Raw genomic sequence first — 61,213 nt, forward strand, 5'->3', positions numbered from 1 at the left:
TTGTGATCCTTTGCCATCTATGTGTATAGATAGTAGGGATAGCTGGTCGTGGTGAATGCAGATCATGAGTTGTCTGCTTGTTTGTCCTTTATGGTGTTTTATGCAGTCTCTGCATGGATTCTTGTCATGCATATGATGGGTATTGGGTCTTTTTTTCTGGTGAGACGTTGACTGAGCATGGCTATTGGTTAACTGCTGTCATAAATCCCAGTGGCCAGAGGAGTCTGGCTGTCAGTTCCGAGACATTTTTTATATGAGGTAGGGTGGTTAATGTGTTAGGTCATGGCATGTCCTCATCACGTTGTTTGTCTGCCAGGCATCTGCGGATGAAGTCGCAGGGATATCTGTTCTTGGCAAAGTCTTGTTCGAGGTGTTCTTCTTCTCTTCACAGATCAGGGATTCTACAATACGTTGTAGCCCTTTTGAACAGGGTCCTAATACAGCTTCTCTTGTGAATTTGGGTGGATGCTGTTATAATTCAGGGTCTGGTCCAAATGTGTGCCTTTTCTGTACACTTTTGTTGTGCATTCTCCATTTTGTGTTATTTCCACATCACTTCTAGGAATGAGAGTTGGTTGCTAATTTCCTCCTTTCTCGTAAATTTGATCCCTGCGAGCATGGTGTTGATAATCTAATGTGTGCTCTCGATCTCTATTCTTTTAATTATTACAAAAGTGTCCTCCACATATCTGATCCAAAGTTTGGGTCAGATTTATGGAAGTGCTGTTTATTCCAGTCTCTGCATCACTGTTTCTGCTATGAGCATGGAGATAGGTGAATTTATAGGGGTCCCAATGATTTGTTTATACATCTAGCTATTTAATATAAAGTGCATCATCAAGCACAGGTTCAGGAGTTTGAGTATGCAGTCCTTGTTGATTGGTTCTCCATCATGTCATCTGTTCTGTTTGTCCAGGAAGTTGGCTACTGTCTCTTTGGCTTGGGTTCTGTCAAGTGAGGTAATTTGTCTACGTTTATATTATTGATATTGTCCAGGAATTCCTGTGATGATTGTACAAAATTCCAACCAACACAGTACAGCAGCACTTCACAGGAGACTCCACAGCACTGAGGATGTCACCTAGGAAAGGGGATGAAACATGTGCAAACCAAGTTCTCAGCTCGGCAAACATACCTCCAACAATTGCAACTGGCACCCGTGCTACAAATCTTTACACAAACCTTGAATAATTAAGTATATTAAAGGCAAAAGAGTAAATATGGAGAGAATAAGGCCACTTAAAGATCAACAAAGCCATTTATGTGTGGAACCACAGGAGATGGATGAGCTCCTAAATGAATATTTTGCATCAGCATTTGTCATGAGAAAGACATAGAAGCCAGAGAATTCAGTGAAATAAATAGCGACATCTTGAAAAGTGTCCACATTATGGAAGAGAATTTGCTGGAGGTTTCAAAATGCGTAAAAACAGATGAATCCTTGGAATCTGATCAAGTGTATCCCAGGACATTGCGGGAAGCTAGGGAAGAAATTACAGGGTCCTTAGCAGAGATATTTGTATTATTGATAGGCACAAGTGAGGTGCCAGAAAGCTGGAGGTTGGTTAATGTTGTTGCATATTTAAGAAAGGCTGCAAGGAAAAGCCAGGAAACTACAGACCAGTGAACCTGATCTCAGTGGTAGATCGTTGTTGGAGGAGATTCTGAGACACAGGATCTACATGTATCTAAAAAGTTAAGGACTGATTCAGGATAGTCAGCATGGTTTTGAGTGTGGGAAACCATGTCTCACAAACTTGACTGAGTTTTCTGAAGAGGTGATGAAGAAGTTAGACGAAGGCAGAGCAGTAGTCATGTCGACATGGACTTTAACAAGGTCCTTGACATAGTAGACTGGTTAGTAAGGTTAGATCACAAGGGATTCAGGGAGAGCTAGCCAACTGGATACAAAATTGGTTTGTTGGTAGAAGAAAGAGGGTGGTGGTAGAGGGTTGTTGTCCAAACTGGAGACCTGTGACTAGTGGCATGCTGCAAAGATTGGTGTTGAGTCCACTGTTGTTAGTCATTCATATGAATGATTTGGATGAGAATACTGGAGATATGGCTAGCAAGTTTGTGACTGACACCAAAAGTGATCAAAGTTAAAAATCACACAACACCAGGTTATAGTCCAACAGGTTTATGTGGAAGTACTAACTTTCAGAGCACTGCTCCTTCATCAGGTAACTCTGAAAGGCACTCTGAAAGCTAATACTTCCAAATAAACCTGTTGGACTATAACCTGGTGTTGTGTGATTTTTAACTTTGACCACCCCAGTCCAACACCAGCATCTCCACATCATGATCAAAAGTGGTGTTAGTGGTCAGTGAAGAAGGTTATCTAAGAGTACAACATGATCTGGATCAATTGGGCCAGTGGGCTGAGGAATGGCAGATGGAGTTTAATTTAGATAAATGTTGACAAACTGGGGCAGGACTTATACAGTTATTGGAAGGGCCGTGGGGAGTGTGCCAAACAGAGATATCTAGGGGTGCAGGTTCAGAGATCCTTGAAAGTAACATCGCTGGTGGCCAGGTTGGTGACGAAGGCATTTGACACACTTCCTCCATCAGATTATTGAGTACAGGAGTTGGGATGTCATGTTATGGCTGTACGAGACATTGGTAGTGCCACAGTTGGAGTAGTGTGTACAATTCTGCTCAGCTTGCACTCGGAAGAATGTTATTCAACTGAAAAGGTACAAAAAAGATTTACAAGGATGCTACTGAGACTGGAAGGTTTAAATTATAAGGAGAGGCTGGATAGGCTGGGAAGTATTTTCCTGGAGTGGAGGAGGCTGAGGGATGACTTTATAGAGGTGTACAAAACCATGAAGGGCATGGATAAGGTCTTTTCTCCAGGGTCGAGGAATCCAAAACTAAAGAGGCTTAAAGTGAGGGAGGAAAGACTTAAAAGGGATCTGCGGGGCAATGTTTTAACAGAGGGTGGCATGTATATGGAACGAACTGCCAGAGGAAGTGGTAGAGACAAACAAAAATGCAGATGCTGGAATCCAAGGTAGACAAGCAGAAAGCTGGAAGAACACAACAGACAGGCAGGAGGCTGGAACAACACAGCAAGCCAGGCAGCATCAGGAGATGGAGAAGTCAATGTTTCAGGTGTAACCCTTCTTCAGAACTGGGGTTGGGGGTAAGGGGAGCTGCAGATAAAGGGGAGGTAGGAGGGGTTTGGGTGGAGAGGGGGTGGAGTGGTGACATAGTGATAGGTGAATACAAGTGGAGGGTACAACCCTTGGTTGTTGATGCAAGGAATGAATCTGATTGGTAGCTGGATGGAAGCTGGGGGGGAGGAGGTGTTGGAAAGGAAGTCAGGGAATGGGAAGGGGGATTATTTAAAAGTGGAGAACTCAATGTTGAGTCCTTCAGACTGTAGGCTGCTTGGGTGGAAGATGAGATATTATTCCGCCAATTTACCTTCAGGTTTGCTGTAGCAATGGAGGAGGCTGAGGATGGTCATGTTGGAGAGGGAATGGGAAAGGGAGTTGAAATGGGCAGTGACTGGGAAGTAGGTCAGCCCTTGTGGGCTCAGCTGAGATGCTTGGTGAAACGTTCCCTTAGTTTACATTTGGTCTCATTGATGTTATGGAAAATAAAGAACATGAAAGCATGAGAAGGATTAAAGCATGAAGCCTGAAGAAGGGCTTATGCCCGACACGTCGATTCTCCTGTTCCCTGGATGCTGCCTGGCCTGCTGCGCTTTTCCAGCAACACATTTTCAGCTCTAAAGCATGTAGACCACTAGCAATCTGTGGTCTGTGGAAGGCAGGATGGGATAAGAATAGTGAAATGCTCTTACACCAATTAGCAGAGAAAGGTTAAGGCTGAAAGGACACTATGGCGAGATGAGATAACACAAGTAATAAAGCAAGTTTCTCTGTTAAGTGTTATTATGACAGGATTAGGACTATAAATATTTGGGACATGACATTAAAATTAATAGTTAGTAGAGTCAGCTTGAGACAGGAGACTATCGTAATAGATGGAATAGCTAAATATCTATCATGACAGGTTAGTCTGGCATAGAAGCTCACTGTAGCAGAGTTAGCAATAAATATCTAACCGTGATATTAGAAAAACATTAAGTAGAATGTACAACTAAAGAGACAATGGGAACTAACAATGTGTTAGTTTATTGTGTAGCTAGAGTGATTAATATAGTTGGACATGCTAATCAGCTAACAGAAACATGATAAAAAAATATAAAAATCCACGGACCCTGAGGATCGTGGGCATTCGAGGATCTGCTTTCTCAGTGTCACGGGTTTTGTTTGCAAATAAAGGACTTACTTCTTGAAGAACTCTCTGTGTCTCCTGATGATTCTCTATATTTTCTCCACAACACTTTTGGCGCTGTGAGCAAGGTCATGCAGAGACCCACCTGGACAGAGGGCGGCAGTAACAGGGCGCTTCTTGGTCCACCAGGGGCACTCCCGAGACTGACAGAATAAGGGTACCCAAACAAAAAAAAGTTAGCATTTTTGCTGTGAATTCAGACTATATTCTGCAGGCTTGGTGTGGTCCTTGGGGACGCGGAGGTGCGGGAACCTTCCGGAGGGTCTCTCCGATCCATGATCCAAGGGCGAGAGGTAAATTGCAGCTGAAGGAGACGTGGAGAATTGGTCAAGAAAACTGCGCAGTGGGGTAAGGGGTGAGTTAGAATAGAAATAGCAATTGTCTGAGTAAAAAGTCCACATGGTGTATATAAGACTCTATAGATAGATAGGGCAGAAATATAAGACCCTATAGATTGTTAGGGCAGAATAAATTATGGAAATTTGTTTTATAAGACCCTATAGGTAGGTAGATAGGGCAGAATAAAGAAGGGGAATTTGTTTTACTGGAAATGCTGATAGACCTGTTTAGAAAGCTGGCAGATTGGTAATGGATGACTAAAAGTAAAATAGCAGAGAATAGTCATAGTATTATAGTGTTACTAGACCGTTAAATGTTTTAGATAAGGCCTATAGACTTTTGGAAATGAAGAAAGGATCTGTTTAAGTAAGGCTATGGCTGAGTTCTTTTGTGTGTGTGTGTGTGAGTGAGAGAGAGAGAGAGCAGCTGTAGTTTGCAGAATGCTTCTCTGTGTGTGTGTCTGTGAGAGAGAGAGTTTATAGTTTAATCATTGTGATCTGATTCGTATGCATAATTGTTTGTTGGTGGTTAAATGTTTGTGTTTTGTTTCCCTGGACCTTGAGATCCAGGAGTATTTTGATTTTATTTTTTTTACACACCCGAGTGGCCAGTGACAAACACTGCCCTTCACATCAAAGGGCAGTGACACTCCTTTTTTTTTTCTTATTATTTTTTTTCCCCCACACTACCACCTAAGTGCGGTAGTGCTTATTTTATCCCCAGCACCCATGGTGTGTGCGCGCAGGTGTGAGACACAGTGAAAGACACAAAGTGCACGAATCTTTATTCAATTTCCACCACCAGGAAGATAGGAAAACACCCGGGTGGCCAGTGACAAACACTGCCCTTCACATCAAGGGACAGTGCTGTGTGATCAAAACAGTGAAGGGGAGGGTAGGGACTAAATCAAAATAGAGTTGGAGGGAGAAATGACGCACTCCCTGCGGCGCCCACCTCTCCCTAGTATTTTGATTTTATTTTGCACTGTAAGAATTTAAGATAGTTTTTTTTGAGAGAGAAATTTCTCAAGAAACCGTTAGTGATTGGTGCATTATGAAGGTGCAGTGTTGGATTGGTTTAGGTTGAATGAATGAGAATAGGTTGTTTGTATTAACTAGCTGCAATTGAGGACATTTAGGAATTGATAAATTGGTAAGGGACAATTGCAAGTTATAAAGTTAGGGATTGCTTATACTATTGACAAAGCACTACCAGACCTGAATGGCATGAGGAAGTGATTTATGAGAGCAAACATAATACATTAGTTGGACTGAAATATATCTTAAGATGGATAAAGAGACTGCAGTTGAGATACTGAGTAAGAAATTTCCCATGACAAGAAATGATATTGTAAAATATTCTGAGAAATGGGAAAAAAGAACTAAGGATTTATTGACTAAATGGCCAAAAGAAGGTACCTTTGATATACATATGTGTAATGAGATGGAAGGACTAATTAAGAACTATAAGCTGAAAGATAAATCTAAAAATAGAAATCAAAAGAGGGATCAGGAGATGGAAATATTGAAACTTTTCAGGAAAGAGGGTGAGGAACAGAAGATAGCTTGTCACGCACCTGTGGTGACTAGGAAAGCTGCAAAAGAACAAGCTGAGCAGTTACGGGAAACAGAAAAGTAGGAATCAGCGCCCCTCTGTACCCAGATGTAGAGGAGTTGAATAGACCTCCTCCCTACTCAAATGAAAAGGCATTGAAGCAGTGTCCAGTAATAAAGCGAACAGTAGAAATAGAGGGACTGTTAGAATGGGATGGAAGTGTGGAAGACAAAAATGAACTGAGAGAAAGAAGATAAAGAGAAAAAAAGGGACAGGCAGAGGCAAATACAAGCTATACAACGAGAGCAAGAAAAGCTGAAACATGAGATTAGTGTGCTGCATGGGTGAAGGGAACAAAAAGCAATTGAGGAATATGCATTGCGATATGAAAGAAGGGCTGAAGAAAAAAGCAGTGAAGATGACGCAGAGCAAGCAGAAAGGGATGATGAGAGACAAGGAAAGAAAAAAGCCGCAGTACCTAAAGAATGGGAGGAATTAGAAATAGCATCGGACTCAGAGCCCGAGGGGGATTTATTGAGAAGTAGTGTCGGTAAAGGGAAAAAGGGCCAATAGGGAAGGATGCTTCGTTCCTTATAATAGAGGGGAGAAACCCACAATACATCCCTTGGGGAACTCAGGATCTGGAAGGGCTGAAGAATGCGCTGCCCAGTTTACATGAGGGAGCAGGAAAGTGGATCAGGGCTTTTGAAGATGAAACCACAGGGCGATTGCTGGCTACAGGAGACGTGAAGGCACTGCTGGTGAGGTTGGTAGGACTCCTGAAGTTAAAGGAAATAATGGTCCAAGCCTGTTTGAAAAATGCGGCAGACAATCCAATGATTGATGGGGTTGGGTTTGATCGAGTGAGACAGAATGTATGGCAGGCCTTAAGACACTGTTATCCACCCAAAATGGACCCCCAGGCTCTGAGAGGGGATCCACTGGGAGAAAGTGAAAACCCGGCTGCCTACTTGGAGAAACAGTTAAAGAAGTGGAGGCTGGAAACAGAGCGAGACATAGAGACTAATCAGTTGCTGACCACTATGTTCCGAAATTCCATCATTGAGGCAATGCCCTCCCAAGTCAAGTCAAGACTGGAGGAGGTGGTGGGTCTGACATCATCGATGAGCCATCAGGAATTTAGAGATCATGTAGCTCATGCAGTTGAAAGGTTTCGAAAAGACAAAGAGAAATTGTCTAAACAGCAGGAGGAGGTGCAAAGGAAGCTGGCACAAATGCAGGTCGAAGAACTTAAAAAGAAAGAAAAAGAAAATGCTTAAAAAGTGTTGCCAGTAAGAACCGACACAGTAATCAACACTGGTGTGAACTAAGAGCCAGCGCAAGGGGGGGTCCTATCAGGTAGCCAGACAGGGGCCAGAAAGTCCCATGCCAGCAATGGAGGTTTTTAGAGAAGCTTTCCCGCGAATGACGTATCCCGGGCAGGGCAGATTTAAACAACTGTCTAAACAGAACTGGAGTCCCCAAGGACAGGGATGTAGGAATGGGGAACTAAGCTACATGATAAATAATCAGGCTCAAGGGGGGCCAGAAATGATGTGCTGGGGATGCCATCAACCAGGCCACTTTAGGAGGAATTGCCCTTATTGGACCAGACCCTCTCTGCCCTACAGGGGGCCTAGATGGCAGGAGTCCCCAGTGGCTACTTCCCAGGCACCTACAGGCCCAGCAGGACCTGTTAGGGATGCCCTGAGAACCTGGGTGGGAATGAGCACTACACTGTACTAGCATGGGAGGCTGATCAAGAACCAGTAATACAAGTTAATATAGCAGGGCGGCAGATACCGGTGATGATAGATACTGGAGCTCCATACATTGGTGTACAGGCGCAGTATGCCTCTCTCCTTGCCATGTCAAGTAAATTTGTTAAAACTGTAGGGTTCTCAGGGGAATCACAGTTAACTTGATTTACAGCTCCTGCAAGATTAGAAATGGAAGGTAGGGAGATAGTTCTGCCAATATTAGTGTCTAAAGAGATGCCAATTAACTTGTCAGGTAGGGATGCTTTACTACAGTTAGAGGTAAGATTGAAGTGCACACAGCAGGGCTTGGTCATAGAAAAGGTCAATACACAATTAGTGGTGCAAGAAGTTAAAGATGTTAATGTTTATTGGATGGGGGTATAGCAAGTGATATTCATGACATTTGGGGGATGTGGGAAGCAGAAGTGTTGACGATGTTGACTAAAACAAGACCACCTAAGTCTGAGCTGCACTGTACAGTGATATTTGATGAGTCTCAGGATGAGGTGCTAGAGAGGCAGTGGCAGCAGGAAGTCACTGCTCCACAACATTTGAGAAATGAAGCAATATTATTAGGGGAGCAGGGAGTGATCCTGCAAATAGAGAGAAATGTGTTCCTGGAAAAGTGGCATAGAGTACCAGACGCCGCACCACATGTAACTTTACTGGTAAATAAGGGATATCAATCTAAAGACTTAGGACCTATGGCCAGGCATGTAGAAACAGTCAGGGAATGGTATATGCTCATGTCAAGGGTTTGGGAATCTGGGAGTGGCAGTTACATTAAAATCCTAGCATGCTGCAATTTGATAGGGAATCCGAAGGAAGTCAAGGTAACACCCCAGTGGACCATGCTAGTGACAGTGGAGGAAGGTGATCAATATGGCAACGAGCAATTGGATGCATTACTAGCCACTTTGTGGTCACAGCATGATACAAATCTGGGGAGAGTGAAATCAGTTAGCCCAGTGGAAATAAGGTTGAAACCAGGAGCTGGGACAGTAGTGAAATTTCTGATGAATGAAGTATCCTAAGGTTTGGTATACCATCGGAAATTAATTCAGACAATGGGTTTGCCTTCATTCAGAAAGTAGTTAAGTTGGTGCTACTGACTTTGAGAATCAAACAGAGGTTTGGGTGCATGTATCATCCCCAGTCACAGGATATGGTGGAAAGAATTAATGGGACATTGAAAGCTAAATTAAACAAGATCTGCGCAAGCACCAACCTTAATTGGGTTGATGCGTTGCCGCTGGCACTAATGAGTTATCACATGCAGACTAATTGCATGACCAATCTAACACCACGTGAGATGCTCACAGGTAGACCTAAGCCAGTACCCAGGTGGAGAGGCCCATACGAAGGGCCTAGCTTGGAGCAGTTAAGCTTCGAACTTAAACAATATATGCAGCAGGTAACTATGATGCATGAGACTATCCACCTGCAGGAAACACTAGGGAACCGCCACCTGTCAATGAGAAAGGACCTATTAAACCCGGGGAATGGGTGTACGTGCGGGTTTTTCAAAGATGCTGGAATGAGCCAAGGAGAGAGGGATCTTTCGTAGTGACAATGGCATCACCTACCATCATCCAAGTGGAAGGATAATACATATGGTACCACCTTAATCATAAGACAGCCAAGAGGTATTCCTAATGAGTTTAAGGCGCGCAATGAGATTGCTGCGGGCTGGGAGGCTCTCATCCCTGTGATAGGGGTTAGCAAGAATGCTGAAAGGATTAATTACATTTATTACAAACAGCAGAGATTTATCAATTATACTGATGATGTCCTTGTGGCTTTGGGAGAACAATTGGGTGCTACTACTAAAATGACATGGCAAAACAGACAGGTTTTAGGTTGAATACTGGCAGAAGAAGGCGGTGTTTGTATGATGCTTGGAGAGCATTGCTGTACTTTTATAGCTAACAACACTAGCCCTGGGGGATCTTTTACTAAAGCAATGGAAAAACTAAAGAATCTAAGATGGGGGCTAAAAGACAATGTCGGGTTTGGTCATCAGGTTTTTGATTGGCTGAATAATATATCAGTGTTTTGAGGAGCATGGTTTGTCAAGATTGATCTTATTGTAGGTGCAGTTTTGCTTGTTGTCGCCTTCATCTTTTGTTGCGCTTTATCTTTTATTAAGTCTTTTTTAGTTCGCGTCACTACATGGAAACTTGTGGTAATTTCAGCCAACCCAGGAAGTACTTACCCCTCTGACGGAACCCCACCACTCTACTATTATGATTTGACAACTGTCATGGTGCAAGGAATATGTCCATGTGGGGACATCAATGATACTCCTGAAGAACACGCAGGTCCTAGATTGTGAGGGATCTTGGGTCTTTTTTTCCTGTTCTGGTTATTGAAGGACAGCATTTTGGCCCAAGGGACCCCAGGAATGGAGGAAGAACCCTTTAAGTCTCAGACTCCGCAAGTTATTTCGTCCATGTTGGGACCTACATTGTTTGTATTGGGCACAAGAGAGGCTGAGCTTATGGTCTTCTTTCTCTAGGTGAGACCAGTAGGTCTCAAAGGGGGGATATGGAAAATAAAGAACATGAAAGCATGGGAAGGGTTAAAGCATGAAGACCACTGGCAATCTGTGGAAGGTAGGATGGGATAAGAATAGTGGAATGCTCTTACATCAATTCGCAGAGTAAGGTTAAGGCTGAAAGGTCACTATGGCGAGATGAGATAACACAAGTAATAAAGCAAGTTTCTCTGTTAAGTGTTATTGTGACAGGATTGGGACCATAAATATTTGGGACATGACATTAAAATATCTAATTAATAGTTAATAGAGTCAGCTTGAGACAGGAGACTACTGTACTAGATGGAATAGCTAAATATCTATCATGATAGGTTAGTCTACAATGAAAGATCACTGTAGCAGAAGTGATAATAAATATCTAACCATAACATTAGAAAAACATTAAGTAGAATGTACAACTAAAGAGATAATGGGAATTAACATCACTGGTTTATTGTGTAGCTAGAGTGAGGTACTTTGATTAATATAGTTGGACATACTGATAAGTTAACAGAAACATGATTAAAAAAATCCATGGATCCTGAGGTTCGTGGGCATTCAAGAATCTGCTTTCTCAGGGTCACGTTTTTTTGTTTGCAAATAAAGGACCTACTTCTTGAAGAACTCTCTGCATCTCCTGGTGATTCTCTATATTTTCTCCACAACAATGTAGAGAAGACCACATCGGGAGAACCAGATTCAATAAACTAGGTTGGAGGAGAAGCAAGTGAACCACTGTCTCTCCTGGAAAGACTGTTTGGGGCCTTGGATGGAGGTGAGCGGAAAATATAGGCAAATGGGACTAGTTCAATTCAGGAAATCTGGTCGGCATGGACGAGCTAGGCTAGAAAGTTTCAGTGTTGTATGACTCTATGATGATACTCGTTGGAAGAGCAGATACGGGCATGATGGGCAGAATATTCTTCTGTACCGTTCCAAATCTGTGCATGTTATTTTTGCCCTGGCTGTAAAAGTATTACAGTACATATTAAAATCTCTCCTTTATCCCCAAAACTGAATGTGGACGATTTGAATCTGTAAGTGGGTGTTGTCTAAGGTGTCAACCTTGGTCATTTATTACAAAGAAATGAGTCATATCGCCCTGGATTTCCTGATGTGGGCCCGCGCTTGCGCCTTTCTCCCACAATGTGTCAATGGTGCGGGATGTCGCAAAACCTGGCACAAGGATCACTTGATAAATGGGACTGATATACATGAGGTGAAGGAATTGTGGCAACTGGAGGGGGCATGCCCTTGAATGTTCTCCCAATTTTAAGTAAAATAACTCCAGAGACAAGGGTGAACCCAAGCCTATATGGAGTGTTTTGTTACTCGCTCGTGCTGAGTTAAATTTGTGATCCGGTTCCAGATATTTGGAGAAACCGCCTGTGCGGGGTTAGCCCACGGCGGAGGAGCTCTGCGAAAGAGCCTGCTCTTCAATCCGATCTCCCCATTGCTGCAAATACTCACTGTCAACGGGTTTGGGACATCTTCCGTCCTTTTTGTCACTGTGCATTGGTCATTGGGTTTCAGCTTTGTGCAATATGGCTGGTAGAGCTGTGTTGACTTGTACTTTATTGCTGAGAATCGCAGTCACCGTGAGCCATCAGGAAGAAGCGCCCCCTAAAAAAATAGGTAAGATATATGTTTGATAAGTGATTTAACTGCAGAGTTGTAACATGTTCGCTGTTTACCTTAGTTCAGCCTGTACAGATGGTGTTCTCAAATTTTTACTGAGAGTTTCTGAATTTAAAATTAGAGTCGAAGTAACGTCCCCCGGCAAAAAAAAACTATCGCATTTTGCTCTAAACATGGGCAGTTACATGAATCCAAGGAAAAATGACAGCAAATCGTATCCTTTCCACAAACAATGTAGAGATGTTTAAAATGGATAAGGGCATCATTCACCTAAATTAGCTTGATTTTGATACAATGTAATACATCAAATGGAGTTCCTCAGTTTCAGGTTAAACACGATTTGAAAGCTGTTTGGCGTAATTTGAATTGGTTTATGAGGCCCAAGACCTGACTGGTAGAATCATAGAGAAATACAGCGCGGAAACAAAGCCTTCGGTCCAACTCGCCCCTGCTGACCACATTTCCTAACCTTATCTGGTCCCATTTGCCAGCACTTGGCACATATCCGTCCAGCTTTGACATTGCGAGAATTTCATGTTTTTCGAATCCTGCTGCAGTCAGATAATTGTGCAATAAAAATACATCACCATGCTTCCCCAATTCATAGAAGAAAATTGAAGAGTTGTAGCAAAGTTACCAGGTGAGATTTTGAGGCAACAGGATAGGTCTAAAAGGGTATCTATATTGATATGTTTCATTGGAGATATGTTTATTTGTACATGGTGTGGCAATTGTATGAATATTGAATAAGGTCTGGTTGGTTTTGCTTTTCTTCAAACTCAACCAAATCCATAGTAATGCCAGTTTAGCTTGCAACTTCAAAATCATTTGGTGAGAGTGTAAATTTGATCCCCTCTAAATATTTTTCTTCATTTAACTCCACCCCACTTCGCTTTGATTTTTTTTCAGTGTGTTGTGATCAATTGCAATTATTAAGAGTTGGTAAAATACTTGAATGGAATGCTAACATGTCAAACAAAATCTATGTAATCTTATGATCAAAGTGATTTGTTTCAATGTATATCTAAACATAGCCAAAATAAGTAGCTAGATATTATACACTGGAATTCCTTTCATTAATTTATTTTCATTTTGTTTTCCACAGCTGTAGTTGGTGCAGGAATTGGAGGATCATCAGCTGCCTATTTCTTTAGACGGGAGTTTGGTCACAATGTTAAAATTGATGTCTACGAGAAGGGCACTATTGGAGGTCGACTAGCAACAGTAACTGTAAATGGTCAGCAATATGAGATTGGCGGCTCAGTGATTCACCCTCTCAACCTTCATATGCAAGACTTTGTTAAACATTTAGGTAAGATTATGTTTAATAATTTAATTTCCAAAGTATTCACCACATTTTCTTTAGCAATGAGGAGTGAAGTGGCACTGTAGCTCAGTAGTTGACCCTGCTGCCTCTTAGCACCAGGGAACTGTGTTCGATTCCATCCTCGGGCTGTGTGGAGTTTGCACATTCTCCCATGTCTGCGTGGGTTTCATCCCGCCGGTCCGGTTTCCTCCCATATTCTGAAGATTTGCAGGCTCAGATGGGTTGGCCATATTAAATGTGCAAGGTTGGTGGATTAACCATGGCAAATGCAGGTTTACAGGGTATGGCATGGGTGTGGTCTGGTGGGATGTTATTCAAGGGTTGGTGTGGACTTGATGAGCCCAATGACCTGTTTGCCACACTGTAAGTAGTCTATAATTTAATGAAAGCCGATAACTGTATGAATCCAGAACTATGTTTTTTTTGAGATTTGATAATACGATAACATGACACAACTTGAGTGTTGCTGAAAAATACGCATTTAACAAACTGCCTGTCTTACACTAATCAAGACAGTTTGGAAGCATTATAAAAGTAAATGGAAAAACAACATTTAATATCATGAGAAGTGAGTGCTGATTATTGGCAGGCAGATTCTGATTGGTGGAGGCGTTGCCATAAATAATGCACGAGTAAGTGATGATTCACAGTTAACTAAAAGTTAAATTTTAGATGTGGGAATGAAATACATGTCTGGTTATCCCACTGTGCTTTCACAACCCAAGTGAATGGAGGTGGATTAAAATAGAAGGATGCAGACTCAATGGGCAGAAAGGCTTCTTACCATGCTACAAAAATTCTGTGAAGCTTGCATCTCATAAACATATGCACATAGTATGTGTGAGAAGGACTTTGCCATTTGACCTTTCAAGCTTCCTTTGCCATTCAAAATGGTAATCTGACTCAATTGTACAAGGCCTTGGTGAGACCACAATAAGTACTGTGATCTCTTCACCTGAGGAAGGATATTCTGGCTATGGATGGAGTGCAACGCAGGTTTACAAGACTGACGTCTACGATGGCAGGGCTGATATATGAAGAGAGACTGGCTCAGTTCGGGTTATGTTAATTGAAGTTTAAGAATGAGAAGGGAGTTCATAGAAACTTATAAAATTCTAACAGGACTTTGACCCCTTTAGCCCTAGAATTATATCAAACTCCTTCTTAAAAACATTCAAGAATGTGGGCCTGGTGGAAATTTGTTTGGAGGGTTGGTGTGGATTTGATGGGCCCAATGGCCTGCTTGCCACACCACTTTCTGTGAAGGGGCAGGCCACAAGAAAACCAATCTCTGGGTGAAGACATTTCTCCTGATCTCAGTTGTAAATAGCCTACCACATCATCCTTAAATCGTACCTCTGGTTCTGGACTTCCCAGTCATCAGAAGCAATCTTCCTGTTTTTACTGTGTCTGGTCCTGTTTAGAATTTTATAAGTTTCTATGAACTCCCTTCTCATTCTTAAACTTCAAATAATTTAATCCAAACTGAGCCAGTCTCTCTTCATATATCAGCCCTGTTATCATAGAAGTCAGTCTTGTAAACCTGCGTTGCACTCCATCCATAGCCAGAATATCCTTCCTTAGGTGAAGAGATCACAGTACTTGTTATGGTCTCACCAAGTCCTTGTACAATTGTGGCAAGACATTTCAGCTTCTGTACTCGAATCCTCTCACAATGAAGGTGAACATGCCATTTGTCATCTTCACTGCTTGCTGCGCCTGCATGTTTGTTTTCAATGATTGGTGTATGAGGGCAATCAGGGGTTGTTGCACTACCCTTTCCCGATCTATCAGCATTCAGATGATAATCCGCCTTCATGTTTTTGCTATAAAAATGGACAACTTCAAACTTATCCGCATTATACATCATCTACCATACATTTGCCCATTCAATCAACTTATTCAAATTGCACTGAAGCATCTTTGTCCTCCTCACAGCAGACCTCCCACCCAGTTTTGTATTGTCTGCAAACTTGGAGATTGGAAATAGTGGATTTAGTTCCCTTATCTAAATCATTAATATATATAATGTAAAAGCTGGAGTCCCAAAACTGATTTTTGTGGTATCCCTGTAGTCACTGTCTGCCACTTAGAAAAAGACCTGTTTATTCCCACTCTTTGTTTCCTATCTGCCAACTAGTTCTGTATTTATATCAGTACACAATCCCCAATCCCAGGCACTTTTAATTTTACATGCTAATTAATCTCTTGCATGGGACCTTATCAAAAGCTTTCTGAAAGTCCAAGTAAACCACATCCACTGGCTCCCCTTATCAACTTTACTTATTACCTCCTGGAAAAATTCCGATAGATTTATCAAGCATGATTTCTCTGTCAAAAATCCATACTGACTCTGCCTGAAAGATGATCACCAATGCATCCGTTATTTCAAGGGCCAATTCCTTAAGTAGATGTAGATTAGAAGACCCTGGGGATTTACTAAACTTTAATCTCATCAATTTCCCCAGTACTATTTCCTTAGTAATACTCAATTCCTTCAGTTCCTCCCTCTCACGACAGCCTATGTTGCCTACCGTTGTCTGGACAGTATCCGTGACTTGCTTTGCAAGGATAGAATCAAAATATATATTTAATTGGTCTGCTGTCTCTTTGTTCCATTTCATAACTTACTAACTGAAAGAGTTCCAATTTTGTTTTCTCTTTAAATTGTTTTCTCTTCAAATACTAATAAAAGACTTTACAGTCATTTTACTCTTAATCAATCTCTTCGTCCTTCTTTGTTAAAATCTAAACTGTTCCCAATCTCAGGTCTGCTGCTTTTTTGGCCAATTTGTATGACAGTTCCTTGGTTGAGCCACTTATCCCATTTTATTTTTATGGCCACGAATGAACACTTGCAGCAGTTCATCCACAGGCTGTAAATATTTGCATTGCCTATCCACCATCGTTCCCTTACATAAAGTTCCCCAATTGTTATAGTCAGCTCATGTTGATACATGTAGATTCCTTTATTTAGATTCAGGACCCTACTCTAAGAACCAACTTTACCATTCTCCATATTAATGAAGAATTTCATCAAATTATGCTCACTCTTTCCATACGCTGCTAAATTGCCAATCTTCCTTTCTCTGACACATGACAGCCTGGGATATCTTGGTTAGAACAAAAAAACTGCAGATGCTAAAATCCAAAATAGATAAACAGGAGGTTGGAAGAACATAACAAGCCAGGCAGCACCAGGAGGTGGAGAAGTCAACGTTTGGGTATAACTCTCTTGCAGGACTAGATCTGGGGGTAAGGGGAGCTACACATAATGCGGGGGGTGGAGAGAGTAGCAGAATAGTGAATAGTAATAGGTGAACACAGGTAGGACCCGGTTGGTCAATGGGAGGGATGAATCTGCTTGGTAGGTTGAATGAAGGGGAGGAGGTGAGGTTATTTGTAATTCGAGGAATCAATGTTATGTCCTTTGGGCTGTAGGCTGCCCAGTTGGAAGATGAGATGTTGTTCCTCTAATTTGCTCTCTGATTCACTGCGGCACTTGAGGAGGCTGAGGATGGACATGTTGGAGGGGGAATTGAAATGGGTGGTGACCAGGAGGTCAGGCTGGCCATTTTGGGCCTGGAAAGATGCTTGGCAAAACGGACACCTAGTTTATGTTGGGTCTCACTGATGTAGAAAAGAACACATCAGGAGCATTGGATGCAGTAGTATGTTGGGTCTCATCAATGTAGAGAAGACCACATTGGGAGCACTGGCTGAAGATTTAACACTTGCCTGTAGGCAAAAAATGTGCAACACTTCCCTCACCTCCATCCAGGGCCCCAAACAGTCTTCCAGGTGAAACAGAGGTTCACCTGCATCTTCTCCAACTTAGAGTAGGTTTCTGTTTCACCAAGCATCTTTGCCTGGCCAGAAACGGCCAACTCCCTGGTCACTGCCCATTTTAATTCACCCTCCTATTCCCTTTTTGACATGTCCATCCTTGACCTCCTCTTTTGCTGCAATGAATCAGACCGCATATTGGAGGAGCAGCACCTCACTGTCTGCTAGGCAGCCTTTAGCCCAGAGGACTTAACATTTAGTTCTCCAATTTCAAATAACCTCCCATCCCATCCCCCAGCTCTCTCCTCTCTGCCCTGCCTCCTCCCATTCCACCTACTAAGCCTCCTTTTCAGCTACCAACCAGATTCATCCTTCCCATTGACCAACCAGGTCATATGCACTACCTGTGTTCACCTATCCCTAACCCACCATTCTGCTACTCTCCCCAACCCCCTTTATCTGTAGCTCCCCCACATCTAGTCCTGAAGAAGGGTTAATACCTGAAATGTTGACTTCTCCAACTCCTGATGCTGCCTGGCTTGCTGTGTTCTTCCAGACTCCAGGATATCTTGTTCTCTAGTTGGTTCCTCAACATATTGTTCCATAAAATCATCCCCCATACACTTCAGGAATTCCTCCTCTACGGTATTTTCTTTTCTTCCTTCACAGGATATGGGTGTTGCTAGCTAGGCCAGCACTTATTGTCCATCCTTAATTGCTCAGCAGGCAGTTAAGTGTCAACCATATTGCTGTGGGTCTGGAGCCACATAAAGGCCAGACTAGGTAAGGACGGCAGTTTCCTTCCCCAAACAAATGTATTGTTAGATATTTAACTTTAATACAAAGATTACCTTTAGTTAATTGCTAAGCTCTTTAAAATACACCAATACAACAGCCTAGGTCTGGTCACCAGCGATCCATTAAAATTGTCTTTCTGGCTGCACAGACTTCCAAAGTTGGTATATGGAATCATGGAGTTGCTGCATGTGTACACAGCTGCACAGCTTAGACAAAATGTTGGTTGTGAATATTCCTTGCTAAGGGCTAACCAGCTGGGGAGTGTATTATCTCTGTCTTTTTCAACCTTGGAAGTCTAAATCTGAAAATAAACAAACATCTCTCAGCTTTGCAGCTGTAAGTCTGAATATTTCAAGGTCTTCATGAAATGGGCGGCACGGTGGCACAGTGGTTAGCACTGCTGCCTCGGGCGACTGTCTGTGTGCAACGTCAATTGAAAATGCAAATCTGTCTCTCTTTCCACATAACCTGCTTGTTATACTTTCTCTTTCTTAACCCTTTGCTTTCTTAGATTAAAAAACTCAAACTTTTCTCCCTTGTTTACTCGACCTCAAGACTACATGTCAACACAGTTACCGGCTGGTCTCATTGTGAAAGCATGGTTGAGTTCCAAAAATGAGCAGTAGTGGACTCAGCTCAGCAGGAACCTTATATAGAATGTGAGTGTTACTGACAAGGTCAAATATTCGTTGCCTGACCCTAACTGCCCTAGAATTAATTGACCCATGCAGAGGGCATTTAAGAGGGCAGAGCACTCCGGCATCCACAGTCCTTCTTTTTACCTATTTAAGAGTGCAGGATTAGTAGGCAGACTAACATTGTATGATTAAATTAATTTAGGTACAATCATACAATCAATATATTCGATTAATCTGACTAATCTGCATATCTTTGGACTATGGGACGAGGCCTGAGCACCTGGAGGAAACCCATGCAGACATGGGGAGAATGTGCAAATGCCACACAAATAGTTGCCAAAGGCTGGAATTCAACCTGGGTCCCTGGCACTGTGAGGTAGCAGTGCTAACCACTGGGCTACTGTGCTGCCATTGGGCAGAGAAATGTACCATGGGATTATGAACAGAGTGAAGAGCCTAACATTATTAGATTCCCTACAGTGTGGAAACAGGCCCTTTGGCCCAACAAGTCCACACCGACCCTCCGAAGAGCAACCTACCCAGACCCATTCCCCTATACCTAACACCATGGGCAATTCACCTGACCTGCACATATTTGGACTATGGGAGGAAACTGGAGCACCCAGAGGAAACCCACACAGACACGACTGCTCATTTTTGGAACTCAACCATGCTTTCACAATGAGACCAGCCGGTAACTGTGTTGACATGTAGTCTTGAGGTCGAGTAAACAAGGGAGAAAAGTTTGAGTTTTTTAATCTAAGAAAGCAAAGGGTTAAGAAAGAGAAAGTATAACAAGCAGGTTATGTGGAAAGAGAGACAGATTTGCATTTTCAATTGACGTTGCGTCAAAACTAGAAATGCTTGTTTTCACCCAGACTTGGTCTCACCTTAATTAGATTCCTGACAGGGTTCACCCAAAATATAACCAGAAACCTTTGCGACCATCCTCACAAATTAAACCTAAGACTATTTACTCAGTATCATTCAGCTATTCACTGTCTAAATCTTTTTATCATAAAACGCATTCTTGAATTTTAGACACTGCTTATTCAATAAGTTTATTGTTTATTATTATATCAATTTGCTTCTTACTTTTGCCTGTCTCTCTGTCTACCAGGGCTGAAGCATAGAAAAAATGTTCCAGAGAAAGTGGCACTATTCAATGGGGAAGAGTTTGTATTCGAAGAAACTGATTGGTACCTCCAGGATCTGTTTAAAATGTGGTGGCGATATGGCTTTAGTTTACTACGTCTGCAAATGTGGGTGGAAGAGATAGTGGAGAAGTTCATGAGGTATAGTATATTGTGTAATTCATATATTGTTGCTTAGAACACAAATCATCAGTTAATGGACACACTGAAATATGATCTGCTCCTTCCATTTTTCTGTAAAACTGAAAAAAGAAGTCACATTTTCATAGAGTTCCTGTTTCATGCCCTCCCAATAGCCAAGTATTTTTGAAATGTAGAGATTGTTTTAAAGTAAGGAACTCAGCAGGCAATTGATTTACTGCAATGTCCTATAAACAGCAGTGAAATGAATATCGCTATCATCTGTTAGGTGTTGGTCGAAAGCTAAATGTTGGTGAGCACACCATATTTGCTCCCTTGCTCTTGTAATCGTGCTTTGGAACATTTTCGCATCCATCTCAGAGGATGTATGTTAAATGTCCTAGCTAATTTATGGCAGCGCAGGCAATGTAGCACTGAAGTCTAGCTGAGATGCTATGCCAAATCTCTGGAATGGGCCTTGAAGCAACAATCTTTTGAGGCCAGTGGAAGTTCCACCACAGCAAAGGCTGGCACCCACATCAATTACAGAAAATATCCTCTGTGCAAGAATGTGACCATTCTGTTATTGTAACAGAATGTTGTTTCAGATCAATGTGGAATCTACTGTCAAATGTTTCTGTTTTGGAATCTATTCTGTTTCCTTGTACATCTACAAATATTTGTCAGCAGCCTTGGGATCTATAGCAAACGTTGACCTGTTTGATTGCTGGGAAGCACAAACTCCGTCAATCAGTGCAACCAATGATTCATTTTATTAGTCTGTTAAAGACTGTCTAAAGTTAATTATCTAATGCTCTCCTCGCTGCTGTCACTAAGATCAGCTAACTGAGACCACCAGTTCATACTTCTCAATCTCTTGCTATAATATTTCAGCAAAACTTTGAATAGCCCATTTACCATCAGGAATCAAGGCTTTTGTATTTTTTATTTTTTATTTCCATTCTGTTGCTTTGTTGGTGCTAAGGTATAATGAATCAAAGCAGGACCTTTGTAAGCAAAATATGTTAGTTCCAAAAGTCCACAGTTGATCTGGTGAATGCCCATGGAATATGTTAAATCCCAGCCTCCTGGGAATGTTTTCTGTTTAGCCTTGTGTTGAAGGAGCCCCAACCTGACTCGACAAGGCAATCTATGTAAAGAGGGATCAGAATTGGGGTTCCACAGGTTGTAATGGATGTTGGCTGTTAGGTCCATTATTGAAATCTCTTGTACCATCAGCACTGGCACACCTGGTCTCATCTGATGTATATGGTTCAAAAGAGAGTAACATGCATCTGAGGTCCAGCGTGGGCAGAAGGATCCAACACAGTTTGACAAAAAGGTTTTGCTGAGTTTGTTTTGGAAGGGGGCAGCTTAGACTATACTGATTGCTCCTTCCCCCATTACAAGTAGGCCTGCTACCATGGTCAGTCCAGGAGTCTTGCGTTGCATAGAAAGAGGTGACTTGCAGATGTGACTCCTAACCCCCTCCTGTAGCAGGTTGAGCCAGATTAGTGGGAACAGTGCAGAATTCCAAAATGGTTCTGATCACAGTAGAACTATAAAATTTGTCATCCTGTGAAATTTCTGCCTGTCACTTCTACAATGAAAAAGACTAATTCCTGAATATGTTTGAGATTTGTAATGCCTTTTTGCATCAAGTCTTAAAGCACAGTTCACACCAGCCCATTGGTTCTGTTGCCTTTTGCTACAGTTGAGAGATGAATCCAACACCTCATTAATTTGCGCAGTTATGGGTTGTTGCCAGTGTTCTGAACGTGGTGCTAATTGAATGCTGGGTACTTCATAGAATGTTGAAGGAAACATTTGTTGCCCAAAATCAAACCTGTAAAGTTGTGATTGTGAATTAACAGCATGTCTCCTTGTATAAACAAGGAGATATGGTAGAAAAAGCAAACACTGTGTCTCACTGAGACTACTTTCCCTTCCTTCCTCCACCTAACTTTCTCTTCCTTCCTCCACCTAACTTTCTCCATACCCATGCATGTCCTTAGGACAACAAAGATGCCTCAGTGAAAAGACCATTGTTATTAAGCAGACAGATTGAGTTGCTAGTTACTAGCAGGGTTGAGCAGTTTTAGAATGAAGCCCTTTTTGTATCACATTCTATGTGGTATGGGCTAGCAAGTTACTAGTGTCTACTGAAATAATTATTGTGAATGCAATTTTTAAAACACTGGGTATCTCTTGGCAGCTGATAAAAGAAACGTTGTGATATTTCTTCACGTGCATGTACATTAGTTCCTTTTTAATGCTTGGCAATCAATAGGCAACAATTTTCTCAAGAAGTGAAAAAGGAGAAATGGTGAGTAAAAGAAATGTTTAACCCTATCTTGTCATTATATGGTAGGATCTACAAGTATCAGGCCCATGGCTATTCCTTCAGTACATTGGAAGAAATGCTGCAGTCATTGGGTGGGGATCGTTTCATTAACATGACACGGCGACATGTGGCAGAGACCCTGCAGGAACTAGGAATCTCCCAGCGCTTCGTTGATGAAGTAGTCACTGCTATTACGAGAGTAAACTATGGTCAGTCAGTAACCGTTCCTGCATTTGCTGGTATGTAGCTTTTTAACCTTTAAATACACATAAAATATTACATGTAAAGGAAAGTGGTGGCATAGTAAATTTTCACTGGACTAGCAAACTAGAACCCCAGGCCAATCTTCCATGGACACAAGTTTCAACCCACCTTGGCAAATGGCAATTCAATGAAAATCTGGAATAAAAAGCTGGCTTAGTAGCAACCATGTAAACATTGTCAATTGTTGTTAAAAAGTAATGTCCTGATATCCCTTCAGGAAGGAAATCCCTCATCCTTGCTCAGTTTAGCTTACATGTGTCTCCAGACCCACAACAATGTGACTGACTCTTAAGCCTTCCTGAAGGGGTCAGGCACTAATTGTTGACTTGTGACTGTCACATTCTGTGAACGAATTAATATAAAAGATGCACAATTACAGGGGAATGAACGTCTTACATAAATTAAAAAATACTTGCTACTAGTTGGATTCATTTTAATAAGCTGTTTGCAGTGCAATCAATAGCTACTGCAGATCAGGTTTCTTTTTAATAAAAAAAGACTAGCATCTATTTCACAGTTAAGATTCTGTAACAGGAGAAGCGTTTTCTGGCACAATTGTATTAAGAGATCTAGTCGGTAATAAAGTGCTGTACAGCCTGTATAGCCAGGGAAGATACCGATTAAAGTTAGTTTTTATTCTTGATAGCAACTTTCTGGGACCTTGCCTGTTTGATAATTCATTCTGTGCATTTAGCATTTGGGTCTTTGTAAAGATTGACTGCAACAATTTTCCTACCTTTAAAGAATAATTTATTTTCTTCCACACTGAGTTTGGCACAGCGAGATGCAATTAATTCTTGTGAGAAAAGCAGCTGATCTCTGTATTATTCATAGCAGATGCTTCTGCCAGAAAGATAATGTTGGCAGGTCTCACTCTGTTTGACATAATTTAAATTTATAGAGCTATTTGTCAAGTTGTTAATGCAGTTAAAGTTTCTCCTTTCCACATGTTAAATTGAAAGAAGCAAAGGATGAAATGTGCACAAAAAATTACACCCTCATCACAAAGTTCAGTCAACATCTTTGGGTTTATCCTGTGATTGAATTTAGCTTCACACCATATGCATTTTGTATATCCTGTTGTTTGTAATCTTAGAATTATTGCAGCACAGAAGGGGCCATTTAACTTGCATACTGCTGCTCACCTGCACCCCCCCCCCACATTGCTGTACATTTCCCCCTTGTCGAATAATTGGAATATTTCAAAAAAAATTATGGCACAGAAGGTGAAACACAAAATGAACTACCTAACCTATTTTATTTTTGACCACTTGGTCTGTATTATGATGAAAGTTTGTGTTATTATTTTTGGCAAATTTAGGTACTACAGAACCATGCATAGCAAAATTTGATTTTTCTTTTCCCCTGTGTTAATGGGATGTCGGTGTTAATGCTGGACCAGCATTTATTGCCCATCCCTAATTGTCCTCAAGAAGGTGGTGCAGAGTTGCCTTCTTGAATTGCTGCAGTCCATGTGCTGTAAATAAAACCACAATGTTGTTAGGCAGTGAGTTCCAGGGTTTTGACCCAGTGACACTGAGGGAATGATAGTGTATTTCCAAGTCCAGTTGGAATGTGGCTTGCAAGGAATCTGCTGCTCATCCCTTCTAGGTGATCTGATTATAGTTTTGTCACTGTCGAAGGAGTCTAGGTGAAATTAAGCAGTGTATCTTGTAGATGGTACAAACTGCTGCCACTGTGGTAGAGGAGGTGAATGTCGAAGCTCATGGATGAGGCACCAATCAAACATGCTGCTTTTACCTGGATAGTGTCGAACTTCTTGGGTGTTGTTGGAGGTCCAGTCATCCAGGCAATTGGGGAGTATTCCATCAAACTCCTGTCTTGTACTTTACAGATAGTGGACAGGCATTGGGGAAACAAGAGGTAAGTTAATTGCTGCAGAATTCCCAGTCTCTAACTTGCTTTTGTAGCCATAGTACTTATATGGTTAGTCCAGTTCTGTTTCTGGTCAATGTTGATATTAGTCCATCATCATCAAAATGACAAAAGAGGCTGTCAGCAGTAAATTCATGCAGAATTTGCAAAGTAATAACCTGCTCAGTTTTGGTTCTACCAGGGTCACTTACCTCTTGGTCTCGTTACAGTCTTCATTCAAATCAGGGACTAATAGGGTTGAATACCAGAGATCAGGTGAGGGTAACAGCCTTGAAATTAACACTATATTTGGCCGAGAGCAGCAATGATGGTAATGCCATTGAATATCAGAGGATGTTTGTTTCTTCTGTCTTGTTAAAGACAGCCATTTCTTGGCAAATCAGTGGTGTGGATGTTACTTGCCACTTATCAGCTGAAGCCCGGATGTTGTTCAGGTCTTGCTGCATGTGAAGTTACTTTCAATACCCGAGGAATTGTGAATGATGCTGAACATTGTGCAATCATGATTGAACGTCCTCGCCTTATGAGTTTGAGGAAAGCAGTTAAAGATGGTTGGTTCTGGGACACTCCCCTGAGGAACTCCTGCAGAGATGTCCAGGGACATGAGATGATTGACCTCCAATAATCACGTCCATCTCTCTTTTGAGCTAGGCATGACTTCAACCAACAGAGTTTAATCCCTGATTCCCAGTGAATGCCAGGGAGTCTCGGTGCTGCTCTCGGCCAAATATAGTGTTAATTTCAAGGCTGTTACCCTCACCTGATCTCTGGTATTCAACCCTATTAGTCCCTGATTTGAATGAAGACTGTAATGAGGCCAAGAGGTAAGTGACCCTGGTGGAACCAAAACTGAGCAGGTTATTCCTTTGCAAATTCTGCATGAATTTACTGCTGACAGCCTCTTCTGTCATTTTGATGATGGAGTGTAGACTAATAGAATAGTAATGGACCGAGTTGAATTTGACTGAATTTATGTGCACAGGACATACTTGAGTAGTTTTCAGGTACATGCCAGTGTTGTAGTTGTATAGGAACATCTTGGCTAGGGGTACAGTTTGTTCTGGACTGCAAGCTTTAGTACCACTACCTGACTGTTGTCACAGCCCATGGCCATTACACTATGCAGTGTCCCCAACTATTTTGTGATGTTACAATGAGTGAGTAGATTTGGTTAAAGACTGGCCTCCATGAGATTACAGATTGTAGTTGTAGTCCTATATTATGCAATTTAAGAAAATAGAAAACACTATTTTCATTGCATTTTAGATTTTGATTTCTGAGTGGTTGGGTTATCTAGAATTTGTTTGCATGCATTTAAATGAAGTCTTTTCAAAAATCCCTTGGTGTGAATCATTCATTGTTTTAAAAAACAAGGATTAAAGAGGATTTTTAAAAAAGCAAGGCAGGTGACTTTTTGGAAGATAGAAATGTACAGCACAGAAACAGACCCTTCGGTCCAATTTGTCCATACCGACCAGATATCCTAAATTAATCTAGTCCCATTTGCCAGTACTTGGCCCATATTCCTCTAAATCCTTCCTGTCCATATACCCATTCAGATGCCTTTTAAATGTTGTAATGTACCAGCTTCCACCACTTCCTCTGCAGCTCATTCCATACACGCACCACCCTTTGTGTGAAAAAGTTGTCCCTTAGGTCCCTTTTAAATCTTTTCCCTCTCAAACTAAACCTAGCTTCCCACAGAGTTCAAGGGTACACCTGATCAGGGCTTGGGGATTTATCCAGCTTTATGAAATTTAAGGCATCCAGCACCACCATCTCTGTAATATGGACATTTTTCAAGATGTCACCATGTATTTCCCCACATTCTGTATTTTCCATGTCCTTCTCCACAGTGAACACTGATGCAAAGTACCCGTTTAGTATCTTGCCCCATCTCCTATGGTTCCATACATAGGCTGCCTTGCTGATCTTTGAGGGGCCCAACTCTCTCCCTAGTTACCCTTTTGTCCTTCATATATTTATAAAATCCCTTTGCATTCTCCTTAACCCAAAGCTGTCTCATGTCCCATATTTGCCCTCCTGATTTCCCTTGTAAATATACTCTCACTGCCTTTATACTCTTCTAGGTTTACATTTAGAAAGAGAGACAAACCTCCAGAAGGTAAGTGATTGTTGTAGTTTTCAAGATAAACTTGTTGTTTGGAGAAAAAGGAGAAAGTGAGGTCTGCAGATGCTGGAGATCAGAGCTGAAAATGTGTTGCTGGAAAAGCGCAGCAGGTCAGGCAGCATCCACGGAACAGGAGAATCGACGTTTCGGGCATAAGCCCTTCTTCAGGAATCCTGAAGAAGCCATTCCTGAAGAAGGGCTTATGCCCGAAACGTCGATTCTCCTGTTCCCTGGATGCTGCCTGACCTGCTGCGCTTTTCCAGCAACACATTTTCAGTTTGGAGAAAAAGGGCGTGTAACATTTACGGTGCAGGTAGAAGTCTCAAAAACAGACTGTGTAAAAGAAAAGGAGTCTTGAGTGACTTAGACGCTCAAAAGGTGAAAGCTTTGAAGAAAGGCTTTAAGATGTCAAGAGAGGGAGACATCCTTACAAGACTGTTGAATTCATGAGTTCAGGGAAGACAAGTCAAAGATTGAGTGAGCTTTGTGAGCACTTTGCTTAAGGATCTTAGGAATAGCCATTAACTAAAGAAGATATCTTTGAGTGAACGCAGACATATGCCAAAATGAAACCTTGCCATGTGAGCAAGGAAAGTGGAAACTGAGCTTTGAGTATCTTAAAATTATTCCAAACCCATAACCACTTCCATTTTGAAGGACAAAGGTAGCAAACACATGGGAGGACCACTTGCAAGTTCCCTTCCAAGCCACTCACCATTCTGACTTGGAAATGTATCACCGTTCCTTCACTGTCATCAAGAACTCGCTCCCTAATGGCACGGTGTGTCTATATCTACAGTACATGGACCGCAGCAGTTCAAGAAGGTAACTTATCACCATCTTCTCAAAGGCAACTTGGAATGGGGAAAAAAGGAGCTTGTGTTTGTGAGTTTCCTTCTGGATTTATAATGATCCCAGCTAATGGTAATGCTGGACAAGTCAGATCTTAAAGTGCAACCTTACTTGATAGATCATATGTTTTATTCTTGCAATTTGGTTACCGTGGTGGTTAGTAACTTAACAATCACTTGAGGATGTCAATGTTTTCTTCATAGAAAAGCACAAATTTTTTACATAAAAGGAAAAGATTAAAACAAAGCTGGATAGAAGCATGTATACAACAATTTGGAAAGATGACAGAATTGTTAATTGTGCTGAAAGAGGCAAGTCAACCCATTGTGCCTGCAGTAGCTGTTTATAGCCTTCTGACTTGGTACCAACCTCCTTGCTTTTTCTGCATAATCCTGTATGTTGGTTCTATTTAATGAACCATCCAATGCCCTCTTAAATGCCTCAAATCTGCTCTCGTGCATTCCAGAATCAACACTTGCTGTAAGACAAAACTTTTATCTCACCTTACATTCTTTTTTTTACAATTTACTTTAAAGTGCCCTCTGATCCTCTTAGGAGCTGGGATATTCTCTATACCTATTCTGTCCACACCCCTAATAATTTGGCAAACTTCAAGTGGCTCGCCTCTTAGCCTTCTGCATCTTCATTTCTGAGAGTTCTCATTCCTGGGACCATTTTCATTAAGATCTTCAACACTATCTCCTATGAGTTCACATTGTTCCTAGAGTCTGATGCCCAGAAATGTGCATAATACTCCAGCTGAGGTCTGAGCAGTGTATTAATACAAGTTCAAATAACCTTTCTGCTCCTGTATTCAATGCCCCTTTTTATGAAGCCTAGAATACTGCTTTAGTAACAGCTCTCCCTACCTCTCCTGCCATCTTTAATGAATTAAGAACACGTACAGCTCCTGCATATCTTTTAAAACAGTGCCCTTAATTGTTTTGCTGTCAGTCCATGTTTTTGTATCAATATCTACCAATTCACACTTGTTCACATTGATTTTCAGCTGCCACCCATCCACTCACTTATCTATGTTCTTTTGAAATTCTAAAGGATGCTTCTTACAGTTTATAATACTTTAAATTTTGTATTGTCCAAGATCTTTGAAATTTCCCCTGCATACTAATATGTAGACCATTTATGTAAATCATGAAGTGCAAAGGTACCAATACTGACCCCTGGAGAACACCACTAAAAACATTCTGCTATTCCAAAAAGATATCATCAACCATTATTTTCTGTTTACTATTACTCAATCAACTTTATATTGTTATATTGTTTCTTATATTCCATGACCTATTATCTTCTCATCGAACTGTTGTGTGACACTGTATTGAATACCTTTTTGAAAATCCATGTACATTTACATTAAGAACCTTGCCCTCCTCAATCCTTTCTTATCTCATCAAAGAAAGCTCCCAAGCTAGTCAGAGCCAATTTTATTTTTGTGTGTTTGTTTTTGTTTTTTTTCCCCTTAACAATGCCACGTTGGCTGTTCTGAATTAACCTGTATGCTTCCATGCGACGATTAATCGTGTTCAAAATAGTTGTATGTAGAATTTTCTGCACTATTAAAGTTAAACTGACTACTCTGTACTTGCTGTGTTTAGCTCTATGACATTATTTTGAACAAAAATATAACATTAATAATTTTACAGTCCTCCAGCACCACCTCCTTACATTACTGTAGTTCAGTTATATCCTTTCTAAACTGAGGTGACCAGAACAGTGCGGTGCACAAATCATGGCCTAATTAAAGTTTGATGTAACTCCAGCATAACCTCATTGGTAATAAAGGAAAGTATGCCTTTTCAACTCCATTATCAACCTGTACTACTTCCTTCAGGGATCTGTGGGCATCCAATATCCCTCGCCTTCCTCTAAACTTCTCAGAATCCTACCATTTATTGTGTATTCCTTTGTCCTATTGAGCTCTCCAAAAGCATCACCTCATGCTTCTCTGGGTTGAATTCCATTCGCTATTTTTCTGCTCACCTCATGAATCTATTAATATTGTTCTACAGCTTTCCTCTTCACTATCAACAATGCAGAAAATGTGTTGCTGGAAAAGCGCAGCAGGTCAGGCAGCATCCAAGGAGCAGGAGAATCGACGTTTCGGGCATGAGCCCTTCTTCAGGAAGAAGGGCTCATGCCCGAAACGTCGGTTCTCCTGCTCCTTGGATGCTGCCTGACCCGCTGCGCTTTTCCAGCAACACATTTTCAGCTCTGATCTCCAGCATCTGCAGTCCTCATTTTCTCCTAGACTATCAACAATGCAGCCAATTTTTTGTGTATTTCACTCCCTATACATTGTAATCATGCCTCGTTCATTTTAAGTTAAATATATCAGTAACAAGGGATCAACTATTTTAACGCAACAAGTGTCAGGAATAAAGGTGATTAACTTAGAGCATGCATCAGTATTTGGAGCGACGATGTTGTTCCCATTATGGAGATTCGAATATCATGGACAGGAATGATTGTTGGATGTTCTGGGATTCAGATGCTTCAAAAGGAATAGGGAGGGAGGTAAAAGAGGTGGGGGAGTGGCATTGCTAATCAGGGATAATATCACAGCTGCAGAAAGGTAGTTTCTCGAGGAGGGTTTGTCAACTGAGTCAGTATGGATGGAAGTCAGAAACAGGAAATTTAGTGGGAGTTTTCTATAGACCCCTCAACAGCAACAAAGACATGGAGGAGCAGATTGGGAGGCAGATTTTGGAAAGGTGCAGAAGAAACAGGGTAGTTGTCATGGATGACTTCAACTTCCCTAATATTGATTGGAACCTCCTTAGTGCAAATAGTTTGGATGGAGCAGATTTCATCAGTTTTGTCCAGGAAGGATTCCTAACTTAATATCTAGATAGGCGAATTAGAGGGGAGGCCATATTGGATTTGATGCTTGGCAACGAAGCAAGTCAGGTGTCAGATCTCTCGGTGGAAGAGCATTTTGGTGATAGTGATCACAACTCCCTGACCTTTGCTATAGTCATGGAGAGGGATAGGAACAGATGGTATGAGAAAGTATTTAATTGGGGGAGGAGGAACTATATGCTGTTAGACAGGAACTGTAGAGCCTAAATTGGGGACAGATGTTCTCAAGGAAATGCACAACAGACCACTTGCTGATCATGTTGGATAGGTTTGTCCACTGAGGCAAGGAAGGGATGGTAGGGGAAGGAACCTTGGATATGGAACATATAGTCAAGAGGAAGAAGGAAGCTTACTGAAGGTTGAGGAAGCAAGGATCAGACAGGCTCTAGAGGGTTACAAGGTAGTCAGGAAGGAACTGAAAATGGACTTCGAGCTAGAAGGGGGCATGAGAAAGCATTGGCAGGTAGGATTAAGGAAAACCCCAAGGCATTCTACACATATGTGAGGAACAAAGGGTATGGCCAGAGTGAGGGTAGGGCCGATCAGGGATAGTGGAGAGACCTTATGCCTGGAGTCGGAGGAAGTAGGGGAGGTCGTTAATGAATACTTTGCTTCAGTATTCGCGACTGAGAGGGACCTTGTTTGTGAGGGCAGCGTGAAACAGCTGATTTGCTCAAACAGGTTGATGTTAAAAGGAGGATGTGCTGGAAAATTTGAAAAATGTGAAGATAGGTAAGTCTCGTGAGCCAGACAGGATATACCCAAGGTTTACAGGAAGCAAGGGAAGGGATTGTAGTGCCTTTTTGTAATGAGCTTTGTGTCCTCACTGTCCACTGGAGTAGAACCAAATGATTGGAGGTGGCAAATGTTATTCTCTTATTCACAAAAGGGAATAGGAATAACCCTGGGAATTACAGACCAGTCAGTCTTATGTCGGTTGGCGAGGATTTTGACAGAAGGGATTTATGATTATTTGGAAAGGCATAGTTTGATTAGAGATAGTCAGCATGGCTTTGTGAAGGGCAGGTCATGCCTCACAAACCTTATTGAATTCTTTGAGGATGGAACAAAACACATTGTTGAAGGTAGAGCAGTAGTTGTGGTGTATCTGGATTTTAGCAAGGCGTTTGATAAGGTTCCTCATGGTAGGCTCATTCTGAAAGTGGGGAGGCATGAGATACAGGAAAACCGGCTGTCTGGATAGAAAATTAGCTGACCCATAGAATACAGATGGTGATAGTAGATGGAAAGTATTCAGCCTGGAATTTGGTGACCAGTTGTCTTCAGCAGAGATCTGTTCTGGGACCTCTGCTCTTTGTGATTTTTATAAATGGCTTGGATGAGGAAGTGGAGGGTTGGGTTAGTACGTTTGATGACATGAAGGTTGGTGGAGTTGTGAATAGTGTGGAGGGCTGCTGTAGGTTGCAATGGGATGCAAAGCTGGGCTGAGAAGTGGCTGATGGGGTTCAACCTGGTCAAGTGTGAAGTGATTCATGTTGGGAGGTTGAATTTGAATGCAGAATACAGGGTTAACGGCATGATTTTTGGCAGTGTGGAGGAACAGAGGAATCTTGGGGTCATTTTTTATAGATCCCTCACAGTTGCCACCCAAGTTGATAGGGTTGTTAAGAAAGTGTATGGTGTGTTGGCTTTGTTTAGGAGGGGGATTGAATTTAAGAGCCATGACGTTCTGCTGCAGTTCAAGAGAGCCCTGGTAAGATCCCCACTATCTTGTACTGGTCGCCTCATTATAGATAGGATGTGGGAGCTTAGAAAGGTGCAGAGGAGATTTACCAGGATGCTGCTGGACTGAAGGGCATGTCTAATGAAGAAAGCTAGGGTTTTCTCATTGCAATGTAGAAGGATGACAGGTGACTTGATAGAGGTATATAAGATGATGAAAGGCATAGACAGAGTGGATAGCCAGAGACTTTTTCCCAGGTGGAAATGGCTATCATGAGGGGGCATAATGTTATGCGTTTGGAGGAAGGTTTAGGGGAGATGTCAGAGGTGGGTTCTTTACACAGAGTGGTGGGTGTGTGGAATGCATTGCCAGCACTGATAGTAAAGACATTAGGGACATTTAAGTGACTCTTGGATATGCACACAGATGATAGTAAAATGAAGGGTATGTAGGTTAGTTTAATCTTAGAGTGGGATAAAAGGTCGGCACAACATCGAGGGCTAAAGGGCCTATACTGTGCTGTACTGCTCTATGTTCAACCTCATTGTGGAAGGTCCTATGTGGAACCTCATTGGAAATAATCTTTAAATTGCATTGATTGATGCTCATTAACCATCACCCTTTGTTATTCATGTAGACCACATTAACAACTCTCCCTATCAGTCCTCTTTGTTAACTCCTCAAAAAATTAAATCCAGTCACTCAGAAGTCTTTCCTTAATAAATCCATGCTGACTCTCCTTGAGTGCTCTGTGCCTTTCTAAGTGGCAATTTGGCCTGTCTCTGAATTAATTCCAATAATTTGCCCACAACTGAGATTGGAGAGATTGATCTGTAATTATTTAGGTTGCCTGTCAATTTTTAAACACATACGGCCTTTTCAGTCTTTAATCCTCTAGCACCACACGTTAACCCAGTGACAATTGGAAGTTGATGGTTGGAGCATCTACTGATTTTTTAAAAATTTTGTTGTTGACTTCTTTAAACAGTCTGTGTCCATCACTTATGGCCGTTTATGATTTATGGTGTTCATGGTGCGAATCACCTTAACTCTTCCTCTTTCCGTATGTCTATCACATTCAATGTTTCACAATCTTATGGACTTATGATCCTCTTTAACTACAGTATCTGAATCATTCTCTTTAGTAAGACAGACACCGTATAGTTATTCATAATCACTTAAATATCTTCTGTGTCACTGCATAGGCTACCTTTTTGATCTGTTATGAATGGTACTCTTTGTGTGGTTTTTAGGTTAAAGAGATTAGATTAAATTCCCTACAGTGTGGAAACAGACCCGTGGGCCCAACAAGTCCACACCGACCCTCCGAAAAGTAACCCACCCAGACCCATTTCCCTCTGACTAATGCATGTAACACTATGGGCAATTTAGTATGGCCAATCTACCTGACCTGCACATCTTTGACTATGGGAGGAAACCAGAGCACCCAGAGGAAACCCACACAGACACAGGGAGAATGTGCAAACTCCACACAGACAGTCACCCGAGGCTGGAATCAAACCTAGTCCCTGGTGCTGTGAGGCAGCCGTGCTAACCACTGAGCCACCGTGGTTGTAAAACAACTTTGGGTTCTCCTTGATTTCTTGTGCTGATAGTCTTTTGTACCCTTTGTTTGCTTTTCTGCTGTAGCTTTTGATTTTGCCCTTGCATTTGATACTCCTCTCAATTTTCTGCAGTATTGAGTTCTTGTTGTCTGATGTAAGCTTTCTTTTTCAGTCTTGTATTACCCTATATGACCCTATACATCCAGGGAGCTTTAGTTTTGGCCAACCCACCTTTTTACTTTGTGAGAGCATAGTTATCATGATCTCCTTGAAACGCCTCTCTGAATGCCTCCCACTGCTGTAACATATGCATTATGGATCTTGGAACAAAAAGAAAAGAGATGCACATTTTGCCTGAGTGTGCGCTATTGCAGTTCAGGGATATTTTTAAGATTGTTGCCATCTGTGATTGTGTAACCCATGTATAGACGTGCTAAAATGCAGTTTATAATGTTAAATTACTTTGAATTTTAGTATTGCTGTAGGCAGTGAAGGTTATACAAGCTCTTATTGTTGTAATTTTATACATGGTCTGTGATTTGCTGCAATGCTGCTAAAAATAGTACATTCAGTGGCATGCTGAGCTCATATTATTGTGCTGTTGTCTCCGTTTACTAGAAACATTTGACACCGTAAGGTATTTAGAACAAGATTACTTTCAAAGCAAAAATGCTCCATTGTCTATTGAGAACGGCTCACTAGCAAGCTGTTCTGAGATTTTTCCAGTAATGCTAAGCAACTGGCTTCCAGTGAATAGCCAGAGTATCAGTTCAGTCCCATGGGTGACCCTTTTTGCTTCCCTATCTTGTAGAAAGGAGATTGTAACTCTGGGAAAGATATTTCCTTCCTCCATTTTATGTAGCTCCACAGACTGCAAATGTGCCAGTTTTAGATTTTATTTGGTCTTCTGTCTTTGTCTGATTTTAGAGTTTAATTCAGATAAATGCGAGGTGCTGCATTTTGGGAAAGCAAATCTTAACAGGACTGATACACTTAATGGTAAGGTCCTAGGGAGTGTTACTGAACAAAGAGACCTTGGAGTGCAGGTTCATAGCTCCTTGAAAGTGGAATCGCAGGCAGATAGGATAGTGAAGAAGGCATTTGGTATGCTTTCCTTTATTGGTCAGAGTATTGAGTACAGGAGTTGGGAGGTCATGTTTTGACTGTACAAGACATTGGTTAGCCCACTGTTGGAATATTGTGTGCAATTCTGGTCTCCTTCCTATCGGAAAGATGTTGTGAAACTTGAAAGGGTTCAGAAAAGATTTTCAAGGATGTTGCCAGGGTTGGAGGATTTGAGCTAAAGGGAGAGGCTGAACAGGCTGGGGCTGTTTTCCTTGGAGTGTCGGAGGCTGAGGGGTGACCTCGTAGAGGTTTACAAAATTTTGAGAGGCATGAATAGGATAAATAGACAAAGTCTTTTCCCTGGGGCAGGGAGTCCAGAACTAAAGTGCATAGGTTTAGAGTGAGAGGGGAAAGATATAAAAGAGGCCTAAGGGACAACTTTTTGACACAGAGAGTGGTACGTGTATGGAATGAGCTGCCAGAGGAAGTGGTGGAGGCTGGTGCAATTGCGACATTTAAAGAGCATTTGGATGGGTATATGAATAGGAAGGGTTTGGAGGGATATGGGCCGGGTGCTGGCAGATGCGACTAGATTGGGTTGGGATATCTGGTCGGCTTGGACGGGTTGGACCGAAGGGTCTGTTTCCATGCTGTACATCTCGATGACTCTATGTGGAGTAAACTGTGACAAACCATTTAAGGAATACTGAACAGCCAAGAAAAGGGGTGGAAGTTCTTGGAATTATGTGGAAGTGTCAGTTGAGTTTACAATCCGATCAGCCGTGTTCTTTTTAAGCACGATGGATCAGGCTGTAGAAATGGAATGGTCTATTCCTGTTTCTAATTCCTGTACTTGTAAGTGGATGTTTTTATTTAATAAACTAGTGGTTCCATACCTGCCTTGATTTTGCTTAAATTTAGTTTACGAGGTGTACATAGGCAGATGTGTGAAACTGGGTAAGCAGCTATAGATAAAATTTTGTTGAGCAACTGCAGGAGCTGGAAAAAGAGAGGTGGCCTTGTGTGCTGATATTTAAAAAAAAATTTGTGAACCGCGTGTTTTTCTTTTTGTATCATTTTAAACAGAGAAGGAAATTGCATGTATTTTTCTCACGTTGGGATATCCAGCACCTTTCAGTGTTTTTTCCCCTTCACTAAGATTGAGAGGCAACCCTCCAGACTTATGGTTGTTCCACTTGTACAAGAACAAATGCAGAATGGAAAAGGTCCAAATTGCTGATCTTTCGTTTAGTCAGCCTTTGACTGTTGACTAATATATCTCTGTCAGTAAACTGGGAACCTTGAGAAAGATGCCTTTATGGTCTGCTTGTCTTGCCCTCATGGGGTCAGTTGTGGGTCACACCAACCTGCCAATCAAGCTTATCTAGTACTTGATTTGTCCTAGCAAAATGGAGTTGAACAGATATGATTTAGTCCTCTTGTCTTTCTTGTGAAGCAGAGTTTTGTAATAACAAAAATATTACACCCAGTGATTTCCCTCTTCCGATCCCTTTAATTCACTCATGGCCTGGGAATAGGTTACGCAGATCTGCTCCCAAACGTTTTCCATTAACATGTGATAAACAAGCTGCCAAAAGGTGCACAATAGTAGTGCTGGAACAGCTATTGTTTAACTCTTTTCCTCTCCTGTAGCGCCTCTGTTGAAGGATCTATTATGGGGTTGAATCTTTGTTCCCATAGTTCATAGTATCACGCCAGGGGAGAACAGTTGCTCGGGATATACTGTTGTAGAAAATGCAGTCAAGAAAGGAACAGTCTGATTAATAGTGTAGATCCATTTTCTGGCGGGGTATTAACATGCTAAAATATAATGATTTCCATTCTTTATTCCCCACTCCAATTGAAATGAAAACAGGAAGGTCTGTTCAAGGAGAAAATTGTGAAACTATCAAATCCCAATTTGTATAAAAAGCTGGTTTTTAGATCATTGCAAAATTGTTTGTCCTCCTTTAATATTTCTCCTTGGGTTTTTTTTCATGCTTGCATATTTTCTGAAGAGTGGTACAATTTGAAGATAAAATGGCTTAACCATACATAGTCCTCCCGTAAAGCATCTGGTTACTAACTTTTTTTTTTACAAAGTATTAAACCAAGTGTATTTTGAGGGGAATAATAGTTCTGCAGGTTAAACAGCAAACACCTTCTTGCTACATTTTCTGCTTTATTTTCTCCTGGGTTATGAGAATATTGCAATTATGTATTAATATAATGACAGGCTGAGTATTACTATAATGACAGATGAGTATTAAGGGCAATCCCAGGGTTCATATGTAATTTCTCAGGACAGTCATTTCTCAGGACAGCTAAAAGTTGTTTTCAAATGAAATATAGAACCCACCCATTTTTCTAACATTTTATAAATCACTGCAGAATGACAGCTGAAATCCACAGAAGTAAACTCTTCATGACAACTGTTCTGACAAGGGATATTTGCTTAGAGATAAGCTGTGGGTTTGTCAGCATTTGATATTATTTATGATTTGCAACAACCTGCATTTACCTAGCACATTTAAAATGTCAGGGAAGTATTATCAAACAAAATTTGATGTAGAGTTACCTTGTTGGTTGTCTCTCCTGTATGAGGATAAATTTTACCCAGGGTCACTCGATTCTACTGTGTACCTTGATGCGACTGACCAGACTGATTCCCAAACCAGATATCTTTGGTCACATAGGGCTGGATGTCACAGCAGGTAACGGGATCCAGAGTGCAGAATTTTCTTTTGCATCTCTGTTGCCACACTGCCTCATCATTTAAGATACTGTGACCCAAAGCCCAATGCAAGTTAATTGACAAATCATTTGCCATTCTGGAAGATCAGCATCAAGTTGTTAACGTCAATGTGACTGCTTCAGGGAGAGCTGCACCGTGTCTGTGATGTGTTTTGTCGTCTTGTTGAATGCTGGTCACTGCGGGTTGAAAAAAAACAGAACCTAGCAGGGGAGACCCTTTTCAGCTATCCAGATGCAGTGTCCAATCCACTGATGTTTTAGCCTGTGTACTTTTGGAGCTGACTTCAAGAAGAACACCAGAGTTTGTTCTGTCCTTCCATTGGATCCACAGGAGGTGGCAGAGGCATTGCTGATGGAAGTTGTGTATCCAATCCAGGGCTCCCTATGGTACAGGAGTGTGGTGGTGATAACTGCTCTGTATAACTGGGCTTTGGTTTACTTTCAGAAGTCTTTGTTGTCAAAAACTCATTACACGATTTGTAGAAGGCTGAGCCGCTGTATCTGCTCTGATGTTGAATCTCCTTGTCGATGGTGATTTTTGAGATAGAAGCCTGCTAAGGTGTAGGAATGTTTTCAACATACTCCAGAGAATAACCTATATGGGAGATGGAATATTTGTTTGGCCAGGTGCGGGTTGAGTTTTGTTTTGTTTTGGGAGCATTTGAGGACAGACCCTTTTTTAAAAAAAAAATATGTAAAGAACTAAGGAACAAAACAGCTGGTATTTACATTAGTTGATGTAATGTAAAAAGCTGCCAACTAGTGGGAAAGGTGTAGAGGAATAAATTTTCATGTAAATTACAGGGAGATGCTAAAATTATAGAGTTTATTATAGTGTGGGACATTAAATATTGACAGATAGATGGAAATGCTTTTAAAAAATTAGGAGAGTTGACCAGTTGTTCAGTGAAAGAGATTATAAGGAACTGTTGTTACTTGTAAATTATTCTATAGGATAATGAAGTTCAAAAGCACTTATAGGCTTTCATAGAATTAACCATACAATAAGTTTTGTAAATACAGGTAATTACAAAAATCATGAGGGTCACACCTATGACGCAACACTGGAGAATTCACTGTCATGGGCTTTAAGCTTGAAAGTTTAAAAGTCATCAAGCCTGTTTGTGTTTTGAAGTATTTATAAATACCCCTCTTTCTATACATTTCTTTCATTCCATCTATATGAGAATCTGTTTTAAAATAGTATCTCATTGAAGCCAGAGGTGCTGAATAGATGATCCACCTCAGCCTCCTCCCGTGTGGTGCTCAGAATTCCAGATATCAGCCTTCAGCCAATTCAATTCACTCCATGTGATATCAAGAAATGGTTGAAGTCACTGGACACTGAAAAGGGACTCTGGCAATAGTGCTGAAGACTTCTGCTCCAGGACTTGCTACTCTCCTAGCAGAGCTGTTCCAGTACAGTTACAACATTTGCATCTACCCAACAATATGGAAAATTGCTGAATATGTGTTGCTGGAAAAGCGCAGCAGGTCAGGCAGCATCAAGAAGCAGGACAATCGACGTTTCGGGCATGAGCCCTTCTTCAAGATTCCTGAAGAAGGGCTCATGCCTGAAAGGTTGATTCTCCTGCTCCTTGGATGCTGCCTGACCTGCTGCGCTTTTCCAGCAACACATTTTCAGCTCTGATCTCCAGCATCTGCAGTCCTCACTTTCTCCAATATGGAAAATTGCCCAAGTATGTCCTATACATAAAAAGCTGGACAAATTCAAACCAGTCAATATCTGCCCCATCACTCGACTCTCCATCATCAGTGTCAAACAGCACTTGCTTAGCAATAACCTGCTCAGTGATGCTAGTTTGCATTCTGTCAGGACCACTCAGCTTCTGACCTCATAGCAGTTTTGGTTCAAAGGTGGACAAAAGAGCTGAATTCCAGAGGGCAGCTGAGAGTGACAGCCCTTGACATCAAGGCTGCATTCAACTGAGGGGGGGGCATCATGGAGCCCTCACAAAACTGGAATCCGTGGATGTTGGGGGCAAACTGTTTGCTGGTTAGAATCTTACCTTGCACTAGGAAGAAGTCTGCCATCTCAGCTCCAGGATATCTCTGCAGGAGTTCCTCAGGCTAGTGCCATACGCCCAACCATATTCAGCTGCTTTGTGAATGAGTTTCCCGCCACTAAAAGGTCAGAAGTGGGAACATTTGCCAATGTTCAGCACTATTGGTGACTTCTCGGATACTGAAGCAATTCATGTATAAATACAACAAGATCTGGATGATATCCAGGCTGGGGCTGACAAGTAGTAAGTAACATTCTGGCCTCACAAACACCAGGCAATGCCCGTCTCCAATAAGGTGCGATTTAATCATTATCCTTGTCAATACCATGGTATTACCATCACTGAATCCTCCACTATAAAGATCCTGGGGTTAACATTGACCAGAAACCCAACTGGACTCACCACAGAAACACAGTGGTTGCAAGAGCAGGTCAGAGGACAAGAATACTGCAGTGAGTAACTTGCCTCCTGACTCCCCAAAGTTTATCCATCATCCATAAGGCACAAGTCAAGAGTATGGTGGAATACTCCCCACCTGCCTGGATGGGTGCAGCTCCAACAACACTCATGAATCTTGACACCTTCCGGGACAAAGCAGCCCATTTGGTACCACATTCACTAGCAGCCAGTTCCTCCACCACCAATGCTTAATAGCAGCAGTGTGTGTTATCTACAAGGTACATTACTTAAATTTGCCAATTCATCCTTTGACAGCACTTTACAAACCTACAGCCACTTGCATCTAGAAGGATAAGGGCAGCAGGTACTTGGGAACACAACCACTTGCAAGTTTCCTTCCAAGCCACTCACCATCCTGATTTGGAAAGATGTCATTTTTCTTCACTGTCGCTGGGTCAGAAGTCTGAAGTTCCCTCCCCAGGAGCATTGTAGGTCTACCTACAGCACACCACCACTTTCTCAAGGGTAAGTAAGGACAGGCAATAAAAGCTGGCCAGCCTTTGATGCCCACGTCCCATGAGTGGGACATATTTTAATAAGATAACTTGACAGGCTCCCTGATTTTCTAGATGTATGAGGGTGTTAGCTTTTTTAGCAAAACTTACAGTTTATTGACATGTTTAACTTCTTATCAGCAAAGGATGTCCTGCTTTTATTGTGTCTGTACAGTAACTTATCAGCTGCTATGACCAAAATTTCTTCTAATTTTAATTGTCCAAAAAGAGATGTACTTAATAGCAAAAAATGTAAGGGTTGAGTTTCTTCTTTTCTGTGTCTGTGATTAAATAAAGCATCTTTATATGGGTATCTACTAATGGCAAGTTCCGTATTTCAGTCAAACACTTTATCATTCATTTAATATTGTAATTTGGTCTGATACTGAATGTGCACAATCACTCCATGCTGGCATAACTTATCTAAGTTTAAATTCCAGATTTTTTTTAACTTCTGCAGTTGCAAACTGGACAATAATAAAAGGAAACGCACACATACAAGCTATATCATCAGCAATGGGCCTGGCCAATAGATTAGATTCCGAATGGAAACAGTTTATATCCTTCTTTTATGACTCTTTATTAACATCATTTGCTGAGAGAAGCCCTGTCACATGATAGAGCCTCATTGTTCCAATCTGGCTATCTAAATATAATTCCAGGTGTTACTAACTCAGAACCTCAGCTTCTTTCCAACAGGGAGTGCTGCCTATAAAACAATCCAAGCATAATTCTGTCTAATAATGCTCCAGTTCATGGATAAAATTGATGCTTGGAAAGCTCTTAACCGGCTGATTCAACAGGACCCGTGTTCTTACTGCTAGCTCTTTCTATGATTGATGAGAAGTAGGGGGAGCTGTGACCTGATAAAAAAATCTTGCACTCAATAGTAGTTATTTGTAAAATTATGGCTGGAGCCCACTGGGAAATTTGACAGGATTTGGTTTGGCTTGTGAAAGAGATTTAGTACATTGAAGCACCCAACAGCTGAATTCTGTGCCTCCTCAATAAAACTCTTATACAGATACTATCTGAATTTCTTGAGGTTTTAAATGGGTGAATTAGCTCCATTTAACTTCTGAATGCGTTGCACTGTTTAATAATTTATGTCTGAAGATAAACTGCAGTAATATGGTTAGATACCAGATGGAGTCTTGCAGTACATCATCCTGTAACATGCTCAATATTTTTATTAGTCAATATGTTGCAATATTCAATTGTTAAATGAATTATATTTGTACATTCTTATATGCCGGTGAAGTAGATGTTCCTACATTAATTGTTCTGGGAATCTCAATTTTGTAACTCATTTTGTCTACAGAGATAACATTGCATTTAAAGGTCAACATAAAAGTCTGTTTATATGTTGCTTCCAATGCAGTAAAACATCTCAAGGGACAAGATTCAAATGGTAGTTTTCTTAGAAACTCTGGAGCTTTCTGTTATCTGACAGAACAATGCTATTACTTAAATTACTAGATTAAAGTTCAAGTGAGGAGTGAAAAGCGATTGGAAGCTTTTAAAATTTGGACGCTTTATCACTACTGAACACTGAAGCTTAAATTTACCATGACAATGTGAGCTGTCAGGGGAAATCAAATGGAGTCACTGAGGCATGAAATTAGCCTGATGGAGTTGAGAAAGCAAATTAGAATTTTGAGATCTCTTGTCCAAGAAAAAAACGTGCTTTTCATTTATCACTAATTTTATGCAGTCTCTTTCCGCAGTTTGGTAATGTGCAGTTCTGTAAGCACCCTCTGGTGTTTACAAAATGCCAAGATCAACCTTAACCTAAAGCAGCTCAACATTCTGTCAGTCCCTTTTCCACACTGTGCATCTTGGAGTGCTGTAATTCGGATAATGACTATGAGCTGCAACCTTTTTTCCTTTCACTAGCCCCTCTTTAGACTGGCTTCCTAGATCAAGCAGTGGGGCCCTATTTGTAGATCTGAGAGCTACCAGCTCTGCAAAGATTGAAGATTGACCACAACTCTACCTCAGTCATTTCACCTCCATTGCTCAGAAGACTGAGGGAAGACTTCTGTGTCATAATATTGGTCTTTACTCATTTCCCAAAATTTATCCATAATATATCTGCAGCTGCATTCTCAGACTTGAAATGATTCAACAACATATGAGTTTTATTTATTTATGTATGAGAGTTGTTTAAATTCCAAAATTGAATCCTGTGACTCTACATGTGGACTTATCTGAAGATGAGAAATGGAAGAAACGGGATGGATCACCTGCCATTGACTTAGGCCCTAGACATGATAATGGTAAACATAGCCTATTGACCTTTGTTCCAGTATCCTGGGCTCCGGACCAAAATTTGGAAGAGCTGTCCTACAGATTACTCAGACGAAAGCCTGATGTAGTCACATCTGTGGAATCATACCTTAAAGACAAGCCCCAGAAAACACCTTCACCGTCCCTGGCTTTGTTCTGTCCCACTGGCAGGACAGATCCAGCAGAGATGGCAGCACGGTGGTATATAGTTGGGAGGGAGTTTTTAGGGCAGTCCTCAACATTGACTTCAGGCCGCATGAAGGGCAAGGAAACCACTTACTAATTACCACCTACTGCCCTGCCTTCCGCTAATTAATCAGTGCTCTTGCTGCTGAACACCATTGGGTGGAAGCACTGAGGATGGAAAAGGAACACCATGTGATCTGGGTGGAGAGCTTCAGTGCCTATCACCAAGAATAGCTCATCAGCAGCACGACTACTAACTGAGCTGGCTTGGTCCTAAAGCATATAAATGCTAGACTGGGACTGCAGCGGGCTGTGAGCGCATTGAGAATACTTTCGATTTTGTTGTCTAGCATAATCACTGTGGTAAATGGGATAGACTTTGAGCATATCTAGCAACTCAAGCCTGTATGCCTATGAGGCAACATTCACCATCAGCAACAGCAGAATTATACTACCACACAATCTGTAATCTTATGATGTAGCGCTACACTACAATTGCCAACAAGCCAAGGGATCGACCTTTGTTGAATGAAGAGTGCAGGACTGCCTGCCAGGAAACAACAATGCATACTGCAAGTTATGTCAGCCTGATGAAACTACAGTGGAGGAGCACTTGCCTGCTAAATAGTGGAATACAGTTCAATAGAGAAGGCTAAGTGACAACAGCAAACAACAAACTGATCAGATCTAAGTACTCATGACTGGATGTAACAAACTGCAGAAATGGTGAACAGTTAAACAATTAACAGGAGCTTGAGGCTGCACAAATATCCCCAACCTCAGTGATGGTGATGTTGGGGGGTGGGAGGTGGCTGCAAAAAAAGAGGCTGAACAGGGAATGTCATTTAGTACAGAGGAGAATTTCATTTCACTCTGATTATTTTGACAAAGATTCCAAGAAATCTTTGGAATTCTCTACCCCAGAGTATACTCTCTTTTTAAAGTAGAGGTTGATTTCATTTTTGACTGTCAAGGGAAAAGAGTTGTAGGGAGAATCTTGGTAAAAGGCATTGAGATGTTTCATCAGCAATAATACTAAATGGCAGAGCAGGCTCGATGGGCTGAATGGCTTACGGCAATTCCTGTGTTCCTGTCCATTTTGGTTTCATCCTGAGGCTAGTCTTCAGCCAATTCCATCCACACCATGTGGTATCTGGAAACAGCTGAAGACACTAGATACTGCAAAGGCAGTGGACCTGAGGAATGTTACAGCAGAAGTACTGAAGACTTGCTGTGCTGCAGATATCTGCTGTACACAAAAGTCATACATCTCCAACTCGGCCTATCACTGCCCTATCGGACTAGACTCCATCATTGGCACAGTGATTGGAAGAGGCTGCCGATACTACAATTAAGCAGAATTTGCAAAGGAATAACCTGCTCAGTTTGGGTTCCGCAAGAGTCGCTCACCTCCTGGTCCTTTTACAGCCTTATAAGAGCATCAAGAGGCTGAACCTTGCAGTTGAGGTGAGACTGACTGCCCTGAAGGTAAAGAGGAGAAAGTGAGGACTGGAGATGCCTTGAAGATAAAGTTGCATTTGACCTAGTGTGACATCAAGACTTCCCAGCAAAGCTGCAGTCAGTGTGAGTTGGAGGGGGATATCTCTGCTGGTTGGAATCCTACCTTGCACAAAGGAGGATAGTTGTGGTTGTTGGAAGTCAATTATCTCAGCTCTAGGACATCTACAGGAGTTCCTCAGAGTAGTGCCCTAGGCCCAAGCATCTTCAGCTGCTTCATTAATGATCTCTCCTCCTTTATATGGTCAAAAGTGAGATATTCACTGATGCTTGTGAAAAGTTCAGACCATCAGTGATTCTTCAGATATTGAAGCAGTCTGTGTCCATAAGTAGAAAGAGCTGAACAACATCCAGGCTTCAGCTGAAAAGTTAAATTGGCATTACACTAGTACCAGCACTGAATATCTTACAATCACCCCTTGAGGTTCAATGGCATTGCCATAGTCCATATCTAGGATTACCATTGACCAGAAACTGAACTGGATTAGCCACATAAATACATGGCTACCTAAGCTCAACCATTAGCTGCTTCATCAATGTCAGAAGGTCTGTCATAAGGTCAGAAGTAGGGATGTTCACCGATGTTTGCATAACGTACAATGTTCAGTATCATTCATTACTCTCAGATACTGAAGCAGTCCATGTTCAGATACAACAAGATCTGGACAATATCCAGGTTTGGGCTGACAATTGGCAAGTAACGTTCTGGCCCCACAAATGCCAGGCTATGACCATCACCAAAAACAGACAATCTATCCATTGTCTCTTGGCATTCAATACATTACCATCACTGAAACCCCTATTATCAATGTCCTAGGGGTTATCTTTGATCAGAAACTCAACTGGGTTCACCACATAAACACGGTGGCTACAAGAGCATGTCAGAGACTAGGAATACTGCAGCGAGTAGCTCACTTCCTGATTCCCCAGAGCCTGTGCACCATCTACAAGGCACAAGTCAGGAGTGTGATGGAATATTCTCCACTTGTCTGGTTGAGTGCAGCCCCAACATATCGATTGTCTTGCTCCTCAGATGCTGCCTGACCTCCTTTGCTTTTTCCAGCGCCACACCATTATCAACTCTGACACCATCTAGGACAACGTAGCCCACTTGATTGGCACCATATCCACAAACATCCAAACCCTCCATCACCAACGCTGAGTAGCAGCAGTATGAGCTATCTCCAAGATATCCCCAAACCCACAACCACCTCCATTTAAAAGACAAGGACAGCAGAAATATAGGAACACTACCACCTTCAAGTTCCCCTCCAAGCCACTCCCCATCCTGACTTGGAAGCTGTTCCTTCACTGTCGCTGGGTCAAAATCCTGGAATTCCCTCGCTAAAGGGCATTGTGCATCAACCCACAGCAGGTGGACTGCAGTAGTTCAAGAAGGCAGCTCATCACTAATGTCTCAAGGGAAAGAAGGGCTGGGTAATAAATGTTGGCCAGTCTAGACACCCATATCCCACAAATGAATACTTTTTTTAAAGAAAAATAGGACAAAGGCTAGGAATCTTTATAAAAGCAAATTATTGTGGATGCTGGAATCTGAAACCAAAAGAGAAAATACTGGAAAATCTCAGCAGATCTGGCAGCATCTGTAAGGAGAGAAAAGAGCTGATGTTTCGAGTCTAACTTTGACAAAGGGTCAGTAGGACCTGCTGAGATTTTCCAGCATTTTCTCTTTGGGCTAGGAATCTTTCTTTGATAGCTTCAGTCCTGACTCACTGAAGCCTGTCTTCCATCTACAAGGCACAAGTCAGGAGTGTGATTGAATCCACCACTTGCTTGACATCATCCAGGATAAAGCTGACCACCATGTTCGAAACTCATTCTCTTTGCCATTGACACACAGCAGCAGTTGGGTATACCATCTACAAGATATATTGCAGTAACTCATCAAAGGCCTCTGAAAGCACCTTCCAAACCCAGACATTTTACCATCTGGATGGTATTACAACCCACAAGTTGCCCTCTAAGCCACACACCATCCTGACTTGGAAATACATCATTAACCAAGCAGCAGTTAAGGAACAAATTCCTGGAACTTCCTCCCTAACAGTACTGTGTGTGTTCCCACATCCCAAGGACAGCAGTGGTTCAATCAAGAAGACAGCATATTACTATCTTCTCCAGGGTAGAGAAGCAGGAGGCTGGAAGAACACAGCAAGCCAGGCAGGATCAGAAGGTGGAGAAGTCAGTGTTTTGGCTGTAACCCTTTTTCAGGTCTCCCGTTGTCTTCTCCAGGGCTACTCTGGTTGGACAGAAATACTGGGCTAGTCAGCAATACTCCTTGTTCCACGAACAGTTTAACCAAAGTAGAAGTTACCTTAGCATTTTCTTTTCGACTCAAACAGATGCCTTGAATTTGAATTATTCTGCCAAGAAATGTCCTTTGTGCATTTAAAATGCAACTTGCACATCATTGCAAACGGCTTGCTTGCAGTAAAAACGATGAATTTGTAGTTACGTTTATTCTGAATTACACTGCTTCGCAAAAAATATTGTATGTTGTGATAATAAAACAGATTAAAGTGTGTGTCTGTAAAGAAGCTCAATAAATTTCATATGGTTTTAGCAAAACCTTTGAAATTTAACATTTGATATGTGTTTTCTGGTGAGGGCATTGCGAACTGCTTTCAACTGTCATCAATTGACATCAAAATCTGAGAAGTTTGCTCCCACCTCATACTGAGAAGGGAGGCCAAATGAATTTAAAATGACAATATGATACGCCCACAAAAATCTTTGCTTAGAATTTATCCAAAAGAATACAAGAGCTCTTCTTCTTCCAGCCTTCCTATGCTCCGGGGCTTCACTTTCCGGTCTCTCATTCAACTCTGTTTTCTTCTGTGTGGCATTGATGGCTATAATCGCAAACCGTGCAGGGCCTAATCTCTAAATTTTCTTCCTTCTTTACCTTTTGAGATTCTGCTGTAGGTCTACTTTTATGTATTTGATGACTTGACCTATTTGGCTCACTTTTGGTTTGTGCTTGATTAACATTGAAGCAGCTTTACAATCTCAGTATTTAAAATCCACCACAAATAGAGATGTTTAAAGTATACACATGTACCTTTCTTTTAGACGTTTCAGTTTTAGCTTCTGATATGGTACCTATATCTACATGTTAGTGCTTGTATTGGTTTGCTTTATGGTTGGTATCTGTGCATTATTCCATATTTCAAATCTAACCAGCTGGACGGAAAAACAATAGTATTGTGTGGAAACCTAATTTAATTTATATTAGTTTAAATTAACTTCTAAGAGAGCATTAACTTCTAATTTCACAGTTCTGGAGAATTCTCCCTTCAGTTCTGAAGGAGAGTCATATCATACTTGTAAAGCTTTGTTTCCCTCTCTTGCAGATGTTTCCAGATCAAATAGCTGAATTTCTTCAGCAATTTCTGTTCTTATTTCAGATTTCCAGCATCCACAGTATTTTAGTTTTGTTAGATCAGGAAGTAGGTTGATGGGAGGAATGCTTGTTCAAAGGACAGGATCACAGGAATCAGACATTGGGATGTGGGCTGTCTGCAGAACAACGACCCTTCTAAAGGCCCAAGTGTCGTCCCAAGGGCAATTGTTGTTCCAGGTGGCACTCCTGGTGATGGAGAGGTGCCAGCCTCTAGTTAGTTGGTAGCTCTTGGGGCAAGATTTCTATCCATTGAATAATAAAAGAAATTTAATGACCTCCATGGGACTAGGTGTCGTGGAGGCAGGTTGCCTGCAGTCTGTTTTGGTGACAGATAGTCTGACAGCCCCTGCCTCCCTCATTAAATTCCACCCTCAAGCAAGTTTTGTTGAAGCTCCATATTGTGGCTTAGTGACAATGTCTCTACCCCTGGACTGGGAAGCCTGTGTTCAAGTCCCATCTGCCCTGCATGTCTCTAAATAACATAGCTGAACAGGTTGATTAGAAAAATAGGTTATATTTTAAAAAGACTTTTTAAAGAAGTTTTAAAATTTAAAATTTATTACTTTGAAGTTTGATCTTCTCAAGGAAGAACTTCAGAACAAATGAATTGTCGTGCCAGAGTTTTAGAAAAATACTTAACCTGTTTAGCATAAGGAAATATCATATCAACAAAGATTAACTAGTTTATCTTGAGCTATATAGTCTCAAGTAAACTTCCTGGAACTGAATTAGAAATAAATACTAAATTTTAAAGGTACATTTTTTTCAGTTACAATTTCTTGTTTGAATGTAATCTGTGGAGTTATGTGCTTATCCTACTGTACACAGCTGGTGCACTTTCTGCATCACAATAGAACACACAGGATTAAAATTACTTAAAAATTAAACAACACTCTGCAAAAATGGGCACTAAGAAAAATAAGTTTAATTGGAGCAGCAAGTTATTCCCATTCTCTAGGGTTTTAGATTAAGATTAGATTAGGAATTGAACCCGGGTCTCTGGCGCTGTGAGGCAGCAGTGCTAACCACTGTGCCACTGTGCCGTTGTCTAATTGTCTGTGAGCAGATTTAGCCATGTCCACTCACTTCAAGACCCTTGCTATTTTTAAAATTTATTTTTGGGATGTGGGTATCACTGGCTGGCCAGCACTTATTCCCTGTCACTCGTTGCCCTATAGCTTTCCAAAATATCCCTAATGACTACTGCTTCATGTGTGTATTTATAGTTGCTTGCTGTGGGCTGGATTAGTCATGACAAACACGTACTACCCACATTCCACTATGTTTTTATATTTGTGCTTCTTAAAACTGTGGACTGAAATGAGAATTTTGAAGTGTGTTGAAATTAAGCAATCCATACCTGTTGTGAACCTGTTTGAGTAGCTGGTAGCTCCAGCAATTTGCAGACGAACTGGAACTAATGGTTTGTTTACAAGGGAAGCTGACTGGTGTGGACTGGTGGCCAGTTATCAATAACAAAGGTCCTCTACCTGTCCACAGCCATCCATTTGGTTGCCAGGTAACAACAGCTTGGGCTGTGAACAAGACAAAGAGAAGCTAGATAGACTGTAAGAGAAACAAATGCAGCCATGAAGAAAATCTCTCAGTTCTCTGCAGTAAGTTATCTAGGAAAACAGCTTATCTTTCCTTATGCAGATGTGACAAGTTGTGACTTTGAATTGAATAAGTCAGAAACCGTTCATCAGTGAAACAGCCACCCTGTGCCACTTGCAAGCCAGCAAATGCTTTTGAGGGGAAAAAAATGGAAGGTTGAGGAGAAATCTTGGATCAGCAAGAGCCAACCCAACAGATCTTAAGAACAAAGACAACAGAACTGTTTTCTCAGTTACCTTCTACATGTGTCTTGTTTTCCTGGTCAGTTTAGAATTTTAATTTGTAGAATTAATTTAATTATTTACCTGTTGCTAGAATCCATTTATCTGTAATAATTAGTGTGCTGTCTATAAACCTGCATCTGAAAATCAACTTTCAGGATGACTCTGGGAACAGCGTTTTCAGGTGTGTCGTGACTCTGATGCGAGGAAGCCTAGTGTGAGTCACCTCCATCAGGCAATGGAGATTAGACTCCAGGAGACAGCTTCATATATCTAACAGAGTGCAGGTTATTTTGCAAGTTATTTGGCATGCTGAGATTAGTTGGAAATCAAGTAAAATGGAATTTGGATTCATTTCAGAGTGAAAGCTTACAGCAATTTTCCCACGTTGACCATCAGGAAAAATTGCTTTGTATTTCTGAAATGTAAATTTAAGTCAAACGCATTATTCTAATGATTTATTCTCTCTTTGTGCAGGAGCAGTATCGATAGCAGGGGTCCAAGCTGGCCTTTGGGCAGTGGAAGGAGGAAATAAACTGGTTTGTTCCCAGTTACTTGATTCAGCAAAAGTCAATGTTGCCCACACCACAGTGACTTCAATTTCTCTGCACCCATCAGGTAAGGAAGGAATTAAATTTAATTGAATTAGCGTTATTGTCATATACTCACATGAGTACAGTGAAAAGTTTACAAGTCACTACTTACAGCACCATCTTTGATACAAAAGTACCTAGGTACAAATTCTTGAGTACAAATTCTTAGGGAAAAGAAATTAGAGAAATAAAGAAATAAGAAGCATTACAGACCTTCAAAAATACAAAATCGTAAACATAAATGAGAAAAATAACGGAATAAAAGTTCAGAAAATGTATCCCGGGCTGGATCCAGCCATGATGCTGACGAAAACGTTGCATGGAGTCACAAACTGACTGAAGCTGCCACAAGGAAATCCAAACTGAAGCTGATAGAAACAGCCACCGAAGCCACCAAAAAGAGTCCCAGGCCGCCACCAAGTGTATACTTAATGATTAGATGGAAGTCATATTCATACACTGAATAACTGAGCAATTGTCAGTGAAGGCACACTACAAAAAACCGGACTGTTTGTTTTTTAAAGGATATGTTATCAGCACAAAATTGAAGATCTGCACCCCCAGCAGGGTGTTTCAGTTCTGCGATCGGTCAATAAACACTTGGAATCGGTTTGGCTTTTAAGATTTCACTCTTTATTTTTCATACAGTCGGGCACAGAGTGTTCAGAAACACTGAGGTTATACACTTGGCCTAAAACAAGGACATTTTTATACTTTTCTTAAAGAAGGGTATAGGCCATGATCACATAGTACATTCAAACAATTACCAATCAATATAGGATACAGCTTTATTTGACAGTTACTTGATCCAGTGATCCTAGGAACCATCTTAGTTTTCCAACACTCAGACCACCCTTATCTCACTAACTGAGCCACTGTACCTGTATCTGAAGATCAGTTAGGATGACCAGTAATGTCTTATCTAGTCTAGTTTTTTTATGCTGTACAGGGAGCATTGTCTGCTAATTTCTATTGAAGCAGACTGTGGTTAGTCAATTATGCAGCTATAACAGAATTAGTAATTAGTAACTTAAAAGCCATTTTATGCAGCTTTAGCAGAATTGTCAATTTGCAGCCTAGAATGCTGTACATCTCTATGACTCTATGACTCTAAGCCATTTTGTCATGCTATTTGCATTGAGAAGCCATTTTATTGCCGCCTAAGTTATTAAGAGCATCTGTATTCGGTTTCATATCCTCAAGATCTAATGTTACAATATTAGCTGGGATTTTGGTAAGTTATCTAGTATCATATGCAAACTGCTGCACGGTTCCTCTACTTTACTGATTGGACTACAGTAGATCTTTAACTCAGAGAGCTTGGATGGCACTTTGAAATGTTTGTACTTTACTCCCCTTCCTGTTTTTTGTTTGGGTAGGAACAGGAATGAACAAATATTATGCCTTATTACAATGATGTGGAGGTTTGAAAAAATTTACATAAAATCTATGCATAATCTATGCATAATAGAAAGTTTGCACCTAAAATATGGCCCCCATGTAGTTAGAAATGATCTTTTCAGACAGTTTGTTTTGAATTATTTGACCAAACATATCTTGAAAGAAATATTGAGCCAATTTATGAATGTGTTAATGCCAGTGGTAAGGACAACACAAAAAGTTCAAAGGCTAAAAGTGAACTTTGAGTGTCAGATTCCATCACCTAAAGATTTAATGCAAAAGCTAAAAGGCATCTGCATGGGTATATGAATAGGAAGGGTTTGGAGGGATATGGACTGAGTGCTGGCAGGTGAGACTAGATTGGGTTGGGATATCTGGTCGGCATGGACGGGTTGAACCAAAGGGTCTGTATCTATGCTGAAAATCTCTGTGACTCTATGACTCTAAAAGAAGAACCAATTATGGCAGATATTCATGTGTAATCACCACCACACTCCCCACACTCTCACCAGTCCCACATATTGGGGCCTGCACTTTGGGGCTGGAGCGAACGGAGAGCAGCCTGGGAAGGTAAGAGATTATAAAAACTTAGCTCGTGGATTTGGGTCCTGCACTTTGGGACTGGAGCTGAGTGGGAGTGAATGGAGAGCAATCTGGAAAAGTAAGAGATTCCGATTCGAAATTGTTCCGACTAAGGAGAAACTGAAAAATGACATCACAGCCAGGAGGGCTGTGATTTGATTGTCTAATAAGGGGTCTACTAAATTTAAGTCTTTAATTTATTGATTACGACTTATATATTACTTAAAACTTGCATAAGCAGTGATACAGAAACAGTTAAAAACTAAAAAAAACAAATTCAAAACAAATTAAATAAAATAGAATGAAGAGTCAGGTGATTTGGTTCTGCATGATGTGGGAGCTGGTGGACCCTTTTGTAGTTCCCAGTAACCATGTCTGTAGTAAATGTTGGTTGCTGGAAGAATTCCAGCTCCGAGTCGATGAGCTGGAGTCTGAGTTTCAAACATTGCAACAGATCAGGGAGAGTGAGAGTTATACCTGGATGCTGTGTTTTAGGAGACAGTCGCACCCCTTAGACTAACTAACTCGAATTTGGCCAGTGGTCAGGGACAGGAGGATGTGGCTGTGGGTGAGGCAGATAGAGGGATCCAGCTGGAGCCTCAGATCCTGTCCTTGTCCAACAGATTCGAGAGTTTTGCTCCCTGTGTGGATGGGAATGGGGACTGCAGGGAAACTGAGCCGATTGACCACAGCACTGTGGTGCAGGGAGCCATTCAAGTGGGGGGAGAGAAGAGAAATATAATTGGGAATAGTCTAGTTAGAGGCACAGACACTGTTCTCTGTGACCAGGATCATGAGTCCTGAAGGTTGTGTTGCCTGCTTGGTGCTCGGGTTTGGGATATCTTATCTGAGCTGCAGAGGAACTTAGAGTAGGAGGGTAAAGACCCAGTGGTTGTGGTCCATGTAGATATCAACAACATAGACAAAACTAGGGCAGAGGTTCTGCTAAAGGAGTATGAACAGCTAGGAGCTAAAGTGAAAAGTAGAACCAAAAAAGGTAGTAATCTCTGGATTACTACCTAATCCATGAGCTAATTGGCACAGGGTCAATAAGATTAAGCTGGTAAATGTTTCGCTCAAAGGATTGGTGTGGGAGAAATGGGTTGGAAATCATGAGACATTAGCATTAGATGGGACGGTCTTCCTCTGAACTGTGCAGGGACCATAGTCCTAGTGAGTCACATATCACGGGTTGTAGGCAGAGCTTGAAAATAAGTGCTCAGTTCTAGGGGAAATTAGAAAACCTGAATTAAAGGAGGAGGTAAGAGTGTAGAACTCAGAAGAGGTTATTAAAATCTCCCAGCGCAGGCACAAATAGGACAAAGTATATGGAAAGGGTTAGCAATCAAACTTCAAGCACACTGGACAAACGAATAACAATGTGTTAATACAGGACTGCAAGTGTTATATCTGAATGCACACAATATAAGGAATAAGGTAAATGGTCTTGTGGCGCAGATCAAACTTGGCAGGTATGACGAGGTGGGCATCACAGAGACATGGCTGCAAGGGGATCAGGATTGGGAGCTGAATATTCAAGGATATACATTCTGTCGAAAGGATAGGAAGGTGGGCAGAGGGGGTGGGGCTGCCTTATTAGTAAGAAATGAAATTAAATCGATAGTAAGAGACAAAATAGGGTCAGATGGTGTAGAATCTGTGTGGGTAAAATAGAAGAATTGCAAAGGTAAGAAAACCATAGTTGGAGTTATGTACAGACCCCCAAACAGGAGTTAGGAGCTTGGGCGCAAGATACGCCAGGAGATAGAAAAGATGTGTAGGAAAGGCAAAGTTACAGTGATCATGGGGGATTTTAATATGTAGGCGGATTGGGAAAATCATTTTGGTAGTGGATTGGAAAAAAAGGAATTTGTGGAATGTCTACAGAAAGGCTTTTGGAGCAGTTTGTGGTGGATCCCACTAGGGAATAGGCAAAAGTGCAGTTAGTGTTGTGCAATGAGGCAGACTTGCGAAGGGAACTTAATGTGAAGGAACCCTTAGGGGGCGGTGATCATAATATAATTGAATTTACTCTGCAGTTTGAGAGGGAGAAGATTGAATCAGAGGTAATGGTATTGCAGCTGAACTGTGCAGGCATGAGGGAGGAGCTGGGCAGAATTGACTGGGAGAGGATCCTGGCAGGAAAGACATTGGAACTGCAATGGCAGGAGTTTCTGGGAGTAATTCAGGAGACACAGCAGGGATTCATCCCGAGGGGGGAAAATAGCATGGATGCAGGGAGGATGAAGCAACCATGGCTGAGTAAGAAAGTTGGGGATAACATTAAAGCAAAAGAAAAAGCATATAATGTGGCAAACGGCGGTGGGAAATCAGAGGATTGGAAAGCTTATAAAGACCAACAGAGGACAGCAAACAAAGAAAATAAGGAGGGAGAAGATTAAACACGAGAGTAAGTTTGCCAGTAATATAAAGGAAGAGTGTAAGAGTTTCTTTAGACATATAAAAGGCAAAAGAAAGACAAAAGTGGACATTGGTCTGCTGGGAAATGGTGCTGGAGACATAGTAGTGGGGAACAAGGAAATGGCTGAATTCAATAATTACTTCACGTTAGTCTTCATGGTGGAAGACCCGAGTAATGTGCCAAAAATTCAAGAGAGTGAGGGGCCAGAGCTGAGTTATGGTAGCCATCACCATGGAGAAGGTACTAGAAAAACTGAATAGCCTGAAGGTGGATAAATCACCTGGACCAGATGGACTACACCCCAGAGTTCGCAGGGGGTTAGCTGAAGTGAAAGTGGAGGTGCTAGTGATGATCTTTCAGGAATTCCTAGAATCAGGGAGGGTCCCAGAGCACTGGAAAACCGCTAACGTGACACCCCTGTTCAAAAAGGGAGTAAGGCAAAAGAGGGAAAGTTATATGCTGATTTGCCTAACCTCAGTCATGGGTAAGATCCTGGAATCCATTGTGAAGGATGAAATTTCTGAATACTTGGAAGTATATGGTAAAATAGGGAAAAGTCACCATGGTTTCATCAAGGGGAGGTCATGCCTGATGAATCTGCTAGAATTCTTTGAGGATGTAATGAGCAGGTTAGACCAAGGAGAGCCAATGGATGTTATCTACCTGGACTTCAAGAAGGCATTTGACAAGATGCCACACAGGAGGCTACTGAGTAAGATAATGGCCTGTGATTTTAGAAGCAAGGTGCTAGCATGGATAGAAGCTTGGCTGTCTGGCAGAAAGCAAACAGTGGGGATAAAAGGGTCCTTCTCGGGATGGCAACCGGTGACAAGTGGTGTTCCACAAGGCTTATTGTTGATTTAAGAAAATATATGTTTGCAAAATTCAGTTTATTTCCAAGAATAATTTCAACATTTTGTTTCTTTAGGAGATAAGTCCCTTTATCAACTGAAGTATGAAAATGAAGATGAAGGCGGTTATGATTTCTATGACATTGTGGTGATTGCGACGCCTTTACATCGGGAAACCTCGAATATTACCTTTAATGACATGACACCACCAGTAACACATTTTCCTGGTCACTACCAACATATGATTGTTTCTATAGTGCATGGTTACCTCAATTCTTCGTATTTTGGGTTTCCAGATCCCAAGCTGTTTCCGTTTGCAGCAATTGTAACGACCGACAGCCCAAAGCTTTTTATGTTTAGTACAAGCAGTATTTGCCCAGTGAATATTACCAGTAATTATAGAAGAAAACAACCACAGGAAGCTGCTGTATGGAAGGTTTTCTCTCCATCACCCCTCACCAAAGAACAATTGAAGACACTCTTTCTTTCATACTACTCTGTACAAGTCACCGATTGGCTGGCATATCCTCATTACACCTCAATGAAGGGAATCCCTCCTATAGTTCTACATGACAATCTCTATTATTTGAATGGTGTAGAATGGATAGCGAGTAGCCTGGAAATGTCTGCCATTGCTGCTAAAAATATAGCTTTGTTGGGGTATAATCGGTGGCACCAACAACTGGATAAGATTGATCAGAAAGACTTAGTGCATAAAATCAAAACTGAACTGTAGGGGCCCAATCAAATTCTGATGAATATACACATTGTATAATATACTTGAATTTGAACTTGCAATGCCACAGTTGGAACTTAGTGTTTTAAACTGATTATTAAGAAATTAAATTAAAAAGACCTTGTTGCTGATTGCTAACCTGTTCAATTAACTATTTCAAAGTTGTGAAATCTCCTTTTTTTTTCCAAATTACTGCCTCAACTGTTTTGTGATTTCAAAAAGGGAGTTCACACACAAAATTTAATATTTTAAGGAAGATAGGAAGTGTTTTAGATTTACCTATGTCTATTTGGAGTATTATTAAAGCAGAAAATTCTGCAAAGGCCCAGCACATTAGGCAGTGGCTGTGGGGAGCGATAAGTTGACTTGCTTTAAATATTCTTTCATGGAATGTAACATGGCATGGCCTGCATTTGTTGTCCATCACTAATTGCTCTCGTGAAAGTGGTGGTCAACTGGACAGAGTAACAGGACGTCACATCTAGTGACAGTGAAGGAAGGGCAGTACAATTCCAAGTCAGGATGGTGTGTGACTTGGAGAGGAACTTGCAGCAAGTTGTGTTCCCACGATTCTGCTGTTTTTGTCATTCTAGGCAGAAGTAATTGCGGGTTTGGAAGGTCCTGTCAAGAAGCATTTGGTAAGTTGATGCTGTCCATCTTCTACATGTTGTATACTGCTGCCATTGTGATCAGTGATTGAGGGAGTGAGTGTTTAAATTGATAAATAGATTGCTGCTCAAAGCAGGCTGTTTTATCCTGGGTGGTGTCAAGTTACTTGAATGTTGCACTCATCCAGGCAAGTAGAGAACAGTCCATCCCACTCCTGACTTGTGCCTGGTTTACTGGTGGATATACTTTGGGGTGGGGACATCTGACAGTGAGTTATTAGTTTCAGAATTCCCATCCTCTGCTTACATCTCTCATCACAGATGCTGCCTAATCTGTTGAATATGTCCAACATTTCTGGTTTTATTGCAGTTTTCCTGTATCGGTTTTCCAGATTATTGCTTTTTGTATCAAGAATACCTCCGATATTTCAAACATCCTATTACCTTGAATTTGTTGCTGGTCTTGGTCCACGTGGAAATGATTATGGAAACTTCTCATTCAAACTATTAAGAAGCAACCAGTGTATACTGATTTGTGAATGATTTAACAAAAGAAGCAACAGCAACAAGAAGAAATGCGTTTTTGTTTCAGCTGGTGATTAGGTTCTGGAATGCATTACCTGAGAGTGTATTAGGGAGGTTTACTCAAGGTCTGCAAAGAGACTCATTTAATTAACAAAGTGAACAAATTTACAGGGATCCAGGAAACAGATAGGGACTGGCCTTCTGTGCTGTAGCCATTCAATGCTTTGTAAACTAGTGTACTATGTAGAATGACAGGACAGAGATTCTATCCCAGGGGATTCCCTCTATTCTCCCCAGCTATACCACTTTAACTCGCTACTGTGGTTTAATCTGTACAATTTCCCCAACACACACAAGCCTGTGAATTTGCATAAAACAGTGGGGAGGTAAAGTACATCTTTGAAGGGTACCTATTTTCCCATTGGTCTTCTGGGGTGTTGGAAAATAAAGAGAAAGATCAGCTGATGTGAAGTGCAGTTGTGTGTGAACTGGAACTTAAACAAGGAGAACAGTTACCAGCTAAAACAGACAGTGTTCATCTTCTCCCACAATGAGAAGGCACATGAGAAAATGGCAAAATTATCTTTGCTTGGGCACGACATCAATATGAAGATGTGGACCAGTATATTTTATTTTATAATAGTCAGTCCGTTCTTCCTATCAGTTTACTCTAGAGAGAAATCTCGAGAGGTTTTTTAACTTGGTTGCATTTGTTCATCTCTTAAGAGCCTCAAATCATACCTTCTTTACATATTATTTTGCACAGTGTTTCTTCAATTCAAGTTTCAGATACTAGTAACATCAGTTTAAAATTAGAAAGAAGTTGGTGAAATATGGAAAAAGCACAATTCATAATTCTACAATAATAATTTAATTACTTTGCTCAATTGCCTAATCATGCAAATGACGTTGCTTTATCGATTCTGATTTGCCAATATATTTCTATATCATGTAAATAAACTTCAGATTAAAATTCTTTGTGGGATTGGGCATGCTTTATATAAATATGGACAGCTCGTGGAAGTGAATGTTAAAGATAACCAATAGATTTGTTTCTGAAAAGTTCTGCACCATAATGTTTAGTGTGATCCTGAGCCATCAGATGGTCACTGATGGGAATTCCTTTTGTCCCAAACTCATAGGTGGTTTAACATTTGGGATGCTGGAAGGTTTATTTTTTCTGGACAGTCTGGGATAGAGCAAACCTTACAAGTTCTGCTCAAAGGCAGGTCCAACACACAGCATTCCTGTTTGAATTATATGTTTCAATATGGAGCCACTGCATCGTCTGACTTGACTGATGTACCAATGGCCATTTAGCTTCGTGATGATAGCTATGCATAAACAAGACACCAGAGGATTCGTACCGTGTGTGGGATAATTTCTTGCTGTTGTGAAATAAGGGGAAACAAAAAATTCTATACTGAAAATTAGAAAGTAAATTTGAAGGGGTAAAGTGAACAGAGAAATTGCCCATCGATCATTGCATTCTCAGAAAGTGAATCAAGAAATAGTAAATATTTTACACACTGACTACTGTAACTGCAGAAATTGGTCAATCTCTACAGTAGGCTTTAAAAAGGCTTTTCCTGAGTAAATGGATAAGATTTCACCTTGAAAGCATTTTATGATTTTTTAACTTTTACATCCAATGAATGTTAACATTTATGCAAATACTCTGTGAATCTTGGTAGTATAACCTGTTGTTATATTTTCTAATTTTACACAAATGACCATTGAGAAGATACAATGTGCCATTTTCGTGTTGGTATATTTACATAATACCTGAATGCTGCCGCACTATTCGTAAGAGTGCTAATATGGTTTAGTAAAGTAAAACAAATGCTGAAAATAATGTATCTACATAGCTAATGTTGGAAAAAAAGATCTTCACATTATAATTTGTGTTTTAGTAAAAATTCCTTCAGAGTGACAGTATTGCCACTGTGATTATGTGTTTATGATTTGGAGATATAATTCTGTGGTGTATTATAATTAATCCGATGGTTTTGTTTTACGAAAGGACCAGAAATATTGCAAACAATTTTCTGATAATTAAAATAGATTGTTTTTCTTTTCTTGTAATGAACTTTGATGTCAGGATTCTGTTTTATTACAACAAAGTGCTGAATAAAATTGTATTAGTAGGAGGAATAATCCAAAAGTTAATTTTCAATCTCTTGCAAATTCTGCTGAAACCTGCAGAAATTCTGTTGAAACCTGCAGAAACCTGCTTGTGAGTGTGGTCTGTTCAATTCACCACCATGTAATAGTCTGCAAATTTTCAAAGACTGGCTTTGCTAATGGGATTTGCCTTTGAAGACTTTGCTGCTTGTATTCTAAGCCTATCATTCAAATAAAGCTGACTGATTGTGGAGTCTATTGTTAATAAAATAATTAATTTCAGCAAAATGTAGGGATTAATTGCTAACATTGCAACATCAACCTGAACTAAATATTACTTAATATATTTACTGAATAGTGGTGTTTATGTTTTATATTTTGGTGCAGCAATGCATTCATATCAAAAATGTTGCATTATGTGTATAAAGGTACTTTTGTGGGTTATACGTTGTTCAAATGTATTCATTTAATTTGTCCTTTTAGTAGTTTATGAAGGACTCTGATAATCAAAATTGGGCCCCTTCTGTTCCGAATAATATTTGCCAAATTCACTTTTATCACTCACTGATGCTTTGCCTCCTATGTTATTTGCTCTTCAGGTAGGTGAAATGCCATGCTTCTTGGATTATTTTGGACCACTAGGATGTTAATGTTATGCCAAATTCTCCCAATAGCCTTACAATAATTGTAAAAACACTAAAACATACCACTGGTTAGTGATGCTTCTGTAGTAAATGATCGGCGATATTCATTTGATCATATATAGCAGTTTTAGCCCCCTTGTCTGAAGAAAGATATGCTGGCACTGGAAGTAGTCCAGAGAAAGTTCACTAGGTTGATTCGGGATATGGAGAAATTTTCTAATGAGGAGGTGTTGAATAGGTTAAACCTATTCACATTTGGGTTTGGAAAATAAGAGATGACCTTACAAAATCCTTAGGGGACTTGATAGGTTAGATTCAGAGAGTTTCTTTCCATTTGTGGGAAAGGGTAGGATAAGAGGGCATAATGTCAGAGTAAGGGTAGACCCATTTAGGACAGACATGAAGAATTTCTTCTTTTGAGGTAATGAATCTGAGGAATCCTTTACCACAGAAGTCTGTGGAGGTTGGTGGTTTAAGTATATTCGAGGCTGAGATGGACAGATTTTTGGTCAGTAAAGGAATCTGGCTGTGAGGTGAATGCAGGAAAATAGAGTTGAGGATTATCTGATCAGCAATGACCTTATTGAATGGCATGGGCTGAATGGCCTTCTGCTGTTACATATTATGATCTCCTCAATGGGTTTATTTTGCTTACAATTACATTTCAAATCAAATATCGTTTGATATGAACACATCCAGGAATTTTACATCCATTTGGTGTCAGCAGTCCCAACCCTCATGGGTGATTTGTGTAGTGAGCAAAGGCCATCACAATTGAACTTGATCTCATCCTTTCCCAAGTTGCATTTGTGCATATTCTTCACAGCAGTCATTGGATATCAGATTACTTGGGTAATCAATGATGCTATGGAATCTGGAGGGATCATAGCTGACTAATATCCAATGAGGAGAAAGTGAGGACTGCAGATGCTGGAGATCAGAGTCAAGAGTGTGGTACTGGAAAATCACAGCAGGTCAGGCAGCATTCAAGGAGCAGGAGAATCGATGTTTTGGACATAAGCCCTTCATCAGGAAAGAAGGGCTCATTCCTGATAATGGGCAAATGCCTGAAACATCGATTCTGCTGCTCCTTGGATGC

The 61,213-nt window shown here is 41.0% G+C and overlaps 1 protein-coding gene across 1 annotated transcript; it reads left to right on the top strand.

The window, feature by feature from the left end:
* Positions 1–11,881: 11,881 nt before the first annotated feature.
* LOC122556734 (prenylcysteine oxidase-like) lies at positions 11,882–59,752 on the top strand. Its single transcript, XM_043703827.1, has 6 exons — positions 11,882–12,138; positions 13,247–13,453; positions 19,811–19,985; positions 22,336–22,547; positions 50,106–50,246; positions 55,555–59,752. Exons 1-6 carry the CDS (start codon positions 12,048–12,050, stop codon positions 56,211–56,213), a joined length of 1,485 nt encoding a protein of 494 aa, XP_043559762.1. The 5' UTR covers positions 11,882–12,047; the 3' UTR covers positions 56,214–59,752.
* Positions 59,753–61,213: the final 1,461 nt, after the last annotated feature.

This window comes from Chiloscyllium plagiosum, chromosome 14 (genome assembly GCF_004010195.1).
Source record: "Chiloscyllium plagiosum isolate BGI_BamShark_2017 chromosome 14, ASM401019v2, whole genome shotgun sequence".
Lineage (NCBI taxonomy): Eukaryota > Metazoa > Chordata > Chondrichthyes > Orectolobiformes > Hemiscylliidae > Chiloscyllium > Chiloscyllium plagiosum.

Coding starts and splice junctions, on each gene's coding strand:
- LOC122556734 (XM_043703827.1), top strand. CDS start 12,048: ATGGCTGGTAGAGCTGTGTTGACTTGTACTTTATTGCTGAGAATCGCA. Junction 19,986..22,335: donor ATAGTGGAGAAGTTCATGAG/GTATAGTATATT, acceptor ATTATATGGTAG/GATCTACAAGTATCAGGCCC. Junction 22,548..50,105: donor AACCGTTCCTGCATTTGCTG/GTATGTAGCTTT, acceptor CTCTTTGTGCAG/GAGCAGTATCGATAGCAGGG.